Genomic DNA, 72,089 nt, shown 5'->3' with positions numbered 1-72,089 from the left:
AAGTGCTGTGTCCCTAGGTAAGCAGAATCGCTCATTCAGTGTGGCGAACTTTCCAATACAGCGCAAGGCACATATGTCTGGTAAGCGCGCTCTGTGCAACCAGAATCCACCATCTTCCTTTTAGTGACCGCTTCTGTTTTGGCGTGAAAGACGGAACGCGACGTTACGCAAAGTCATTACGTCATAGCGCAGCACCATTTCTAGTTGCGCATCACAACAGGAGCAGTCAGCACACTGAGCTCTCATGGCCAGCGTGCAAGGCGTTTACACACAGCCTTTATTAACCAAAACTGTGCAACTATACAATTGCTACCTCTACTATGGAAAGAGCAGACTCGCTTAGGAACTTAAGAGTCGACATGCAGCTGCAAACTCTGTAAAGAAATCAACTAGAAGCCAGCAAAAGTGGTTAAATGCAGAAAATTTAGGCATACTCTGAGAAAGTCAGAATCTTTATACTGCACTGACTGTAAGCCTCTTGAGCCACAACCTATTTCCACAGGATATTAATCTTGACACTAACTCAGCCATACTGGAGCTACAAGGAAATGAGGAGTCCATTTCTAATGATCCAATAACTATGCAACCAGTTTCTCATGTAATACCACAACTCCCTCCTCAGGTAGGAGACTTCTTAATGATAGATAAGACAGTGTTCCAACCTCCTACCATACCACAAAGAGCCACCAAACGTAAGGCTCAATACCTTCCACCTGACATGTCTGATAGTGAGGAAGGCCCCTCATCTAATGTTGATGCCATTTCCTTTCATGATTCAATGTTACCAGAATCAGAGGGGGTGACTTCTGACTCAATCAGTGATCAGAATCAGAGCAACCTACATTTGCCAAACCAGATATTTCCAGGAAGCTCCTTAGAGAGATGATGGAGACATTAGAGATAAAAGATGAAGCCACGGCTATCTCAAAAGTCGATAGGTCCTAGGTGTACACCAAAATAAATCCCGGTCATTCACCATATTCAAGTCAATCACCCAAACTATTGACACTGAATGGTCACAACCAGACCGGCGATTTACCTTGAATAAAGATTTTATGATACTTATCCAGTTCCAGAGGAACAGTGCAAAGTTTAGGATAAACCACCAAAGATTGATTAGCTATTTATAGTGTTTCTAAACAAACTACCTTGCCAACCGAAGAAGCGGCCTTTAGAGATCCTATGGACAGGAAATCAGAGTCTTCCCTAAAAAGAGCTTACACTCAAATGGCAGCTATTCTCAGACCAGCAGCAGCAGGCCTGGCCCGCACAGCTAAACAATGGGCACAAGAGAGAGCTGAAAATCCACCAGCTTCAGCTCAGGATTTAGACAGGCACATCAGTAGACTAGATACTACCCTGTCCTTCGTAGCAGATTCAGCCCTTGAAATCGTCCGCCTGGCGGCAAAGTCTTCAGCCAATTCGGTGATGGCTCGAAGGGCCCTATGGCTTCGCCAGTGGTCAGGGGACACAGCTTCTAAAAACAAGCTGCTTTGTTTGGACCAGATCTCAAACAAATTATCACTGAAGTTACGGGTGGAAAGAGCACCTTCCTTCCAACAGGAAAAAAAGGGTGTCAAGACCAATTAAGCCCTAATGCCAACAGATCTACTGGTAGACACACATGGTCTACTCCCAACCGCAATTTTGTTCCTTTTGTTCCCCTTACTTTCTTACCAGTAACACAAGACGGGCAGGCCCAATAAACAACAGTGGCAGCAACAGGGTAGACACAGAAAGCCTACCACCCCTAAAGCCACTTCAGCCTGACTGCCTCCAACAATTACCCATAGTAGGAGGGCACCTGTCCACCTTCCTATCCTGCTGGGAAACACATGTTCTGGACAGTTGGGTACTCCAGATTATCAAAGAGGGCTACAGAATACACTTCACAAGAGGGCTGACTAGAGAAAAAGGGATTTATACTCCTAATAAATTCTTTTCTAGTAGGCCCACCCAGGCTGATTTTAGTATGGGTGTCAGGACTCTCTACTCTGTCTCTCTATCTCTATAATTCCTACTTGTGTCTATTGACCTTCCTTCATATCTTGCTGTCTCTTCATCACCTCACCGAGTTTTACAACAGAACTGGGGAAAAGAGGTGGAGCCAGCCTATATATCCTGAGGAGGGGCCAAGAGACCAATTCTTCTGTTCTGCCTCCAAGGTGAACCTGGACATAACCCATACGTCTGCATTGACAGTTCGGGCCTACTTTTATTTTTTCTATGGGAAATACAAATAAATGTTTTGTGTTCACATATTGTAACATAAACATACCTGTTCAGTAGCAGAATTGCTGTGTCCTTGTTTTGTTAAATGATGTGACCCTAGAGGCTAAAAAAAATGTTAAATATATATAGCAAAAGGACCCACAGTTCATGTACAAGGCGTCCTAATGTGACCCAAATATTAATCAATTAAAAGTTTGATTCACTGTACATAGGGATATATATATATTTACATACAGAGCTGGCATGGGGGGACAGTTGTCCTGGGCCTTCTGGGTTTCTGGGTTTAAAGGGGTTGTTCAACTTTTGAGATAACTTTTAGAATGATGTGGAGAGTAATATTCTGAGTCATTTGCAATTGGTTTTCTTTTTTTATTATTTGTGGTTTTTGAGTTATTTAGCTTTTTATTTAGCAGCTCTTCAGTTTGCAATTTAAGCAGTCTGGTAACTACGGTCCAAATTAACCCCTAGCAACATGCAATGATTTGAACAAGGACTGGAATAATAAATAGGAGAGACCTGAGTAGAAAGATGAGTAATAAAAAAGTAGCTATAACAATACATGTAGCCTTACAGAGCATTTGTTTTTTAGTAGGAGTCATCAACGCCCATTTGAAAGCTGGAAAGAAGTCAGAAAACTATAAAAAATAAATAATGAAGACCAATTGAAAAGTTGCTTAGAGTTGGCCACTCTATAACATACTAAAAGTTACCTTAAGGTGAACCACCCCTTTAAGTAAAAACTAGGCAAGATATGGATTTAAAGGAGAATTCAACCTGTGGGGGAAAAAAAACTTTTTTCCCACAGGTTGAATTCTCCTTTAATGTTCCTGCCTCCCTCTCCCACTGCCATGTTGGGCAATGTAATTTTTGTTTAACAATTTGCCTGCTACCAAGGTTAATGTAAAACTATAATACCCAATATTTTGCTTAAATTGCAAACCAAAGAGTTGCTGAATAAAAAGCTAAATAACTAAAAATAACAAATAATAAACATTAAATCCAATTGCCAAATTGTCTCAGAATATCACGCTGAACAACCCATTTAAGACTTAAAAACCCCATCACAGCAAGAGAAAACAAAGCAAGCATAATAATATAAATGCAGTGCTATTATCTCTATAGACCTCTGTATAGCCCTTTGCACCCTTGAACCACTTCATCAGCTAACTGGATGTATGTGCATTGAATTTCAGCACCAAAATGCAAGAGTTTGTATTTTGACACGCTTAAAAAATAAATAAATAAATAAATGCCCTACTCCCTACCCTGACTTTATAGTGCGAAACCTGCAAGGGGTGGTGTATGTCCTCTCACCTCTGCGTTTAGCTATATTTTTGACTAATAAAAGCTTAGATGCTTCATGTTTTGCCATGAGAGTCCTGGTATCACTGGACTTGGATTGACTAGAGGTTAATGTTTGACCCATTCTGCAGCCAATCAAATGCCTGCATGGCAGTACCAGGGCTTGAACCAGCAGCATCAAGGGAGATCGATATTAGGGAGCGGGAAAGTGCAGGAATTCCTGTCTTCTGAAGTTTTTCTGGCAGCTGACAACTGGGGATAATTAGCATCACCTTCCACCCAAACAGTTCTATAAAGAACTGCAGTAAAGAATTGTCTTAATCAAACAAATACTTTAGACAGTCCTCAGTGCTGAAACTTTGCAGCATCTCTCACCTTAACAGCATTAACCCTTTGCCTTGCTGTAACCAGAAATGTTTAAGTAGATGTACACTCTGTGGATTAAACTTTGGTTCTTAAGTATTACAGGCGATAAAAAACAAGCATTTATTCTGTTATTTGTGTTCTGGGTATTGTACATTAAATTTGTAATGATTTTATTCTCTTATTAGTGTGTTACTTTATAGATAAGCATAGAATTAGCATTGAATTTATCCTACATTTTCTGGGGAGTCGGGGCATAATACATGAAACTGGCATGGAATTGATGTTACCCAATGTTCAGGGGGGCATTGTAAATGAAGTGACTGGTATCAGTACCCACTGTGCTGGGGTATCATTACTCTATCACTGTATTTAATAAGTGTCCACTGCCTTTCACTATATTCTTTGGATGAATTAGCAGGTTGGTTTCAAAGGTTGAACTTGATGGTAAATGTATTTATTCAACCTAAATTACTGTGTTACTATGTCAGTGAGCAATAAAGCACCTAAACATATTTTCTGTCAAGGATACAGTGTTTCAGTGTTGGAAATATTGAAAGGTATTCCTGAAAAATACAGTTCCGACTGAACTTTGTACTGAAGTTGGTGGGAATTGTAGAGATAGTTACAGGTTATCATACTGGTGCAAATCTTACGTTTAATATATTGCCTTGTATACAGCCAACTTTAGCCTCTCCAAAACAAAAAAAATCAAATTACATCTATGCATTTCGGCACCAAATCTCCCACCTGTGCCTGCACCCACATTAACCCAGTGGTTCAGGCTGTGGGCAAGGAAGGAATCTGGCACTAGTTTAGGTCTGATTCTGTTCAGCAGGTTTTCTGCAGGCCTGAGAACCAGCTCCCTGTGGCAATCTGTCTAACTTTGGTCTCACATAGGTACCTAACCTACTAATCTGCTGTCAGAGTCTTGGACACATGACTAAAGAATATGGTATATTCAAGGTGCTTCATATCAGTGAGATACTGCTGGCACAGCAATCTAGTACAACAAGGGACCAAATGACAGAGTTTAGTTCTAGGAGCATGCACATTGATGCTACTCTCCCTACTGAATGTAACAATTTCATTTTACCTTTCAATGCTAAGGGTCAGAAAGGGGACAACAATTATTCTACGTGTCACTTTATTAACCGTTACACAGAATACTGTGTAAAATAACTTTCAAGGTTAACTGTAGGTTAAACCAAAATGCATTTGCCTCTTCATCTGCACAGTGTGCCTGAATAGAGCATGATCATTTATTGAAGGATAAATGCTGTGGGTGATCTAAGATACTAAACTAAACTACTAATCTGCTATGAGTGAGGACACATGGCTGAGAAATAAGATATAGACAAGGTATATATACAGATATTGCTAGGCACATGCACATTACTACCTCTCCCCCACTTGAAAATGTTTCTATTTCACATTCACTCCATTTCTCAGGGTCAGAAAGGGGACAGCAGCCTTTCAGTAGATTAGTACTAAGTATTAAGGGGTTTTCACCATTGATATAACTTTTAGTATGATGTAGAGAGTGATATTCGGAGACAATTTGCAATTGTTTTCATCTTTTATTATTGTGGTTTTTAACTTATTTAGTTTTTATTCAGCAAGATCTCCAGTTTGCAGTTTCAGCAAACTGGTTGCTAGGGTCCAAATTACCCTAGCAACCATGTACTGATTTGAATAAGAGACTGGAATATGAATAGGAGAGGACCTGAATAGAAATATGAGTAATAAAACGTAGCAATAATAATTAATGTGTAGCCTTACAGAGTATTTGCTTTTAAAAGGGGTCAGCGACGCCCATTTGAAAGCTGCAAAGAGTCAGAATAAAAAGGCAAATAACTATAAAACTATAAAAAATATATAATCAAAACCAAATTAAAAGTTGCTTAGAATTGGCCATTTTATGACATACTAAAAGTTAACTTAAAGGTGAACCACCCCTTTAACATGTACGCTAACGGTTCATAATAATACCATTGGTTAAATCTAACATGCATCTGCTATAATTACGCCTTAAATAACTAGTTGTATTTAGAGTGTAATACATTATGATTAAAGGTTGCTTTGGAATCAGCCACACAAGAGAAAGAAACTTGAAATTGTACTGCAAAATGTGTGAATGCTCATTTGTGTGTGTGTGTGTGTGTGTGTGTGTATATATAAAATATATATATATATATTATATATATATATATATATATATATATATATATAACACATTTGTGGAAATGCTGTTGGACTCTATTATTAGAATCAACATTTTTACACACCATTGAGGGTCAAACGTCGATTCTAATAAAGTTTGTTTTACTGCAAAGTCCCTAGAGTGCAACAGCATTTTTCACAATTCTATATAATACTACTGTTAGCACCAGGGCACTATCTCTATTAAAGTGTGTGCCAGCAGCCTTACAGACTTTAATCAGGTCAGGTTGTGGGTCTCATATACAGCAAGTTTTACTCCTTTAAAACCTTTTTTCCTCTTTTGACTGATCAAGCATTGGGTATAAAGAAGTAAAATTTAGCTGATGAATATTTAGTAGATTGAAAATTAACTAAACATTTCAATAGACCACCACTTGATAATATTGTAATGATTGTTTGATAAATATGACTTTAAATTCCTCAAAAATGTGTATACTTATAAATGTCTGTGTTAAAAAGGAACTTTTGTGCAAATAAACTTTTTTATAAGCTTCATATCATGGAAGTTAAAAAAAAATCAAAACTTATGTACTGTTTCTGAAATATAAAGTAAACTTTTCAGTATCCCCATTTAGCAATCTCTCTTCATGCAGGCATTTGGGACAGATTTTAATTAACAGGTCTAATACATCTTTTAATTGTTTTATTTTGCCTAGAAACTGAATTATAGTTAAATAACATAAACCAACCACCAGTACAAACAAAAACTAGCACAATACCACACTCCAGTATAAATTCCTATAGAGAGATATAGTTATTTTGAAAGAGTGAAGATCCAATTCATCTTCTAGGCAAACGGCATAAAACCAAGCAACACACACACACACACACACACACACAGACATAATTTTAATTGATTATATGTATGGTTTCTAATTTCGAGAAGATAAAGCACATATACAGTTTTAATTTTTGCAATAGTTTTCCATTAAGCTAAATGCTGAGACAAGAAACAAGGTCAATTAAAACTTGGTAGCTAGTTAAAAAGATAAAAAGAAAAAAACAAGGACTGACAAAGAAACAGAGACAGAAATAGATGGGCAAAGTGATAGGCAAAAGCTAGCAGTGACTTTCAATCAAGTTTCTCTATTGTACGTATATGCCAATGCAAAAATCACAGACTGGAGTTCTAACAATAATTAAATAAAACTGAAACTGCAATGTTTGATAAGCTCAATTAAAATAGCTTGAAAATAAATTCTCCACTGGATAGATATATAGATGATAGATAGACAGATAGATGCAGAAAACGAATAAAAAAATCACACAGACTTAAGCATTAAAGGTGTGCTTCTTCACTTTGAGATAACTTTTTAATATGATGTAGAGTGTTATTCTGAGACAATTTGTAATTTGTTTTTATTTTTATTATTTGTGGTTTTGAGTTATTTAACTTTTTATTCAGCAGCTCTGCAATTTGCATTTTAAGCAATTCGGTTGCTAGGGTGCAAATTCCCCTAGCAACCATGCACTAGTTTGAATAATAGACTGGAATATGAAAAGGAACGAAGCTGAATTGAAAGATCAGGAATAGAATGTAATATATTTTGTAGAATGAATAGAAAGTAATATATATATATATATATATATATATATATATATATATATATATATATATATATATATATATATAATATATATATATAAAGATTTATAAATATATATATATATACTCCCTGTGAGTGCCTGCTTTATGGTCTACATATTCTACATATTCTTTATCATGGCACCCGGGCAAAAACCTAAACGGTGTGCCACCTTGGATTTGGGAATATATATATATATAGAGAGAGAGATGCAGAGAATAATCACATAAACTTAAGCTCAAGCATTAACAACCCCCTATAAAAGAATCTGCAGTGCTTTTAGAGCTAATATAAATTAAGAATTGGAATTGTACTGTTTGAGTTAAGATAAAATGCAGTTTAAATGGGGAGACAAGAATCAAAAAACAAATTTAAATTCTGCAACTGCTATTGAACAATAATTCAAATAAAAGCTGGAATATGCAAATGTAATGATGGCAGTAAAATTTCCCAATTATAAAAAACAAGCTAAACAAGTCTGAAAAAAGCAAGTTGTGCAAATTTAAGATGTACACCTTACAGCAAGATACCCATATGTTGGTATACACCACTAGAGAGATGAATAAAATCACTGTCAGACTTACCCCAGTGTTGGAGCTTGTAGAGGACCAATTCTCAACTATTTTTGAAAGGTTCAAAATGCTGTCAGCTAGTAGCTTCACATTAATACCCCTAGGATCCATTCTGGAGAGCATGTGCTAGAAAATGGCAACCTCAGGGGAGTGGAAACATGGCAAGAAGCTGCAGGATCAGAAAAAAAAGTGAAACCTAATATTATTGGCCAAATAACTGTTGCTATTTGAAAGGTGAATGAATAGATAAATGGACTTCAGTTAAAGAGTGCTTGTTATTGGTTAAGAAGTATGCTTGCATCTCATTGGTTCACTAATTTGACTGACAGAAATTCACAAAATAGTTATCTGGATCTAAAAAATATCTGTTTTGTCTGTTTTATCTGTTTTGTCTAACTTAACTATTTTGTAATGTTAAACTGGTAAATCAGAGACATTATTTTTAACATCATTCATTCTGTAAAGTGCCTTTACACTTCACTGGTTCTGTTTTATGGATTTTATAACTTTCAAAGACACAGACACATGGATTTGACTTTTTAGAACTAATTCTCTATTTCTCCTGCATGGCCAAAGCAAAAATCACATAGATTTCTATTCTCTGATAAAAATTAACTTCTATGACTGGAACTGCATTGTTTTCTTAGAGTTAGGATGCAGCTTAATGCAGCTAGAAACTAGCTCAATTAAAAGATTTCAAAAAGATTTCAAAAAGATTTCAAAAAGATTTCAAAAAGATTTAAAAAATAAACTCTCCAGATGAAAGACATATATAGAGAGAGAGAGCAAGTGAGAGAGAGAGATTATAAATGATAGAATAGCTGATGATCTTGGGGAAAAAAACTGCACCATTTGATAGAGAGAAAATATAGTTAATACATAGAGAAAGAGAGAAAATAGAGATACATAGACAGAGATAAACATATAGACAAGATATAGACAAGGAAAAAAACAAAGCAAAAAACACAGACATAAATGTTCTACGGGTTAAAGTAGACAAGTAGAAAGTAAAATCACAAATACTGAAGCTGTGACAAACATCAACAGAATAAGGAGCTCTAAACAAGCTTTCACAGTGGTGGCAAAAAAGGCTACCTCAGTAAAAAACATTCTGCTGTTTTTCTACAGGCCATTGCTCCTGAAGAAACTGCACCACACAAAGAAATATACAGATATATAATGAAGTAGGGGGGAATAGATAGATAATAAATAGATAGATGATGGCAAAGCAAAAACACTAAAGATGTGACAAACATTAACAGCTTAAAAAAACTAAACAAACTTTCACAACCTCGATGACTGCAACTGCAGTGTTTGAGCTAAAGGGGAAGTTCACCTTTAATTGAAATTTTAATATGTTTTAGAATGGCTTATTCTAAGGCAACAGTTGCTCTCCGTTGCTTTTTTTTATGGTTTTTAAATTATTTGCCTTCTGCTGACTCTTTACAGCTTCAAACAGGGGTCACCGACCCCACCTAAAACACAAATGTCCTGTAAGGCTACAAACTTGTCATTGCTACTTTTTATTACTCATCTATTTTGGCCCTCACTTATTCATATTCCTGTCTCTAATTCAAATTAATGCATGGTTGCTAGGGTAATTTGGACCCTAGCAACCATATTGCTGAAATTGCAAACTGGAGAGTTGTTGAATAAAGCAAAAAAACTACAAATAATAAAAAATGAAAACCAATTGCAAATTGTCTCAGAATATGACTCTCTACTTAATGTAAAACTTGATTTACAGGTGAACAACCCCTTTAAAGGACAAGTAAAGCATGTTTCACTATGAGGTTGCTATATTAGATGATAAATATGATAGATAATAGATGAGAGTGAGAGAGGATTGCTATATTAGATGATAGATAGATAGATAGATAGATAGATAGATGATAGATGAAAGATAGATAGATTGATAGATAGATAGATAGATAGATAGATAGATAGATAGATAGATAGATGAGAGAAAGAGAGAGAATTGCTATATTAAATGATAGATAGATAGAAGAGAGTGAGAGAGAAAGAGGGAGAGGATAGATATATTAGATGCTAGATATATAGTATTGGTATATACAGGTATGGGACCTGTTATCCAGAATGCTCGGGACCTGGGGTTTTCCGGATAACGGATCTTTCCGTAATTTGGGTCTTCATGCCTTAAGTCTACTAGAAATTAATTTAAACATTAAATAAACCCAATAGGTTGGTTTTGCTTCCAATAAGGATTAATTATATCTTAGTTGGGATCAAGTATAAGCTACTGTTTTATTATTACACAGAAAAAGGAAATCATTTTTAAAATTTGGATTATTTGGGTAAAATGGAGTCTATGGGAGACAGCCATTCCATAATTCGGAGCTTTCTGGATATCGGGTTTCCGGATAAGGGATCCTATACCTGTACTATACTATAGGGATAGGGACCCCTGAATTAAGAGATAAATAAATAGCATGTTTTTATCCTTTTTAAGTTAGCTGGCCAGTCAATTATGGATTGTATGCTTATTATTAATTGAAGTGGTTTTTAAATTATTTGCCTTCTGCTGACTCTTTACAGCTTCAAACAGGGGTCACCGACCCCACCTAAAACACAAGTGTCCTGTAAGGCTACAAACTTGTCATTGCTACTTTTTATTACTCATCTATTTTGGCCCTCACTTATTCATATTCCTGTCTCTAATTCAAATTAATGCATGGTTGCTAGGGTAATTTGGACCCTAGCAACCATATTGCTGAAATTGCAAACTGGAGAGTTGTTGAATAAAGCAAAAAAACTACAAATAATAAAAAATGAAAACCAATTGCAAATTGTCTCAGAATATGACCCTCTACTTAATGTAAAACTTGATTTATAGGTGAACAACCCCTTTAAAGGATAAGTAAAGCATGTTTCACTATGAGGTTGCTATATTAGATGATAAATATTATAGATAATAGATGAGAGTGAGAGAGGATTGCTATATTAGATGATAGATAGATAGATAGATGAGAGAAAGAGAGAGAATTGCTATATTAAATGATAGATAGAAGAGAGTGAGAGACAGAAAGAGGGAGAGGATAGATATATTAGATGCTAGATATATAGTATTGGTATATACAGGTATGGGACCTGTTATCCAGAATGCTCGGACCTGGGGTTTTCTGGATAACGGATCTTTCCGTAATTTGGGTCTTCATGCCTTAAGTCTACTAGAAATTAATTTAAACATTAAATAAACCCAATAGGTTGGTTTTGCTTCCAATAAGGATTAATTATATCTTAGTTGGGATCAAGTACATGCTACTGTTTTATTATTACAGAGAAAAAGGAAATGATTTTTAAAAATTTGGATTATTTGGGTAAAATGGAGTCTATGGGAGACAGCCATTCCATAATTCGGAGCTTTCTGGATATCGGGTTTCCGGATAAGGGATCCAATACCTGTACTATACTATAGGGATAGGGACCCCTGAATTAAGAGATAAATAAATAGCATGTTTTTATCCTTTTTAAGTTAGCTGGCCAATCAATTATGGATTGTATGCTTATTATTAATTGAAGTAGTAAAAAATAGAAGCTAAATAAGTCTGAAAAGCAAGTTGTGCAAATTTTAAGATGTACACCTTACAGCAAGATACCCATATGTTGGTATACACCACTAGAGAGATGAATAAAATCACTGTCAGACTTACCCCAGTGTTGGAGCTTGTAGAGGACCAATTCTCAACTATTTTTGAAAGGTTCAAAATGCTGTCAGCTAATAGCTTCACATTAATACCCCTAGGATCCATTCTGGAGAGCATGTGCTAGAAAATGGCAACCTCAGGGGAGTGGAAACATGGCAAGAAGCTGCAGGATCAGAAAAAAAAGTGAAACCTAATATTATTGGCCAAATAACTGTTGCTATTTGAAAGGTGAATTAATAGATAAATGGACTTCAGTTAAAGAGTGCTTGTTATTGGTTAAGAAGTATGCTTGCATCTCATTGGTTCACTAATTTGACTGACAGAAATGTTTCACAGAATAGATAATCTGAAAATATCTGTTTTGTCTGTTTTATCTGTTTTGTCTAACTTAACTATTGTGTTGATATTGGTTTTGTTGAACTTGTGTTAATTTGTTGATATTATAGATTCTGTGATAGGTTATATTCCTTTCTGTAATAAGCATCTATTTTGTCACTTCAAACTGGTAAATTATAGTGAGATATCAATTGTGTGGATTCACATATGATAGCCGCTTACAACATTATATATTTTGTTCTAGTTTTTTTTTACATAATTCATCTTGTAGGTTCCTTTACACATCACTAGTTTTGTTACATGGATTTTATACATTTGAGAAACAAAATACAGTGTGAAAGACAAAATGCTTGTTTACAATACTTTGATATCCTATTTGTACAGAAATCAGATTTTGTTCTCATTTTTGACTAAACATACTGCTTTTGTACATTTTCTACCAATATATCTGACCACAGTTATATATGTATCCTGGTAAAATGTATTTTGTGCCTCAACTATATTGAAGTTATTTTTGCAGACAGAATGTACTTTTTGTCAACATAATGTACATGGGACAAACGGCACCCCATAATTTTGCAGAACTTTCTAATCGAAATTCACTCAATTAAGGGTGGATGGTTGGAAAGAGGGTGGAGTAGACACACCAGAAGATATTTACAGACTGACATAATGAAAACCTGCATAACCTGTCTCCTGAACAATAAAATTGCATTTATAGAATGTAAACACTTTTCAAAGAGAATAAAGGTCAACAATAAGTTATTAATCTATAACAAAGAACAGTCAGACTGAAAGTGAAAGCAGCAAACTGGGCGTCAGAAAAGCAGAGATCTGTATGGTAATGGCCCAATATATATCCATAGACAGCACTCCAATTTGTTAAAACCGTCTTTAGGGCAAGGCCAGACATGGCGTTTTTGCTGCGTTTTTAGGTTGCGTTTTTAAAAATGAACAGCCAGGCGTAAATACGCATAAACTGCACTACCACTGAAACTAATGGAAAACTCACTATGGCAATTCACACAGGGCACTTGCAAGCTGAAATCCGCCACAGGACGCCAGTATTGGAGTTTTTTTAGCAAAAACGCCAATTCGTCAAGAAACTACCAAATCAATAGACTCTATGGGATCTGCACGTTTGAAACCACACTGTACATAAATACGCAGCGTATTTTTAAATATGGCGTCCAAATTCAATGAGAACAATGAGAAGTGCATGTTGGGAAAATAATCGTACGTTCTGAAAAACGAATGAGAAACGCATGTTGACGGTCACGTGTGGTTTCAGTAGCGTATTTACGCCTGGCTGTTCTTTTTTTAAAAACACAACGTAAAAACGCCATGTCTGGCCTTACCCTAAATGTTTGCAAATATGCATAGCAGGACAGCAACGCAATGCAACGTATCGACTCTTTGTCAAGCATAAAAACCACAAATAGCCTGAGGTACAATCCCCCTTGTGTTCCCACATATTATTACATAATATAACAAGTATAGACATTGTTTTAGAAACAAATATATCAATATAATCTCTGAACAACTTTCCTTTAGTTTCTTGAGTTAAGTTTTAAGCCTTTTGTTTACTTCTAGACAATACATTGTATACATTATCCAAAAGCAAGCAAAAATGGGTAAACACAGCAAGGCAAGAAAATAAGAGAATATTATAAAACTGAAGTGCTCTAAAGAAAAGGTAATAGTAGAAAATATAATGGGGGACATAATGATGGCAAATACCATGATAGTCTGACTGATAGGGACCATTTCCCTGGATCTGACATTGCCAAAAATGGTTGCTCGCATCCCCACAACTCTACAGATTTAGGCCCAAATTCACTAAAGGACGAAGCGCCTAACGCTAGCGTTTATTCGCTAGCGTAGCACGTTTTCGTTAATTCGCTGATTCACTAACGGACGCTGGCGTAAATTCGCTAGTGTTACTTCGCACCCTTACGCCTGGCAAATTTGCGCAACGGAAGTAACTACGCAAATTCACTAAAGTGCGCAGACTTCCTTTGCCACCTCAGACCAGGCGAAGTGCAATAGAGTTGATAGGGATTGCTTCCAAAAAAGTTTAAAAATTTTCTAAGTCCCAAAAAACGCTCATGTTTTTTCTTTTTTTATGGGTGATAGGCTGAAAAAGATCTAAAAATTTTTTGGTGCTCCCCTCCTTCCCCCCTACATTTCCTGACTCATGGCAACTTAACTATACAGTGGGCACATGTGTAGGGCAAAATACAAATTTTATTTGCTGTTTTGAAGGTTTCCCAGGCATTTGTAGTGCTGATACGTATTCCTCCATTGTAACTTCAATTTAGCGCCGTATGCAAATTAACGATTGCCAGTGCAACTTCGTAACCTTACGCTTCCCCTGAGCGCAACTTCGGATTTTAGTGAACTTGCGTAGCGCTGGCGAAAATACGCCTGGCGAAGTGCGGCGAAGCGGACACTGGCGCAACTACTAATCTTAGTGAATTTGCCCCTTAGTGTTGATTTGGGTGGGGACAAGTGTGTGATTCAGGTGCTGGCAGGGGCACCTTTGTGTGTGGGGGGCATACTACTACTATTATTCTGAGACAATTTGCAATTGGTTTTAATTTCTTATTATTTGTGGTTTTTGAGTTATTTTGCTTTTTATTCAGCAGCTCTCCAGTTTGCAATTTTAGCCATCTGGTTGCTAGGGTCCAAATGACTCTAGCAACTATGCATTGATTTGAATAAGAGACTGGGATGTAAATAGGAGAGGCCCGAATAGAACGAGGCGCAATAAAACGTAGCAATAACAATACCTTTGGAGCCTTACAGAGCATTTGTTTTTTTTAGATGTGGGAGTCAGTGACCCCCGTTTGAAAGTTGAAAAGAGTCAGAAGAAGCAAGCAAATAATAAAAAATAAAGCCCAATTAATTCATCATTCTGTAACATGCTCAAAATTAACTTTAAGATGAACTATCCCTTAAATATAGTTGCATTTGGTACAGTATATCAACTCGATTTGTATTAACACAAACCTAAGTGTTAGGGCACAGTAGCAAAGAACCCATTAATATTATAAAACGTGCAGATCCCTTTGTTAGGATCAGGTTTTTGCTCTTCCCTGACTTGATTTACTTCTCTCACTCTCTGCCTTTCTTCTAATTCTCTCTTTTTCATTTGCATCTCTCTGTCATACAGAAACTTCAGCACTTTTATCTTCCTCTTCTCCCTCCATTTCACTGGGTCCCCCATTGTCTCCATACGGAACTGGATATCAGTCAGAACTTGACAGAAGAACTTCAGCACATCCTCGTGCCTTCCTCTAGTCTTCACCTGATCTTCTGGGGTGAAATTTTCTAATGCAAAGATCTGCTCCGCTCCCATGTTCTTGAACTTTGTCATTGTATCAGTCAAGTCACCTTGTGTCTTATGTGTGAGCACCACGACTGGGAATATTTCTGTTGAGATATAAATATGTCTTTATGTACTCTACAATACCCAGAGTTAAGGTGGCCATATACGGAGAGATCCGCTCGTTTGGCGATCTCTCCCCGATATGCCATACCTGTGTGTGCCATACTCTGCCTGCCGTATGCTCCCTGTGTGTGTGTATACTGTCTGACCTATGCTCCCTGTGTGTCATACTCTGAATTCCTTTGATATTATGTCTGTCCAAGAAATCATCAGAGCCAATGCTTTTAATAGTGGCTTGGATGATTTCTTATAGCAATAGAACCATTTGCGAATAAATGTGCATTGCGCAAACTTTTTAAATGACTCCATATACATTGAACTAATGTCAGAGAAGCGATATACTGCTCCTTTACTATCCATAGGCCATGGAACTGAGTGCCCCCCCCCCCCCGAATTTTGCTCCTCTGGTTTGGAAGGGTTTTTTTTATAATTTTTTTTTTTGCCGTTTTTTCGTGTGTGCTGGACTGGTGTGTGTCGGCGCCTGCCACAGAGAAAGATCCGGGAAGAAGAGACAGTGGCGGTGTAACTAGAGGGAAAAGTTTCACCAGGAAGCAAATTGGAGAAGCTTTAGAAGGGGTTGTTCTCCTTCCTTTGTATCAGCTAGAAGTTAGAAAGGTTTTACTTAGGCCAAAAGGCTAGATGTGTCTTTTTTCAAACTAAATTACTATGTTTGTATATAATTATATGTATATATTTATTGCAGTGGGATTAGAGCATTTGTACAACTGTCCCATTATAATATGACATTGCTGTCTAACTAGCAGAAAAGGGATCCATGTAGTGAGAGATATTTGAATTTTTCACATACCTTGCATTTTGGAAGAGTGCATGGGGAGGTGCTAGAACTTGAGGAGTGCCTGTGCTCACTGATTCTTACTATATAATGTATTCTTGTACTTGTACCCACATTGTTTTATTGTATATTGTGCTTGGCCTGCCAGTATTCTCTATATCGTAGTGCTCGTGGTGCCATTGTCCATTGCTCTCTATGTATGTATTAGGTGTGCCAGTGCCCTCTGCTTCTTACTATATAATGTTCTTTATAGTGATTGTGGTGCCTTCTCTATATTATGTTCTTGGGAGATCTGTACCTACTGCTCCTTTGTATGTCTTTTGAGTATCTCACAGTCTCTGCATGTAGGTGCCAGAATCTTTGTCCCCATAATGTAGTGCAGCATTCACTGCTCTCAGTTAAAATTGTACATGTGGTGTTAATACCCCCTGCCTGCAGTGCATGGCATTAAGCAAATTTTGCCCCCAATGCTATGGTTTGATTTTCCTGAAAATGTCATGGCAGCTTGTTTATATAAACTATAGTTGTGTTTCTGAAGCAAAAACAAGTAGGCGCTCAGGATAAAAACAGGCACAGGACCATTGAGTTAAACTTATTCTGTCTATATAAACTGCTAGTTGATCTGAGGGCCTTATACAAGTGGTTTCCAAATTGTGAAACTGTAGCACTGACTCCCTTAGGGAACCTGGTTCAGTGTCTGAGGGCCCATTCACTGCTGTAGGCTAGGACAGTCCCATAATTAGGGTAAAATGCATCTCATGGATACCTCTTGAAGAACTGCCAGAAGCTTTAAAACCTGGAGAGGACACTTATTTTCTGTCTTAGAAACTCTTTGCACAAGGACTGAATAGCTGATATAGCAATGGTATCATATATCTGTCAACCTGTTATGAGTGAAGGAAGCCCAGACAAAAGATAAGATCTAAAAGGGGCTTAATATACTCTTTCTTTACAGAGTTACCACTTAGTGGTAGGTCAACCCTGAGATCATTAACTAACATAGCATGATCTCTAATCCAACCAACATCTTCCTCAGAACTTCCATCTCACTTCTAGTTTCTCTATTGATGGGCCCCAATGGGTAAAGATGCTAAGGGTATAAATAAGTCATTACAGTGATCAAACCAAAACAAAGGCTTTCCATGCTAGTAAGCTAATTATAGATAAGCTGATAAAGTTAAATTATTTCAAGTGTGAAAATGTTGTTGTACTGTGAATTAATTTATCAACAATGAATAGGTACCAGAAGAGTTGATCCATTATTTAGAAAATCAAGAAAAAGTACCTTGATAAGGGAACTAAAGGGTAATTTACAGTTGCAAGTGCCATATGCTATGGCTTGAAGATGACATTTTTTTAACCATAATGCAGAATTCTTGCATGGCGATTGTCGCCATAATGGGAGATACACTTTATGCAATTGCCTTGGCGCAAAAGTCCTTAAAAATTAGGTTTTTGTTGCAATTTGGCAGAACTTTCTCTTCAAAACTCAGACAAACTGGTATTCAGAAAAGCAGAGAGCTGAATGACAATGGCCCAATAGACGGGAATTATACTAGTTCTGGACACAGCACCACCAGAAGGCCAATTAAGTGTATTTGGTCTAATGCAGCAAATATCTATATTTTATTTTGACAAGAATAACTAACGCCCATTGGAAAAGTCCATGAATTATGTTACAACAGCGCCACCTGCTGGTCAGTTTCCCACCAGTCTGACCAGCAAGTAGTCAAGGAAGTTGTCAGGAGAAAGAAAGAGGCTGCTCTGATTTTCTTCTGCTTAGGAAAGATGTATGAAAGGTTACTAAATCCCCAGTGGTATAGACCCCTAAATGGGTCCTAACAAGGGACCTATTTCATTATTTCGCCTTAAACTATACCCTTGGTGTTCACAATTAGGGATGTAGCGAACGTCGGAAAAAAAGTTCGCGAACATATTCGCGAACTTGCGCAAAAACGCGAGCGGTTCGCGAACGGTTCGCGAACCCCATAGACTTCAATGGGAAGGCGAACTTTAACATCTAAAAAAAAAATTTCTGGCCAGAAAAATGATTTTAAAGTTGTTTAAAGGGTGCAACGACCTGGACAGTGGCATGCCAGAGGGGGATCAAGGGCAAAAATGTATCTGAAAAATCTGCCTGTGTGTGCTTGGAAGAGATAGTGTAGGGGGAGAGCTGTTAGTGATTTCAGGGACAGATGATAGTAAGTTTGCTGGCTAGTAATCTGCTTGATACTGCTCTGTATTGGAGGGACAGAAGTCTGCAGGGATTTGAGGGACATTTTAGCTTAGGTAGCTTTGCTGGCTAGTAATCTACTGTTCTCTTTAAACAACTGCCATACGTTGACCTTGTAGGCATTGTTTGCCCAGTTTTTTTGGACGCAGCCACTGAAGCACAGTTGCCAGAAAAAATATGCCATATAAATGCTGAAAATAGTCATTTTTCGCCATACGTTGACCTTGTAGACATTGTTTGCCCAGTTTTTTTGGTTGCAGCCACTGAAGCACAGTTGCCAGAAAAAATATGCCATATAAATGCTGAAAATAGTCATTTTTTGCCATACGTTGACCTTGTAGGCATTGTTTGCCCAGTTTTTTTGGTCGCAGCCACTGAAGCACAGTTGCCAGAAAAAATATGCCATATAAATGCTGAAAATAGTCATTTTTTGCCATATACGTTGAGTCAACGTATGGCAAAAAATGACTATTTTCAGCATTTATATGGCATATTTTTTCTGGCCTCTGTGCTTCAGTGGCTGCGGCCAAAAAAACTGGGCAAACAATGCCTACAAGGTCAACGTATACACTACTACAGCGGTGGATACGGATTACGTAAAATATATTATGGCTGCTTGAAAAAAGTCACTCCGGTGTTTTTTCTGGAGACGGTAATATTATGGATATTTAGACAGAATGTGAACAAGGTCACACAGCTAGATGGCGGGTTGAAGAAAACACTGTGCAAATAATGCCTACAAGGTCAACGTATACACTACTACAGCGGTGGATACGGATTACGTAAAATATATTATGGCTGCTTGAAAAAAGTCACTCCGGTGTTTTTTCTGGAGACGGTAATATTATGGATATTTAGACAGAATGTGAACAAGGTCACACAGCTAGATGGCGGGTTGAAGAAAACAGTGTGCAAATAATGCCTACAAGGTCAACGTATACACTACTACAGCGGTGGATACGGATTACGTAAAATATATTATGGCTGCTTGAAAAAAGTCACTCCGGTGTTTTTTCTGGAGACGGTAATATTATGGATATTTAGACAGAATGTGAACAAGGTCACACAGCTAGATGGCGGGTTGAAGAAAACAGTGTGCAAATAATGCCTACAAGGTCAACGTATACACTACTACAGCGGTGGATACGGATTACGTAAAATATATTATGGCTGCTTGAAAAAAGTCACTCCGGTGTTTTTTCTGGAGACGGTAATATTATGGATATTTAGACAGAATGTGAACAAGGTCACACAGCTAGATGGCGGGTTGAAGAAAACAGTGTGCAAATAATGCCTACAAGGTCAACGTATACACTACTACAGCGGTGGATACGGATTACGTAAAATATATTATGGCTGCTTGAAAAAAGTCACTCCGGTGTTTTTTCTGGAGACGGTAATATTATGGATATTTAGACAGAATGTGAACAAGGTCACACAGCTAGATGGCGGGTTGAAGAAAACACTGTGCAAATAATGCCTACAGGGCAAATAATGCCTAAAAGGTCAACTTATACACTACTACAGCGGTAGTAAAATAAAAAAAAGTAAAATAAAAAAAAAATGAATATTAAAAAAAAAAAATTAAAGTTGGTGCTGCTGAACTACTAGGAGCAGCAGATTAGCACACCAGTCCCACTCCCCAACACTGCTAGACTAATAGCACTGGGCTCTTATAGTAGTAGTAGTAGTAGTAGTAAAACAACAAAAAAATAAATAAAAGCAGTCCTTACAAGGACTACTGTTATTGCAGCAGTCAGCAGATGAGATCAGAAGCAGGACAGCTGCCCACTGCAGCTACATACAGAGCACTGCAGTAGAAGGTAGATTACTAGCCAGCAAAGCTACCTAAGCTAAAATGTCCCTCAAACCCCTGCAGACTTCTGTCCCTCCAATAACAGAGCAGTATCAAAACGATTACTAGCCAGCAAACTTTCAACTGTCCCTGAAATCACTAACAGGCAGCAGCTCTCTCCCTACACTATCTCTTCAGCACACACAGGCAGAGTGAAAAAACGCTGCAGGGCTTCGGTTTTTATAGGGAAGGGGAGTGGTCCAGGGGAGAGCTTCCTGATTGGCTGCCATGTACCTGCTGGTCTGGGGTGAGAGGGCAAAAAAAAGCGCCAACAATGGCGAACCCAAAATGGTGAACGTCGCGCGACGTTCACGAACTTCCGGCGAGCGCGAACACCCGATGTTCGCGCGAACAAGTTCGCCGGCGAACAGTTCGCGACATCTCTATTCACAATATTTACAATGTTCAGAGTGCTCAACCCTTCAGGTAAACCCTGTGCAGGGCATCAGGTGCTTGATCTGGTTGACCCTTTCCTGCCCAACAGGTACAGCATACAATTTAGAGAATAATCCAGTAGCACACCGATTATGGTGAAATAAGTGGTAAATTCTTTATTTAGCTAAATAAACAATTTACCACTTATTTCACCATAATCAGTGTGCTACTGGATTATTCTCTACTTGGTGTTCAGAATAGTGACCAGTAGATGGCACTTTGCTAAAGTATAAAACCCTTTGTAGCCATGCTCTCAGGGTCTATCTTGTGCTGGCTCTAGCCTGAGCAGGAGGCAGAGCTCGAGTGGAACCTAGACAGGTCAGGTCTAGTAAGGAAAGGCTACTCACCTTAAGAGGTCACTCTAGGGGGGAATTCACAAAAGTGGTGATATTGAGACAACATGAAAGTGGAGATAAAAGTTGGATTTCCCACCAAATTCACAAACCTCTATCTCCACTTTTGTGAATTTGTCTTTTAAACAGACAGTTTTCAGATTTTGTGTTTTGCCCCGACATTTTAACGACATTTTTTCTGAATTTGTCTTTTGTTCTTACTAAACCTGTCAGACATCAAATTGGAATTGGGGGGGGGGGTTATTGTACCATTTTTTTCAGGATAACCTGGGCTTTCTAAATCTGCCTACATGTTTGTGTAATACCAATTCTGTAACATGATATAAGGGTCTAAATACAAGAAATGTTGCATAGTATAGGGATTTGTATCAGAAATATGTTTTATTAGCTTAGGTGAAGTGTCTAATTGCTGCTATAACTAAAAATAATGTCTGGGAGGCTTTACTTTTCCTTTAGATAATATATTCACTCAAATTGCTAATATTGCCTTATCATTAAGGTAAAACTAATAAAATGTGAGTTAAAGTGTGAGTTAAAAACTTTTTATATATCAAATTGTATAAAATAAAATTTTTTGTTTAAGCAGCCACAGGGCAAGGCCAGACGTGGCGTTTTTGTTGCATTTTTACGTTGCATTTTTAAAAAAGAACAGCCAGGCGTAAATATGCCACTGAAACCACATGCGACCGTCAACATGCGTTTTTCAGCACGTAGGATTCTTTTCCCAACATGCACTTCTTATTGTTCTCATTGAGAATTCGGACACCATATTTAAAATACGCTGCGTATTTACGCAAAGTGTGGTTTCAAATGTGCAGATCCCATAGAGTCTATTGATCTGGTAGTTTCCTGATGTATTGGCGTTTCTGCTAAAAAACGGCAATACTGGCGTCCTGTGGTGGATTTCAGCTTGCAAGCGCCCTGTGTGAATTGCCATAGTGCGTTTCCATTCGTTTCAGTGGTAGTGCAGTTTATGCATATTTACACTTGGCTGTTCTTTTTTAAAAACGCAACGTAAAAACACAGCAAAAACGCCACGTCTGGCCTTGCCCTAAAGCTCAGACGAGGAGAGTAAGAGGGATTAAGATCCCAGGTACTAACTGCCCAAAAGTAGGGACTAAGGGGTCCGTTTACTAAAGTGCGGTAAAAATATTCGCACAAAATATAGACTAATTTGTCGCCAAATATGTTTTCGCCAGTTTACTAACCTGCGGTAAATATAAATTTGCAAATTTTCTTGCGCAAAAATATGTTTTCGCCAGTTATCGCATTTGCTGAAAATAACGCTACGTACACATTAACGCCTGGTTTACTAAACAGCGAAATGTGCAAAAGACAAAATTTACGCAAGAATATTCGCAACATTTTACCGCCACCTATGTAGTGGCGTAAAAGTATTTTTTCGCCAGAAAATTCTCAAGGGGCAGGAAATATCCCATAGTACTTTTTTTTTACCCATCATTCTTTGCTGACAGGAGACAGATCTGCAGCTATTGCTGACAGGATGTTTTGGCTTCTGCTTCTATCTGGTGCAACAGCAGCAGTTTCAGCTCAGAGTCGTATTATTGGCAGCGGCATCACAGTCCAAAGATTCGTTGGCCTCTACGCTTTTTTGGTTTCATTGTGACTGGCTACATTAAACTGTGCATTTCTATAAAGCAAAGAGATTGACTGATATGATTTCTTGTTCATATGCATCTATAAGTGTTTATATGATGAATACATGTTTGATTGGTGATACTCTGGTGATGTTGTTGGATGGTATAATCACCAGCCAATAAAGTTTATGAGTTTTGAAGATGCATTTCTGGCCATAAATGTCACAGTAAAAATTGCCATAATAACCGCCATAAAACAAGACTATTTTATAGCATAAATATTCGCAAAAACTTAATTTGTCGCCAGAAAATTCGCAACTCGCTAAAATTACCGCTAACGTAAGCTGGTTCATTAATGTAGTTACCGCAAGTGATCGCAATGACTTCTGAGCGCATCGCTGTTTAGTAAACTTAGTCGCTGCGAATATTCTGACGTAAAAATATTCTCAGCGATAACATGCGGAAACTTAAAGTCAGATTTACCGCACTTTAGTAAACGGACCCCTAAGTGTGTAGATTTAGGGATTTAGAATTCCCCTGGTTTCCCCTTAGGGAAAAGGCTGAACGCTGGGTGTACCTTCATTGCTGCTGTGTATGTTCTCTTCCCTGAGGGGATTAATACTGACCAAAGGTGCTGTGAGTATAAGCCTATCCACTGTTATGTATGATCCTGCTTTGCTATTATGTACACTCTATTCAGAATTGTATTGTTCAATAAATATGTTCATTGGTTAAGTTATAAGAACCACTGGAGCCCAGTTATTGCATCTGGAACTAAGTTACACTACACCCTGCCTCCACACTGCTTGCGAGGGCTTACTCCCTAAGATTTAAGGTCTCATCCGGAGCACAGTATTGGGAGTGGAGCTCATAGTAGAGAACAATGCACTCATTTTACTATATCGCTATTTTTTTTCTAAGCAGAAGAACATCAGAGCAGCCTCTTTCTTTCTCCTGACAACTTCCTTGACTACTTGGTGGTCAGACTGGTGGGAAACTTACCAGCAGGTGGTGCTGTTGTAACACAATTCATTCATATTAACAGCACATGTATCCCTTAATATCTTGGAATTTAAAAAACATAAATAATGAATGTACATTGCAGAAGTGCTTAGAATAGCACCCTCATTAATTTTATATTCACTTATTTTTTATAATTCACACTCCTTACATGTTTGATCAAAATGTCAGCGAATTCACCTTTGTATTGATTCAGTGTTGTATTGCCAATCATTTCATTCTGAGAACAATTAGTACACTTTATGGTCATCAACAATTACTTGTTCATCCTTAGTTCATTTAGTAACTTATAATGATAAGATGATCATGATTCATAAGATGACTATGTTTAGGGTGGCGCTGCAGACTTGAAATGGAGAAAATGAAGCCTGGGAGGGAAACATCCATTAGCAATACAGGTATGGGATCCTTTATCTGGAAACCTCAGAATTATGGAAAGGCCTTTTCCCATAGACTACATCAAAATAATCCAAATGATTTCCCTTTTCTCTGTAATAATAAAACAGTAAATTGTACTTAATCCCAACTAAGATATAATTAATCCTTATTGGAGGCAAAACCATCCTATTGGCTTTATTTAATGTTTACATGATTTTCTAGTAGACTTAAGGTATGGAGATCCAAATTATGGTAAGATCCATTATCTGGAAAACCCCAGGTCCTGAGCATTCTGTATAGCAGGTCCCATACCTGTACTGGCTTTATCAAAGCTCATCAGTGCAAGTCTGAATGTAGGTAGGACATACCTCTTAGGGTTGCCACTTTCTGCAATGTACAATTCCAACCAGGGCAGGGATGGGTATGTAAGGGGCTGGGCCAGTCATTTAAGGGGTGGAGTCATGATGCAAATGGGTGGAGCCATAATATTAACAGCTGAATAGCAATAGAATTTTGTGAGTACAGCAGATTGATTTTATTAGCACTTGCCTGTGTGTATTTTCCATACGGCCCATTACTACACAGTAAGACGTTACAATTTTTGTAATTTCATATAAGTAACTGTAGAGTCATGGGTGCCCTTATAATGAGTGTGTGCTTTGTTTAATTATAAATAGAAGCAGTGGCTTTGGATAATGTAGCTGAGATGTATTGGTGAACACATCCTTATTATTTATAAATAGCCAGCGACTAGAGAAGGAATCCTTAACCTGATGGTCAGGACTCAAAAATATATTTCTCTTATGATTAAGGTGAGTCACAATTATCCAGTTTTATTTGTTGCCATTTTTTTCTAGAATAACCAATAGTAACTGAGATGCTGTAACTAATGCGATGCTAATTTCTTCTGTCCCAAAACTAGTTCACAAAACGAATCCCCAGAATAAAATATTAACAAATACTGGATTAGAGTGAGAAAACTCTCTCGGTCAAAAAATACAACGTTTGCAACATAAAACCTGGCAAGCTTGATTTTTATTTAAACGAGATGTTGGGGGAAAAAAACATCCCCCAAACCCGATATCTGCATAATAATAATAATAATAATAATACATCCAATGAATTAATTTTCAACTAGATTGCTGTTATTCTGCTGTAAACAATGGAAAAACATAAACAACTAGGGCTCATGCTAAAGATCTGAGATAGTTCTGAGATACCTGACAGAGAACAAGATGATGGCAAACAACTATGGAAACTCTTGAGGAGACATTAAGTAGAGGGCATGGAGAGGATTATAGCTTGAAATGCGATATAGGTCGGCACAAGCATTTCTTTCTTTTACTGAGAACTGACCAAGTCCACGTAGATTTGCAGGCTTCCTATGTCTGAAACCCTCCTGAATCTGGTGAATGGTATGTACCTTCAACAAATTAAACCTTTGCAATTCTATTAAACTTCTGCAACAACCACTGTTTATACATTGAGTTTGTGGAGTGATTATAATTCTTCTCAGTTGAGCTGATGAGAATGAGATCACTGGCCCATTTCCCAATGCTTCTTTGACTCATCAGAATCCTTTCCTTCTCCTCAGGGCCACTGTCTTCCAGGTCATCCACCACCACCATGACTTTGTCTTTCCCTGGAATATGAGCAAAGGCAACACACAAAGGAGAACAAGTCAATTAATCACATCCATAAACTCAGGACAACTTACTGTACCACCAACTGCAGCAATGTGATGCCCTTTATGGCTCTGTGATGCATTGGCAGCATTTTGTCAACACTTTTCCACTTTTGTTATCGAACATAGTGTTGTCTAAGCAGGAATGAATGATTTCAGCGGGGTGAATTAGTAATCCACAAGGAATCAGGGATAAAAGATTCAGTTGGGTGTTAGAGCTCTACTGTTGTCCTGTACTGAACTCTGACACCTACTGAAAATGCTTTGGTTCAGCCGTTTACTCAAAGACATTCTGGCCAATGGGCTCATCTATCTGATTTCATAAATGCATCGATTTGTTAACGCAGTCAGGGAAAGTGTCGTGAAATTGTTCTGCTAGAAATTCTCATGGATTCCCTGGTTTGAGCTGTCAGGGCTTCTATGTATAATTTAGTCTTAATGGTAATTCACACAGTTCTATTAAACCCAGAGATATTTGCTATCATTGTGTTTGAATGAAATTCAGTATAAAGTTCCACCCATATTGGCCCATGTTTAGGAAATGAAGGGGCTATATCCAGTGGCAGAACTACCGGGCCCGCACCCCCTCAGGGCCCCCGGCTGTCCGTGCGCCACTAACAAATGCGGCCGTACGGAGGGGGGCGGGGCCCGGCTGCGCGTCACACACCAGGGTTCCGTCCCCCTCTAGGATCGCTACTGGCTATATCAAAGAGCTTGATGCCCAAATCATGTCCTGTTATTATTGTAATAAAAATATTCCCTGCTACACTCTTTTCTTTATACTGAATATTAATGACCTCTTGGTGCTTTGACAGAGTGCTAGCTCTTCTGTGTTGCCATTCTGTGTCATTGTGAAGGTACCTGGTGGTCTAATGGGGTAGTGGGGATGCCTGCTTCGCTCACTGTGTCCCCACCGCCCAACTAGACCACCAAGTACCCTCACATTTATGTATTTTAAACATATTAGGTTCAGATATAATGTGCCAAGTTTATTAATATAAGGGAATCCAAAACAATTCTGTGACATGTACAAGGCCATCATTTTTAGCATTCGACTCATAACAACCAATAAGGTGTCACTGTGTCAGTCTGTAGGGGGACAAAGTCACTTACCCAGTTGCTCAGCTAAATATTGCAGCTCCTCATCATACAGAGACCCCGGCACATCAGTGATGTTAATTCTCCCTCTTTTCTTGGTGTGATACAGGATAGCGACTGAGCACTGAGACATGTCCTCCCAGAACTGTCTGCGCCCAGTGTTAGAGATGTAACAGGGTCTCACCCTCTGAACATAATCACTGAACTCTGATATAATGAACCTGTGCAGCCACCGGTAATCATCTTCTGCTGATCTGGAGAATATCCCGACCTTGTGCTTCTCCTTTGTACTTGGTCCTTCTACTTGTTGCATGAATGAGTCAGTCTGAATATAAACATACAGTAAGTCATTCTGCTATTGTACAACAAGTCACCTTGGAGCTCAGTCATCAGTTTTTATCATTTATTCACTGTATCATATACAACATAGAAGGGAAACTACAGTAAGGTTTCACAGATTTAAATTGTTGGAGAAAGGCAGTGGTGTTTCAGCCAGGAGACAAGTTAAGATCCTGGTAAAGTTAAAGGGGGGAAATACCCCCTTTTTGACATGAGCACATTAATTTGGGATTATATAAAAGATGCACTGAAGCGCCAAAAATGAATATAAATTAATTTTTTACTCAGAGAGTAAATGTCAGTAGTCTACACCTGACTCAGAGGAACCACTTCCCCACCCCCTTAGGCTCACAGGGTAATGTAACCCCTCCCTCATCTTGTTTTATTGTGTTGTTATGGATTCTGGAACTTTGAAGTCCCAGAATCCATCTTTAAGTGCCAGAATCCATCATTTCACACTGGAACAAAGTAAGGGAGGAGTCCACCAGCATGAAGTTCTTTAACCTGTCACAAAGCCATCTGCAGTTACTAAACTTATTATGGACCCATTTAATTGTGTAGCCAGGACATGGGGATGGACATCAGGTCCCCCATTCTGGTGCACAAACAAGATTCTGAGATGATACAAGACTTGTCTTAATAACAGTGTCCACAAAATGGCTCCTGCCTGCTTGTTATAATTATGAATTCCCAGACTGATGGAAACGAGATTCAATTCGCCCGAATACGTACCTATTCAATCAAAAACTGATCTATTCGGGCAAAAAAAAAAAAAAAACTTCTACTTAATTTTGGTTGGTCTTTTTGAATTTTGACGATTTATTCGACCCTTAGGGGTGAGCGAAATATTTTGCAGCTGAGTTTTGCCAAGAAAAAAATGCCCATAGACTCTAATGGATAGTAAAAAAATAATCTTGCAAGGATGAAAACGTTATGCAAAAAATGGCAATATCAGCAATGGGTCAGATTCATCCATCAATATATCTCTACTGTGAGTCACTAAATTACTGAGAAATTCCTGCCCAATGCTCAAATCCCAGATCATTTACAGCAGATAAATTCATGTTTTTTAGGGAGTTTCTGTAAAATGAAACATGGTCACATTGTATATCTTACCCAACTACTGATTCTCCCTCCCCAGGAAGATTTTCTTTCAGACGTGCCTATTAAACAGAAAAAAACAATGGTTTATTTTTAGGTTTATCAAAGGTCGAGGTGAATTTTCAAATTAAAAAAATTTGAATTTCAAGATATTTTTGGAGTACTTCGACTAGGGATTAGTCCAAATTCGATTTGAATTTAAAAAAAAAATTTAAATTCGAATATTGAAATTTAACCAGTCGCCATCTAAAACCTGCTGAATTGCTGTTTTAGCCTATGGACCTCCTAGAACCTATTTGGAGTCAATTGGTGGACTTTGAAAAATCTAACTTTTTTTGGGAATGCGATATTACTTCGATTCGTACAATTCAAATTCGGCCGAATACGGACCTATTCGATCGAAAACAGACCTATTCGACCAAAAAAAAAACTTTGACTTAATTTCGGTTGGTCTTTTTGAAATTCAACCCTTGATAAATATGCCCCATACTGTAAGGGGCAGATTTATCAAAGGTTGAAGTGAGAATTCGAATTAAAAAAATTCGAATTTCGAGCTAATTCTTGTGTACTTCAACTAGGGAATAGTCCAAATTCGATTCTAATTTGACAAAAAAAGGAAAATTCGAATATCGAAATTTAAGAATTCGACTTTGACCATACGCCATCTAAAACCTGCTGAATTGCTGTTTTAGCCTATGGAGGACCTCCTAGAATAAATATGCCCCATACTGTAAGGGGCAGATTTATCAAAGGTTGAAGTGAAAATTCGAATTTGAAGCAAATTTTTGAGTACTTCGAATTTCAAGCTAATTTTTGAGTACTTCGAATTTCAAGCTAATTTTTGTGTACTTCAACTAGGGAATAGTCCAAATTTGATTTGAATTTGAAAATTCGACTTCGACCACTCGCCATCTAAAACCTGCTGAATTGCTGTTTTAGTGACCTCCTAGAACCTATTTGGAGTCAATTGGTAGACTTTGAAAAATCAAACGTTTTTTTTGGAAAAAATTCAAATTAAATTGATTGAATGTGCTGTTACTTTGGTTCGTACGATTCAAATTCGATCAAATACGGACCTATTCGGCCAAAAAAATAGATTTTTGTACTTACCGTTAAATCCTTTTCTCTTGTCCTACATTGGGGGACACAGGCACCATGGGGATGAAGATCCTGTTGCTTGGAGGATGGACACTAAACGGTTAATAAGCTCCTCCTCCTGCACTGGTTCTCATACCCTGCCTACTTCCTTTCCCCTCAGTTTTCGGGCCGAAGAAGGAAGGACAACCCTACTATCACCACGTGCAAACAGAAGAGGAACTCACACCCCCTTGAACTATATACATTCACACCTATACAGTGTGCTAGAAGAATTTAAATTTTTAACCTAATCAGGGAGGGAAGGCCTGTGTCCCCCAATGTAGGACAAGAGAAAAGGATTTAACGGTAAGTACAAAAATCTATTTTTCTCTTGCCTAGATTGGGGGACACAGGCACCATGGGGACGTCCCAAAGCTACCCATGAGGGCGGGACTTTGCACCCCAGTGCTCAGCTTACAACTGTCTGTAGCACCTTTCTCCCAAAGCTTGCCTCAGCTGAGGAGAAAGTGTGTATCTTGTAGAACCTGGAAAAAGTGTGTACTGAAGACCACACTGCAGCTCTACAAACCTGTTCAGCGGAAGCCTGGTGGCGTACTGCCCAGGAAGTACTCATCGACCTGGTCGAGTGAGCTCGAATTCCGAAGGGTGGAGGCCTATCCCTTGCTACATAAGCCTTTGAGATGGCCGACCTGATCCATCTGGAAATCGTTGCCTTCGATGCCCGGAGGCCCTTTCTTGGTCCCTCCGGAATGATGAAAAGACTGTCAGTTCTTCTTATACTTTTGGTAACGGATACATAAATACTTAGCGTACGGACCACGTCTAACTTGTGCAGCTTTTTCTCCATCTGTGTCTTGGGATGAGGACAGAAGGAAGGCACTACGATGTCCTGGTTTAGATGAAACTCGGACACCACCTTAGGCAAGAAATCCGGTGTCGGCCTTAGAATTACCTTGTCCTTATGGAAAATTGTAAACGGCACCTTACACGATAATGCTGCCAACTCTGACACTCTTCTAGCCGACGTGATGGCTAATAAAAATACTGTCTTAATAGTCAGAATAAGTAAGGGAATGTCCATAATAGGCTCAAAAGGCTGTTCTTGCATTGCTGAGAGTACTAAGTTAAGATCCCATGGAGGTATCGGGTGACGGTATGGTGGTGCCTGTCGAAGAGCCCCCTGCATGAAAGTCTTAATGTTAGGCCGCAACGCCAACTGGTGTTGGAAGAAAATAGATAGTGCAGATACTTGGACCTTCAAGGAACTGATGGCTAGACCCTTATCCAGTCCCTCCTGCAGAAAACACAGTACGTTTGCTTCGTTTAGGATCTGTGGGTCTTTGGAGTTAGTCTCGCACCATGAGATGAAGGTCTTCCATATCCTATGGTAAATCCGTGCAGATACAGGCTTTCTGGCCTTCAATAAGGTAGGTAAGGCCTCCTGTGGAACTCCTGACCTGGAGAGTATCAAGGCCTCAAGAGCCACGCCGTTAAATCCAGCCGTGGAGAATTCGGGTGAACGATAGGACCCTGTGTTAACAGATCGTCCCTGACTGGAAACCGAAATGGAGTGTCCGCTGCTAGCCGCATGATCTCTGCGAACCAAGGTCTGCGGGGCCAGAATGGAGCCACTAGTATCGCCTCTACTCTCTCTTCCTTTATTCGTCTGATGACTCTTGGAATTAGAGCGAGAGGTGGGAACACGTATACCCTGTGAAACGGCCAAGGTGCTACTAGCGCGTCCACTGCTACTGCTAGAGGATCCTTGCTTCTTGCCATAAAGTTTGGCAGCTTGTTGTTGTATCTTGACGCCATTAGGTCCACTTCTGGTATACCCCACCTTCTTACTATCTCTTGGAACACTTCCGGATGCAGACTCCACTCGCCCTGATCTACTGTCTCCCGACTGAGGAAGTCTGCTATCCAGTTGTCTACTCCTGGAATGTGTACTGCGGAGATGGCTGGCACATTCTCTTCTGCCCAAAGAAGTATCCTTTGTGCTTCGGCCAGCGCCGCCTGGCTTCTTGTGCCTCCCTGATGGTTTATGTAGGCCACTGCCGTCATGTTGTCCGACTGAATTCGCACTGGTCGACCCTTGAGATTGTGGGTCCAGTGTGACAAGGAGAGCCATATTGCCCTGAGCTCTAGGATGTTGATTGGGAGAGACCCTTCCGCTGGGCTCCATCTGCCCTGTACGGTGTGTTGTTCCAGTACTCCTCCCCACCCCTGTAAGCTGGCATCTGTTGTTACTACTGTCCATGTATGGTTGGGGAACAGCTTGCCTGATTGCAATGTTGATGATTGAAGCCACCACTTCATTGATGCTTGAACCGGAACTGTTATTAGTATCCTGCGGTCTAGCTCTGAACACATCTTTCTTTGATGTAATAGAATTAGTCTCTGCAATGGTCTGGTGTGTAACTGGGCATACGGTACAGCTGGAATAGCTGCTACCATTGTCCCCAGTGCTCTCATAGCTACCCTGAGTGGTACATATCTCTCCTTCTGAATGATCATTAATCTTGTGCGAAAGATGGATATCTTGGTAGGTGGGAGAAAAGCTTTTCCCAGCGACGTGTCCAACATCAGACCCAGGTATTCTGTCCTTTGCGTTGGATTGAACATCGACTTCTTGTAATTGATGATCCAACCTAATTGGGTCAATCTTTCTACCACGGTCTGTAAGTGGTTTGTCGTTAAAAAGTGGGACGGAGCCTTGACTAGGTCGTCCAAGTATGGTATGACTCCTATTCCCTGCAGCCTCAAATCTGCTAGAGCTGCTGCCATGACCTTTGTAAAGACTCGCGGGGCTGAGGATAGGCCGAATGGAAGCGCCACAAATTGCCAATGTTCTCCTGCAGCGAAGAAACGAAGGAATCTGTAGTGGTTGGGGTGTATTGGCACGTGAAGATATGCGTCCTTGATATCTATAACTGTCATAAATTCTCCCTTCTCCAGGGACAGCAGAACCGATTGAATGGATTCCATCTTGAAATGTTGACGCTTGACATATTTGTTTACTGCCTTTAGATCCAGCACAGGACGGTAGGATCCGTCCTTTTTGGGCACGATGAACAAGTTGGAATAAAAACCTCTGCCCCTGTCTAGAGGTGGAACCTGCTGTATGACCCCTGAGCTCGTGAGATCTTTGAGAACTTTTCGAAATGCTGAACGCTTTGGTTCCCTCGAGGGCAGACGTGACACAAAGAATCTTCTTGGAGGAATTTGTATAAAGTCTATGAGATAGCCGTGGGAGACTACCTTCAGGACCCAAGGGTCTTGGACCCTTTGTTCCCACACCTCCCGAAAGTTTCTTAGGCGTCCGCCTACGAAGACACTCTCGGGGGTGGGCACCTCCTCATGCGGAGGCGGGTTTCTCCTGCGAAGATTTGGCGGTTTGTCTGTTTGAAGACCAGTTGTGGCCTTGTTTGATTGGGTATCTGGAACGGCTGGAAGATTGGTGCTTTTCCGTTTGTGTTCTCTGCCTTTGGCCCTGACCTTGACGAAAGGGCCGCAGAAAAGGTCTTCTCTTAAATGTGGTGCGCTTGGGTCTGTTTTGTGGTAACAAGGTACTCTTTCCACCCGTCGCTTGTGATATAATCTTGTCGAGCTCTGCTCCAAAAAGTTGTTTCCCCACAAACGGAAGACTGACTAGTGATCTTTTTGATGTGAGATCTGCAGCCCAGTTCTTCAACCATAGAAAACGTCTGGCTGCAATAGACTGTGCTGAAGCTCCGGCAATGAGTTTTGCTGCATCCAATGCTTCTTCGCAGATATAGGAATTTGCATCAGCTATTTGTGACAATAAAAGATCCGTAGACGGGTCCTCAGACCCAATAAGTTGTGCTACCTGCCCAACCCATATCTCTATTGCTCTTGACACCCACGCTGTGGCAAAGATTGGTTGAAGCGCCGCTCCTGCTGCTGAGAAAATGGCCTTACAGAATCCCTCTAGACGCTTGTCTATTGGGTCTTTAAAAGAAGCTGCGTCAGCGACAGGTATGGTTGTGTTCCTAGAAAGACGTGACACTGGAGGATCCACCACTGGTGGGGAGGACCAGAGGTCTGTATTTTCCGGAGGAAATGGATAGGACTGTAAAAAGCGTTTAGACAGTTGGAGCTTGCGGTCTGGAACTTTCCACTGAGCCTTAACAATGTCATCTAAGTGCTCATAAGCCGGGAAAACATATGAAGTTTTCTTCTGCCTTTTGAAAATATTTTTGCTAGGCTCAGCTGTAGCTGCTGTGTCTTCAATGTTTAATGTTTGTAACACCTACTGTATCAGTGATTCTACCTCCCTTTGTGACCTGGGAGTATCCTGCTCCTGGTCCGACTCCTCCCCGGACAACACTTGCCCCTCTTCCCCTGACTCTTCCTCTTCAGGAGACTCAGGTGTCGGGGAACGAAACCGCTTAGAAGTAGTAGCCTGCACGCTCATCCTTTGTGGCTGACTAGAGAGGTGTTCCAAAACTTTGTCTAAAGTCTCAGGAATCCTGGCTAGATTCTGTAGACCAGCCAGTGAGAGGGAAAGTGCACGCACCAATTCAGATTCCGAGCTCGCCTGAGAAGCCGAAGCTATCGCTGAGCCGGATTGTAGGGCTGCATTGGGTAAGCTAGGAGCAGGTATATTACCAGTACTACAAGCTACACACTTTGGGTCAGAAGAGGCAATATCAAATTTTGTTTTACATGACGAGCATGCAAGGAATGCAATTTGAGATGGGGTGCGGGACTTAGGCTGTCGCTTAGCAGAAGGCATTTCCTCTACTCTATCAGTCATGTTATAGAAAGTTTGCCCTTCCTTAAGAAAAGGAAGCAGGCAGGGAACTGAGAAGTCCTGTGTCACCTGGGCTGTCCCTGTAGGGCTACCTGCATGGGTGAAAATGACATAGCTTAGTATTAACTAAGTAGACTGCCTAGGGAAGTACAGAAAACGTACTTACTCAGGTTGCTGAGGTAAAGAGAGCGAGTTGCGCTGATCCAGCTCGTGTCCCAAGATGGCGGCCGGAAGTGACGTACGCGTCGGTAAGGGCAGGGAAATCTATTGCGCCGTATGCCCCCAAAGAAAATGGCCGCCGCAGAGAGCACCTCCGCCGACGCCCTCTTCCAAGATGGCCGCCGGAAGAGACGCATGCGTCCAAGAGAGGGAACACGATCGCGCAGCATGCCCCCAAGTAAAATGGCCGCCGACGCTACCAAGATGGCGGCCGGAACAACCTGCGCCCAACGCGAGAACAGACACTAAAGCCAGAGCGGGTAAGAAAACTATCCTATCCGACTCTGCTCCTGCTGGGGAACGCGCACATGAAGGAAAGTATAAGGGGGTGAAAGGGGACAATCTTACCCCTTTCGTTGCCAGCCTTCCTGCCCTATTTTGGTGCGTACCCCGTTCTGGGCTGCTGGTGCAGCCTCCGTGGAGCGGGAACCAGCAGCCCCAGGGTGTTGAGGGAGCCTCTGCCTGCAGACCTCCGTAGAGCGGGAAGGCAATCAGGGCACAACATTATTCGGCTGGTGGGGGCTCGGGAAAGTAAACTCAGGCCCCACTGCTGGCATGGCACATGAATAAATCGGCACCATTGCTCCCAGCCAGTAGCATCTGTCCTCCTTCTGAGGACACTAAAGTAAAACTGAGGGGAAAGGAAGTAGGCAGGGTATGAGAACCAGTGCAGGAGGAGGAGCTTATTAACCGTTTAGTGTCCATCCTCCAAGCAACAGGATCTTCATCCCCATGGTGCCTGTGTCCCCCAATCTAGGCAAGAGAAAAAATTTTTTTTAATTTTTTTAGTAAATTACGGTTGGTCTTTTTTAATTTGAATTTCGAAGTTTTTTAAATTGGAAATTCGACCCTTGATAAATCTGCCCCTAAGTATACATTACATTTGTTTTGTAAAATGTAGAAGGAAAACCATGAAGAGGAAGCACAACAAAAGCTGTAGATACCGGAATATACAAATGATCCCACAGTCACAAGAAACTGTCAGTTATACATCAGTGAGACAAGAGGAACCACATTGATACCATTTGGTTTATTTAATAGAATACACAGGCATATATCACATGATCCTACAGGAAGGGGCAGATTTATCAAGGGTCGAATTTCGATTTTAAAAAACTTCAAAATTAAAATTAAAAATAACAATTGAAATCTATTAAAAAAAATCAAAGGCCGTATAGGTCAGTTTTAGATCGAATTAGAATCCTATGGATTGAAGTTTTCCCTAAAAAAAAACTTAGATTTCTCATAGTCCACCAATTGACTCCATATAGGTTCTAGGAGGTCCCCCATAGGCTAAAACAGCAATTCAGCAGGTTTTTATGGCGAATGGTTGGAGTCGAATTTTTAAAGAGACAGTACATGATTCATTTAGAATTTTCTAATTTTTTTGTAAATTCAAATCAAATTTGGACTATTCGAAGTACACAAAAATTAGCTTGAAATCCGAATTTTTTTAATTTGAATTTTCACTCCCTAAGGAGCATATTTATCAAGGGTCGAATTTTGAATTGGAAAAATGTCGAAATTCGAATTCAAACAGACCAAACAAAATTAAGTAGAATTTTTTTTTTTTGACCGAATGGGTCGTTTTCGATCGAATAGGTCCGTATTCGGCTGAATTCGAATTGCACAAATGAAATTAATGGTGCATTCGATCAAATTCAATTCAAAGTTTTTACCAAAAAAAACGATTTTTTTAAAGTCCACCAATTAACTCCAAGTAGGTTCTAGAAGGTCCCCCCATAGGCTAAAACAGCAATTCGGCAGGTTTTAGATGGTGAATGGTCGAAGTTGAATTTTTAAAGCGACAGTACATGATAAATTTCGATATTCACATTTTTTTCCAATTCAAATCGAATTTGGACTATTCCCTAGTCGAGGTACACAAAAATAGCTCAAAATTCTAATTTTTTAATTTGAAAATTCACCTCGACCTTTGATAAATCTTCCCCTAAGTGTATCTGGCTTAAAAATCAATACAATCATAACATATCACATTATCATGACATATTCTGTACGGGTTAGGCAACTGAATAAACAAAAAAGGCAACATATTGAGAATATGATTTATAATATGAAATACACCATTAATCTTAAAATTAGGATGCGGCTGAGCAGCATGTCGTCCCTAAAATTTTTCCGCCCTAGGCCTGGGTCTTTGTGGCCTCTGCTCCATTTTAAAGTTAAGTATTTACAAAAACAAATAGAATTATGGGCAAGGAGAGATAATTTATGCCCTTAGAAAACAGAATGCTTCTCCGTGACAGTATCCTTGTAATGATATGAAAGAATTGGCAGCCCGTTATGGGTAATAGAAGGTCTCTTCATCACGTGGGATGTGAATTTCAGTCTATGATATACACTCATAGGGGTATATTTATCAAAGAGTGAAGTTAGAGATCACCGCCGTCCACTAGAGTGAAATTCCGCCACTCTCTGTTCATTTCTATGGGGTTTTTAAAGGTGTATTTATCAAAGGATGAACTTTCACTTTCACCCATTGATAAGTACGCCTTTAAAAATCCCATAGAAATGAACTCTGACTCTAACTTCACTCTTTGATAAATATACCCCATAATTTCTTGTGAGTACCCACCTAAATCAGAGGAGGTGCCTTTGGTTTAATTATTTATACCTGAGGTATTTAACATGTTGTCAGTCTTCTAGGGGCCTCTTGTTGCAATGTATTTGCCTCTTGTTGCAATTCGCCCCCTACATTCCTTTCATTAACGTAGAAATGGATCAACAAGGATAGTCTTTAGGCTTGGGCAGATTTGAACTGTTTCGCCAAAAATTTGCCACCGGCGAAATGTCGCCGACTCCCATAAAAGTCTATGGATGTCAAAAATTTTTGCCACGCAACTAATTGTTTTTTGACGTACAAAGTGAAAACAAAATCAGATTTTCATGATATTTTCACGAATATCACGATTTTTTGGAATTTTCACCCGAAAACTACAAAAACCCAACACACATCAAAAAATCATTGGGACTTCTCCCTTTGACTTATATGCAACCTCAACAGGTCTGAGATGCCGGATTTTCAGATTCTGACTTTTCCATCCTCAGGGTTTAATAAATTCCGAAAAATTCGTGATTTTTTAAAAGTCTGATTTTATTTAAAAAATCATGAATTTTTCGTGATTTTTTCATTCAGAGTTTAGTAAATAAACCCCTTAAGGGGTTATTTATCAAAGTCCGAATTTATCTCAATATTTTCTGCTACAAACTTCGATCTAATCCGCTCTGTTTTTTTATGCTTATTTAATATTACATTTTCCCGAAAATTTGCGGGGAAAAAATCAGATTTTCACAATTTTTCAGATTTTTTTCATCCGATTTTCACGTACATCACGATTTTTTCGGAATTTTCACCCGAAAACTCTGAAAACTTTGGGGTATTGCATGAAACCCAGCGCTCATTAAAAAATCATTGAGACTTCTCCCTTTGACTTCTATGCAACCTTGACAGGTCTGAGATGCCGGATTTTCAGATTCTGACTTTTCCATCCTCAGGGTTTAATAAATTCTGAAAAAAATTGTGATTTTTAATAGTCTGATTTCATTAAAAAATCATGAATTTTTCGTGATTTTTTCATTCGGATTTTAGAAAATAACACCCTTAGGGGGTTATTTATCAAAGTCCGAATTTATCTCAAAATTTTCTGCTACAAACTCCGATCAAACCCGCTCGGGTTTTTGATGCTTATTTATTATTACATTTTCCCGAAAATTTGCGGGGAAAAAATCAGATTTTTTTCATCCGATTTTCGCGAATATCACGATTTCAAAAACTTTGGGGTAATGCACGAAACCCAACACACATCAAAATATCATTGGGACTTCTCCCATTGACTTATATGCAGCCTCGACAGGTCTGAGATGCTGAGATTTCCTGATTCAGACTTTTCCATCCTCAGGGTTTAATTAATTGCCGAAAAACTTATGATTTTTTTAAAAGTCTGATTTATGGAGGTATCAATATGAAGGCACCATACACTACATCCATTAGTTCCAATGTAGGATCTCATTAGGCAGAGCATTAAAATGGTTAAACATAGGTTGTGCTATTAAAGGGTTGGCTCACCTTTAAAGGAGAACTAACTCCTAAAAATGAATTCGGGCTAAAAATTTCATATTTTCTATACTGAACTGATTGCACAAGGCTAAAGTTTCAGCTTGTCAATAGCAGCAATGATCCAGGACTTCAAACTTGTCACAGGGGGTCACCATCTTGGAAAGTGTCTGTGACACTCACATGCTCAGTGGGCTCTGATTGGCTGTTGAGAAGCTAAGCTTAGGGCTCGTCACTAATTATCCAGCAGAAAATGAGCTTCCCTGGCTGTAATATAAGCTGATGCTACAGGTTTGCTGATTATTAAATTCTGATGCTAATTGCACTGGTTTCTGTGCTGCCATGTAGTAATTATGTGTATTAATTACTAATCAGCCTTATATTGTGACATTTCTATTCTATGTGTACTGTATATTGTGAGTGGGTCCCTAAGCTCAGTAAGTGACAGCAGCACAGAGCATGTGCAGTGAATCAGCAGAAAAGAAGATGGGGAGCTACTGGGGCATCTTTGGAGACACAGATCTTTACTGCTAAAGGGCTGTGGTTGCCTTGGGCTGGTACAGAAGCACAAAGAGTCGAATATCGAGGGTTAATTAACCCTCGATATTCGACTGGGAATTAAAATCCTTCGACTTCCGAATATCGAAGTCGAAGGATTTTAGCGCAAATAGTTTGATCGAACCATCGAAGGATTATTCCTTCGATCAAATGATTAAATCCTTCGAATCGTTCGATTCGAAGGATTTAAATCCAACGATCGAAGGAATAATCCTTCGATCAAAAAAACTTAGGAAAGCCTATGGGGACCTTCCCCATAGGCTAACATTGAGTTCCGTAGCTTTTAGATGGCGAACTAGGGGGTCGAAGTTTTTTCTTAAAGAGACAGTACTTCAATTATCAAATAGTCGAATAGTCGAAGTAGCCCAAAAAACACTTCGAAATTCTAAGTTTTTTTACTTTGAATCCTTCACTCGAAGTTAGTGAATCGGCCCCTTAATGTACAACATTTCTACCTACTTCTTTAGTTAGACTTTAGTTCTTCTTTAAGTTAATTTCTAGTATGTTATAGAATGGCCAATTCTAAGCAGCTTTTCAACTGATCTTCATTTTTTTCTTTTTTATAGAATTATTTGTCTTTTTCTTTCCTACTCTTTCCAGCTTTCTCATGGGGGTCACTGACCCCATCTAAAAAACAAATGCTCTGTAAGGCTCCAAATGTATAATTGTTGTTACTTTTTATTGCTCATCTTTCTATTCAGGCCTCTCCTATTCATATTCCAGTCTCTTATTCAAATCATTGTATGGTTGCTAGGGGAATTTGGACTCCAGCAACCAGATGGCTGAAATTGCAAACTGGAGAGCTGCTGAATAAAAAGCTAAATAAGTCAAAAACCACAAATAATAAAAAATGAAAACCAATTGCAAATTGTCTCAGAATATCCCTCTCTACATTATACAGGTATGGGACCTGTTATCCAGAATGCTCGGGACCTGGGGTTTTCCGGATAATGGATCTTTCCGTAATTTGGGTCTTCATGCCTTATGTCTACTAGAAATTCATTTAAACATTAAATAAACCCAATAGTCTGGTTTTGCTTCCAATAAGGTTTAATTATCTCTTAGTTTAGATCAAGTACAAGGTACTGTTTTATTATTACAGAGAAAAAGGAAATCATTTTTAAAAATTTGGATTATTTGGATAAAATGGAGTCTATGGGAGACAGCTTTCTGGATATCGGGTTTCCGGATAAGGGATCCTATACCTGTACTAACAGTTGATTTATAGGTGACCAAACCCTTTAAGTTCTTTAAGCTTTTTTTTAATTGTGTTAAGCAGAATGTATATTTATTATTATTGTTGTTTTTATCAGTGTAGCACTGAACATTATAATGCGGGACTATAATTAGTATTAATGGACAATGGATTACTAAATTGCTCCCTGATGTGATAAAACAGAGACTGCAAACATTTGATATTTCTGGAGGCAGAACTATTGCTTGGGGTTAAGAACTACATTTCCAACAAGCCCTTGCTACAGGAAGTGCATGGAGACAGCCAATAGGAGCCCAACCCAGGAACCGGAAGGGGAGGGGGAATTAACCAGCAAGGAGGACTGTGCTGTGCTGGAAGACTTAGTGACTGGGGCAGTTGTGTTGCAGCCAGGATTAGTGATTAGTCAGAAAGAGAAACTGTCACTAATCTGCAGAGGAAGACACTGCAGTTTTACTGAAAGTTGGTTCCTGTTATTCCCTGGAGGGAAAGTGCACAAGGTCCCAGTAGTCAGTGTGATCCTGGGTTGTGGCCTTCCAGCCATTTTTGATCAGGAGGAAAATCCAGTGAGAGGAGAAGCAGAGTTTCTGATAAACTGTGAGTCATCATTAACCCCTGCCCTGCCAGTTTGGAAGATTAATATTCAGCCTTATTCTATCTGTGAGACTGTGTGGTTTCTATGGACAGAGAAGCCCCTAAATTGCTGGATGTTTTCACATGTGTTCAGATGTGCCTTTTTGTTATTACAATCATTCATCTGAGAGTGTTGCAGTGAACCAGTAAAGTTACTGAAGGTGATTTCAGGGATTGCATAGTCACCTCATCAACCTGCAAGGATTATAAGTAAGGCTGACAGCATTGCATTCATCACAAGGGGCCCCCACCGGTACACACACTATATCCAGCTGGCAACTTGTTGGGAGAGACTTAGGTGTGCACACCAGGGTTACACTGGGCTATTCTTACAGCTGTTTTATATTGTTGTTATATTATTTTATTTACTACTATTCAAAGTAACTAACCTCTTTTCTTACAGCTTCTGCTGTTAAATAAAATAAGGCTGTGCCTGTTGCATTGCCATTCTTGTTTGTCTGTTCACTGGATCTGGGGTGTCACCAGTATACTATGCAAGATCATACCCAATAGCACAATTTCATAACACACTCACGGGTGTGCTACATCAGTTTGTGCTGTTCAGCTATTAATGTGTATGATAATAGGGCAGGAAAAAGGGCTACAAGAAGTAAATCCAAATTGATCTCTTTTTCACTTAAACCAACATGGCAAACTTTGTTTTCTTCTATAGAATTGACAGTACCTGGTCTTTGAGAATTTGGTTGTTGTTCATTAGCTCGTCTCTGATGTTGTGTCCCAGAACCACTTCCAGATCTTCTGGGTTGTTCTTGTGTGCCAGTTGGGAGATGTGTTGTATCATCAGCCGTATAGGGAACCATTGCTCTATAATTCTGATGTGTCTCTGCAAGGAATGGAACTCATTAAGGTTACAGATACATAAATATTGTATATCAGTCATCATTCCAGGAATATCTAGGGTATCAAATAAATGGTCACCCTATGTACTAGGACAAGTAGGCAGTTGCATTCTATGAAGTCCCTGAATCAAGGAGATCTGTTATCCAACATATACAGTAGATTGCAAGGCAAAAAATTCTGTGCACATTCTGCCGAATCCAAAATGGATAAACGTCTTCCTCCTCCAAACTACCAAACTGCAATCATTTTTTTTTATCAAATTCGGACTCAAACTGTACATTTTGTCATCCACCTGTAATTAGGGACCAAGATAAAACACTGTCATTTCTAATGTCAGGGTCTTCTGAGCAATCTGATACCCAATATGCACATGATTACAAAACTGTGTGCAGGGCCCAAAATGAAAATATTGCACAGAAATTTTTCATGGGCAAAACTATATGTCCAATACGCACAGGATTATCCAAGTAACTGACATACAGAGACTCCAGAATGGAAGTAGTACATATACACAATCAACGCATTTAATGTGGGGTAAATGTACAAGAACAAGTGGGCAGTGTCATTCTGTGGCTACTAAAGCAAATTAAGTTCTGTCTTGTATAAAAAGGGCATTAACTCAAGGGATGAAAACATAATTATGTCTCTTTATAGGTCCCTGGTGAGGCCTCATCTGGAGTATGGGGGCAGTTTTGGACTCCAGTCCTTAAGAGGGATATAAATGAGCTGGAGAGAGTGCAGAGACTAAGTGCAACTAAACTGGTTAGAGGGAGGGAAGAGTTAAATTATGAGGGGAGACTGTCAAGGTTGGGGTTGTTTTCTCTGGAAAAAAGGCACTTGCGAGGGGACATGATTAGACTTTACAAGTACATTAGAGGACATTATAGACAAATAGCAGGGGACCTTTTTACCCATAAAGTGGATCACGGTACCAGAGGCCTCCCCTTCAGACTAGAAGAAAAGAACTTTCATTTGAAGCAACGTAGGGGGTTCTTCACAGTCAGGACAGTGAGGTTGGGGAATGCACTGCCGGGTGATGTTGTGATGCTGATTCAGTTAATGACTATAAGAGGGACTTGGATGATTTTTTTGGACAGACATAATATCAAAGGCTATTGTGATACTAAACTCTATAGTCAGTATAGATATGGGTATATAGAATTTAATTAAAAGTAGGGAGGGGTGTGTGTATGGGGCTGGGTTTTCATTTGGAGGGGTTGAACTTGATGGACTTTGGGTTTTTTTCAACCCAATGTAAGTCTTGGCGAAGACAGAGCTACATCAGGGAATAAAATGATAGCTACATTGATAAGAAACTTGTTTAGTAGATTATTTAATATCTTTACTAGGGATGTAGCGAACGTCGGAAAAAAAGTTCGCGAACATATTCGCGAACTTGCGCAAAAATGCGAGCGGTTCGCGAACGGTTCGCGAACCCCATAGACTTCAATGGGAAGGCGAACTTTAACATCTAGAAAAGACATTTCTGGCCAGAAAAATGATTTTAAAGTTGTTTAAAGGGTGCAACGACCTGGACAGTGGCATGCCAGAGGGGGATCAAGGGCAAAAATGTATCTGAAAAATCTGCCTGTGTGTGCTTGGAAGAGATAGTGTAGGGGGAGAGCTGTTAGTGATTTCAGGGACAGATGATAGTAAGTTTGCTGGCTAGTAATCTGCTTGATACTGCTCTGTATTGGAGGGACAGAAGTCTGCAGGGATTTGAGGGACATTTTAGCTTAGGTAGCTTTGCTGGCTAGTAATCTACTGTTCTCTTTAAACAACTGCCATACGTTGACCTTGTAGGCATTGTTTGCCCAGTTTTTTTGGACGCAGCCACTGAAGCACAGTTGCCAGAAAAAATATGCCATATAAATGCTGAAAATAGTCATTTTTTGCCATACGTTGACCTTGTAGACATTGTTTGCCCAGTTTTTTTGGACGCAGCCACTGAAGCACAGTTGCCAGAAAAAATATGCCATATAAATGCTGAAAATAGTAATTTTTCGCCATACGTTGACCTTGTAGACATTGTTTGCCCAGTTTTTTTTGGTTGCAGCCACTGAAGCACAGTTGCCAGAAAAAATATGCCACATAAATGCTGAAAATAGTCATTTTTTGCCATATACGTTGAGTCAACGTATGGCAAAAAATGACTATTTTCAGCATTTATATGGCATATTTTTTCTGGCCTCTGTGCTTCAGTGGCTGTGGCCAAAAAAACTGGGCAAACAATGCCTACAAGGTCAACGTCGTTGACCTTGTAGGCATTGTTTGCCCAGTTTTTTTGGCCACAGCCACTGAAGCACAGAGGCCAGAAAAAATATGCCATATAAATGCTGAAAATAGTCATTTTTTTGGTCGCAGCCACTGAAGCACAGTTGCCAGAAAAATTATGCCATATAAATGCTGAAAATATAAATTTTTTTGGTTGCAGCCACTGAAGCACAGAGGCCAGAAAAATTATGCCATATAAATGCAGAAAATATGCATTTTTTTGGTCGCAGCCACTGAAGCACAGTTGACAGAAAAATTATGCCATATAAATGCTGAAAATATAAATTTTTTTGGTTGCAGCCACTGAAGCACAGAGGCCAGAAAAATTATGCCATATAAATGCAGAAAATATGCATTTTTTTGGTCGCAGCCACTGAAGCACAGTTGACAGAAAAATTATGCCATATAAATGCTGAAAATATAAATTTTTTTGGTTGCAGCCACTGAAGCACAGAGGCCAGAAAAATTATGTCATATAAATGCAGAAAATAGGCATTTTTTTGGTCGCAGCCACTGAAGCACAGAGGCCAGAAAAAATTAAACCAGTAGGGTTTGCACCCTAGTTTGTAACGGTGGCGGAGGGAGGAGGAGGACGCTAAAGGACAGCTGTGTGTGGAGTCATGAGGCTTGAAGAGAAGGACAGCTGCATAGAAGTCAGAACAAGTCTTCCGGCGTGCAGTAACCCTCCGAGATCCACCCCTCATTCATTTTAATAAAGGTCAGGTAATCCACACTTTTGTGACCTAGGCGAGTTCTCTTCTCAGTTACAATCCCTCCTGCTGCACTGAAGGTCCTTTCTGAGAGCACACTTGAGGCTGGGCAAGACAAGAGGTTCATGGCAAATTGTGACAGCTCTGGCCACAGATCAAGTCTGCGCACCCAGTAGTCCAGGGGTTCATCGCTCCTCAGAGTGTCGATATCTGCAGTTAATGCCAGGTAGTCCGCTACCTGCCGGTCGAGGCGTTCTTTGAGGGTGGATCCAGAAGGGTTGTGGCGCTGCCTTGGACAGAAAAACATTTGCATGTCTGACGTTACAGACTGGCCAAAGGGCTTTGTCCTTGCAGGTATGCTCGTGGCAGGATTACTGGCACCTCTGCCCCTGGAATGTTGATGAGTTCCTGAAGTGACATCACCCTTAAAAGCATTGTACAACATGTTTTGCAGGCTGGTTTGTAAATGCCGCATCTTTTCGGACTTGTGGTATGTTGGTAACATTTCTGACACTTTATGCTTGTACCGAGGGTCTAGTAGCGTTGCGACCCAGTACAGGTCCTTCTCCTTAAGCCTCTTGATACGGGGGTCCTTCAACAGGCATGACAGCATGAAAGACCCCATTCTCACAAGGTTGGATGCAGAGCTATCCATCTCCGCTTCCTCATTATCAAGGACTGCATCATCCACGGTCTCCTCCCCCCAGCCACGTACAAGACCAGGGGTCCCCAAAAGGTCACCACTAGCCCCCTGGGAAGCCTGCTCCTGTTGGTCCTCCTCCTCCTCCTCCACAAAGCCACCTTCCTCCTCTGACTCCACTTCTGGCACCTCTCCCTGCGTTGCAGCAGGTGCCTGGGTTCGTTCTGGTGATTCCGACCAGAAATCGTGCGCTTCCAGCTCCTCGTCACGCTGGTCTACAGCCTCATCTGTCACTCGTCGCACGGCACGCTCCAGGAAGAAAGCGAAGGGTATTAGGTCGCTGATGGTGCCTTCGGTGCGACTGACCATATTTGTCACCTCTTCAAAAGGTCGCATGAGCCTGCAGGCATCGCGCATAAGCACCCAGTAACGGGGGAAAAAAATCCCCAGCTGTGCAGATCCAGTCCTACCACCCAGTTCAAAAAGGTACTCGTTGACGGCCCTTTGTTGTTGCAGCAGACGTTCCAACATAAGGAGCGTTGAATTCCAGCGAGTCTGGCTGTCAGAAATCAAACGCCTGACTGGCATGTTGTAGCGCTGCTGAATGTCAGCAAGGCGTGCCATGGCTGTGTAGGAACGTCTGAAATGGGCCGACACCTTTCTGGACTGGGTGAGAACGTCCTGGAATCCTGGGTACTTGGAGACAAAACGTTGGACTATTAAATTTAACACATGTGCCATGCAGGGCACATGTGTTAAATTGCCTAGTCTCAACGCTGCCAACAGATTGCTTCCATTGTCACACACCACTTTTCCGATCTGCAGTTGGTGTGGGGTCAGCCACCGATCGGCCTGTGACTGCAGAGATGACAGGAGTACAGATCCGGTATGGTTTTTGCTTTCCAGGCACGTCATCCCCAAGACAGCGTGACAACGGCGTACCTGGCACGTCGAATAGCCTAGGGGGAGCTGGGGGTGCACAGGTGTGGAGGAGGAGAAGGAGGACCCAGCAGCAGAGTAAGAAGAAGAAGAAGACGAGGTAGAGAGCGATGGAGGAGTAGAGGTGGTGGCAGAACCGCGTGCAATCCGTGGCGGTGACACCAACTCCACTGTTGTTGTTGAGCTACCCATTCCCTGCTTCCCAGCCATTACCAAGTTCACCCAGTGGGCAGTGTAGGTGACATACCTGCCCTGACCATGCTTGGAGGACCATGCGTCAGAAGTCATATGGACCTTTGGCCCAACACTAAGTGACAGAGATGCGGTAACTTGGCTCTGCACATGTTGGTACAGGTGTGGTATTCCCTTTTTAGAAAAAAAATTGCGGCTGGGTACCTTCCACTGCGGTGTCCCAATTGCTACAAATTTGCGGAAGGCCTCAGAGTCCACCAGCTGGTATGGTAAAAGCTGGCGGGCTAAGAGTGCAGACAAGCCAGCTGTCAGACGCCGGGCAAGGGGGTGACAGTCAGACATTGGCTTCTTACGCTCAAACATGGCCTTCACAGAAACTTGGCTGGTGGCAGATGACTGGGAATGGGAACAGGTGGTCAAGGTGGAAGGCGGAGTGGAGGGTGGTTCAGACGGGTCAAGGAGAGCAGAGGTAGAGCAGTAAGATGCTGGACCAGAAGGAGTGTGGCTTTTAGTTTGCCTGTTGCCTTTGAGGTGTTGCTCCCAAAGTGCTTTGTGCTTGCCGCTCATGTGCCTTCGCATAGAAGTTGTACCTATGTGGCTGTTGGGCTTACCAAGGCTCAGTTTCTGACTGCACTCATTGCAAATTACAATGCTTTTGTCAGAGGCACACACATTAAAAAATCCCACACTGCTGACTTTTTGGAAGTGTGCGATCTGGCGGTAACAGTAGAAGTTGGCGGAGTTGGCGGTATTGGCGGCAATGGCGGGTGCGTTGGCCGGCTGAACACAGGTGCCGATACATGTTGTTGCCCTACTGATCCCTGCGGGCTGTCCTCCCTGCTTCTTCTAAGTCTTATTCTCCTACTGCCTCTCTGACTCTCCGTCTCTCCATCTGAACTACCCTCCTCTTGCTCTCTTCTACTAGGCACCCACAAAACATCAATCTCCTCATCATCATTCTCCTCAGATGCATCAATTTCTTCTGACACATCACAGAAGGAAGCAGCAGCGGGGACCTCCTCCTCATCACTCATTATGTCCATCTCTATCGTGTTCTCTGCCAGAATTAAATCTGGTGTAAGGTCCTCATCTCCTTCATCTTCTTCTGGCAATAATGGTTGCGCATTACTCAGTTCAAGAAACTCATTGGAAAATAACTCCTCTGACCCCAGTGAAGAAGGGGCACCGGTGGTGGAGGAAGTGTTACGTGGGGTGGCCATAGCAGTGGAGGATGAGGAGGATGTTGTGGTAAAGTTAGAAACGGTAGAGGATGGGGTGTGCTGTGTAAGCCAGTCAACTACCTCTTCAGCATTTTGGGAGTTCAGGGTCATTGGCTTTTTAAAACTGGGCAATTTGCTAGGGCCACAGGATTGCATAGCAGCACGGCCCCTAGCACGGCCTCTGCGTGGCGGCCTGCCTTTGCCTGGCATTATTTTTAAAAAAACAACAACAACAACAAAAACTCAGTTGGTTTTTCTGGAAACGATAATACACACAGCTAGATGGCGGGTTGAAGAAAACACTGTGCAAATAATGCCTTCAAAGTCAACGTATACACTACTACAGCGGTGGATACGGATTACGTAAAATATATGAATGCTGCTTGAAAAAAAGTAACTCAAGTGGTTTTTCTAGAGACGATAATATTATCAATATTTAGACAAAATGTGAACAAGCTCACACAGCTCGATGGCGGGTTGAAGAAAACACTGTGCAAATAATGCCTACAAGGTCAACGTATACACTACTACAGCGGTGGATACGGATTACGTAAAATATATGAATGCTGCTTGAAAAAAGTGACTCCGGTGTTTTTTCTGGAGACGGTAATATTATGGATATTTAGACAGAATGTGAACAAGGTCACACAGCTCGATGGCGGGTTGAAGAAAACAGTGTGCAAATAATGCCTACAAGGCCAACGTATACACTACTACAGCGGTGGATACGGATTACGTAAAATATATGAATGCTGCTTGAAAAAAGTGACTCCGGTGTTTTTTCTGGAGACGGTAATATTATGGATATTTAGACAGAATGTGAACAAGGTCACACAGCTCGATGGCGGGTTGAAGAAAACAGTGTGCAAATAATGCCTACAAGGCCAACGTATACACTACTACAGCGGTGGATACGGATTACGTAAAATATATGAATGCTGCTTGAAAAAAGTGACTCCGGTGTTTTTTCTGGAGACGGTAATATTATGGATATTTAGACAGAATGTGAACAAGGTCACACAGCTCGATGGCGGGTTGAAGAAAACAGTGTGCAAATAATGCCTACAAGGCCAACGTATACACTACTACAGCGGTGGATACGGATTACGTAAAATATATGAATGCTGCTTGAAAAAAGTGACTCCGGTGTTTTTTCTGGAGACGGTAATATTATGGATATTTAGACAGAATGTGAACAAGGTCACACAGCTCGATGGCGGGTTGAAGAAAACAGTGTGCAAATAATGCCTACAAGGCCAACGTATACACTACTACAGCGGTGGATACGGATTACGTAAAATATATGAATGCTGCTTGAAAAAAGTGACTCCGGTGTTTTTTCTGGAGACGGTAATATTATGGATATTTAGACAGAATGGGAACAAGGTCACACAGCTCGATGGCGGGTTGAAGAAAACAGTGTGCAAATAATGCCTACAAGGCCAACGTATACACTACTACAGCGGTGGATACGGATTACGTAAAATATATTATGGCTGCTTGAAAAAAGTGACTCCGGTGTTTTTTCTGGAGACGGTAATATTATGGATATTTAGACAGAATGTGAACAAGGTCACACAGCTCGATGGCGGGTTGAAGAAAACAGTGTGCAAATAATGCCTACAAGGCCAACGTATACACTACTACAGCGGTGGATACGGATTACGTAAAATATATGAATGCTGCTTGAAAAAAGTGACTCCGGTGTTTTTTCTGGAGACGGTAATATTATGGATATTTAGACAGAATGGGAACAAGGTCACACAGCTCGATGGCGGGTTGAAGAAAACAGTGTGCAAATAATGCCTACAAGGCCAACGTATACACTACTACAGCGGTGGATACGGATTACGTAAAATATATTATGGCTGCTTGAAAAAAGTGACTCCGGTGTTTTTTCTGGAGACGGTAATATTATGGATATTTAGACAGAATGTGAACAAGGTCACACAGCTCGATGGCGGGTTGAAGAAAACAGTGTGCAAATAATGCCTACAGGGCAAATAATGCCTAAAAGGTCAACTTATACACTACTACAGCGGTAGTAAAATAAAAAAAAGTAAAATAAAAAAAAATGAATATTAAAAAAAAAAATTTAAGTTGGTGCTGCTGAACTACTAGGAGCAGCAGATTAGCACACCAGTCCCACTCCCCAACACTGCTAGACTAATAGCACTGGGCTCTTATAGTAGTAGTAGTAGTAGTAGTAGTAAAACAACAAAAAAATAAATAAAAGCAGTCCTTACAAGGACTACTGTTATTGCAGCAGTCAGCAGATGAGATCAGAAGCAGGACAGCTGCCCACTGCAGCTACATACAGAGCACTGCAGTAGAAGGTAGATTACTAGCCAGCAAAGCTACCTAAGCTTAAATGTCCCTCAAACCCCTGCAGACTTCTGTCCCTCCAATAACAGAGCAGTATCAAAACGATTACTAGCCAGCAAACTTTCAACTGTCCCTGAAATCACTAACAGGCAGCAGCTCTCTCCCTACACTATCTCTTCAGCACACACAGGCAGAGTGAAAAAACGCTGCAGGGCTTCGGTTTTTATAGGGAAGGGGAGTGGTCCAGGGGAGAGCTTCCTGATTGGCTGCCATGTACCTGCTGGTCTGGGGTGAGAGGGCAAAAAAAAGCGCCAACAATGGCGAACCCAAAATGGCGAACGTCGCGCGACGTTCGCGAACTTCCGGCGAGCGCGAACACCCGATGTTCGCGCGAACAAGTTCGCCGGCGAACAGTTCGCGACATCTCTAATCTTTACAAGGTTAAGCACAAAACACTGGCATCAGGGAACTGACCACATATGGCTCTGGCAGCAATGAAACAGGCACAGTGTGTGGCCCCTCAGTATTTTATGACAGTGTTGGCTCTTCGGCCCCATCTCCAAACCAGAAACAATGGCACTTTAGACGGTGGTGCTGTAATTTAGCCTAAAGTGAAGTTCACCAGTACATAAGATGTAACTTTTAATTACACTAATAGATTAACAACAACAACTCCTTCACCATTCCAATTCACTTGGGATTTAGTCACAGCACATTTAAAGCACTAAGTCAAATCTTAATACTCACAGTGAGCCACGATAATTGGGTTCCAGTTAGTGATGTGTGGGTCGGGGTTTTCCCCAACCCCACCCGACCCTAACCTGCCCTCCTTCAGCCCGCGCTCGCCCGCACTTCTGGGTTCCTTTTATAGACCCACGTTGCCCCATCGATGATGTCACAAAAGGGGCAGGACAAGCAGGCATGCGAATCGGAAGCAGGCATTTGAAGGTGGCGGGCAGGGAAGAGCTCAACCTGCACCCGCCCAGAGCATTGCGAGGTCGACCCGAACCCGCCCAACCCGCGGGTATCGGGTCGGCCCGCACATCAGTAGTTCCACTGCTGTTGTCAATCTCTATATATAGATTTGCACATGTATATTGTTCATCACATCATCACTCCAACATCTATTGCTCATGCACAAAATTCCCCTCATTCACATTTTGGTAATTCAGTGCTGCCCCCCATGCACAGCTTCTGCAGCAATTCTCAGTATTATATATATATATATAGTTATATCAAAGATCATTAATTGCTGGAGGAGGCAAAACAGACTGGTGGAGGAGGAGCAGTGGGGGGTAACACTGTGCCTGTTCTGCGCTCAGTCTCTAGTCACAAACTTTCAATTAGACCCTAGGACTAGCGCCGACATTTCTGCTCTCAGCAAGATGTCGAGTATCAGATTAAAGCTTCAATCCCAGGATGTCTATCAGAATGTGGAAAACACTGTATAAAAGATATGTCTGTTCTTTATCAAGAAGATGCCATCACAGTAAATCTATATGTAGCTTCTGCCCATGCAAGACTAGTGTTACATTCTTACATCATGTCAGTTGGAAAGAGACTGAGATGGATTAAAATGTGTAGATGTATTTAAGCACTTTATGTTGTGAATAATAAAGGATGTGATTATACTTACCAATTTTTCCACTGCCAGTGTCTTTTGCCTGCTTGAAAGATGTTTTTTGAGTTTTAGGAGCATTAAATGAAACTTTAGGAAAATGTTCAATAACATTTTGAATAGATGCTTTGGTTTTCAGACGAGTTATGTGTAACAAATTATCTTCATTCTCTTTCAAATGTAAAGCAGATCTAATGGTCTCCAGCTTCTCCATCTTCTGGGCTTTGTTTTCCTTATCTGCTGGAGTGAGTAGCACCAGGTCACAGGAGTATTCTCCAATACTGGGCTGCTGTGCCAGGATTCTGTGCTTCTCTATAGAACTACTGTCCTGCAGGTCATCAGCCACCACAAACACATTCTCCTTCCCTGGGAACATGTTGAAATAATTATGTGCATTACTAAAAACAATCCAGTCTGTGGATGCCAATTATTAATTGCTTACATATATAACAGCCCCCTCAACTGCCCTTGATCTGCCCCCTGTGCATGTGCCTGGAGGCTCCATGACGGTGTACAGATTGGAAGACAATACGAATGGACAGAAGAAAATGTAGGTTGCCCCCATGTTTTCTTGGGGTGCTTAAATGTGTTTCATTGGCATTAAAATGCTTTGCTAAAATGGGAGGCATGAATGTTGTACAATGTAACAGGCACTACTGCAAATACTCTTTAGATCCTTAGTGCAAGACATTGGAATATGGATTATGGATTATGGCTTCTGGAGTTAAGCAGAGAAACAAGGATAAGAAAGGATTGAAGGAGCTTCATAATGCAAGACATACAGTGAGAGCCTTATAAAACATTTATTTGTACTGATAGCTAAGTCGCATGTCACATACCTAGAACTTCAGCCATATATCTCAGCTCCTCCTCATACAGAGAGTCCATGACATTGGTGATATTCAGACTCCCTCTCTTTAGAGTGTGATACAGGATCCCGACTGAGCACTGAGACACATCTTCCCAGAACTGCCGCCATCCATTATTAGAGATGTAATAGGCTCTGACATCCACCAACAAATCCCTGAACTCTGTTCTGAGGGACGTTTGTAACCAATTATAATCACTTTCTGCTGATCTGGAGAAAATCCCAATTTTATGGTGTTTCCTGATGAACTAAACATGGAAAACAGAATGAATGAGCAGGATCATGTATTATATTAAGTTAAAGGGGGCACATAAGAGCTTATTCATAAGCTGCAAGTCCAGTTGTGGAAAAGCAAGCACATTTCTTGCCCCAAAAAATATATTTTTCACGCCAATTGCCGCTCCTTGTACTTATGTATAGTTGCACTTGCTGCCACTCTGTCAATTCCACCCTCATATTACAAATGAAGTCAGGATGCCTATTCCACTATTGAGGAGAACCCTGGAGCTACCACCACCTCCAAAGGTGCCTTTTCCATTGCATTATACAACCAGGCAAGAATTATTAAAGCACATATTTAAACCAGGTGCCAGATATTATTTATAATTCCTCAACAAGATATGGGTCATGTTTGAAAAATTTTTATATCGCCCATTAAAGGAGAAGGAAGGATAAAACTAAGTAAGCTTTAACAGAAAGGTCTATATGAAAACCCCCAAAGTAGTGCTGCTCTGAGTCCTCTGTCAAAAGAAACAGCACATTTCTTTCCTTCTATTGTGTACTCATGGGCTTCTGTATCAGACTTCCTGTTTTCAGCTTAAACCTCCAGGGCTTGGGCTTGAGCATGCTCAGTTTGCTTTTCTCTCCCTCTCCCTTTTCCTCCTCCCCTCCCTGCTGTAATATGAGTAATATGTAATATGAGTCCAAAGCTAAGGATTAAAAAATCCTCTATACAGTCCTTAAAATGTTAAAGTTCATAACTGGAGGCTGTTATAATAATGACCCACTGTAGGTATAATCTGTAGCTGTTTTTCTGCAGGACAAAATAACTTTACAATTCTTAGATCCGTGTTGCTCCACAATTGCAATGAGCTCAGTCCAAGAAAGTCACCTTACATAGATTGTGTGGGCTATAGCCATGTCTGCCTTTTTTATATATGTATCCACACAACCAATTGTAATTAGTGTCTACCAACACCAGTGACCTACATAGGGCCTCCTCCCATTGTTATATATGTGCTGAAAGATTATTATGCAAAAACCAAATCCATCTGAGCCACACTAGGGCAGTGTTTGAGTTGTTTTTCCCATGAAAATTCAAATTTTGAAGTTGTATTTTTTGGTCAAGACTGCCATTTTTGGGTTAAAAAAAAATTTGAATCGATCTAGTTTTTTTTTTAATATTCAAGATTTATTATACCCCGACCCTGGAAATAGCTGGAATCCAAAAAAAGCATCATTTAAAACCTGTTGAGGTCATGTAGGAGTCAATGGCAGAGGTCCCTTGAACCATTTGAAGATGTTAGCCTGCTTGATTTTTTTTCAGTGCGTTTTGGCTTAAAAACTTGAATGATTCAAGTTTTTTTCCCGAAAACTCGATCAGTTTGAGTTTTCAGGTTGCGAGACTTAAACTCACAGAACCAGGTTTTTCACATTCAAGTTTTTCTAGAATAAGATACCATTCGAGTTTCGAGTCCATTCGAGGTACAAAAAACTCGGAAGGGTGAATGTTACAGTTTTTTTCGAAACATGAATAGTATCTTATTTAACAAAAATGCTTGAACGTCTAAAAATCGAACGAATATTGCGGATATGAAAACTCAAATTGAATTTGACGAAACTCGAATCGTGTTTGTCTCCGAAAAAAAAATCAAATGTCCGGAAGGCTATTAACATCTTCAAATGGCTCACTGGACCTCTGCCATTGACTTCTACATGAACTTGGCAGCTTTTAGGTGGCGAATAGTCAAATTGGAGTTGTTCCCAGGGTCCAGGTATGATAAATCTGGAATTCAAATTTGGATTATTCCCAACTTGAATTTGTGAGTTTTGACTTGAGAATTCAAATTTACAATTCGATCCTTATATAAATCTGCCCCTAACACTCGACCTTTGATAAATAACTCCCTAAAATTCAAGGTTCCATTCCTTCTATTCGGCGGTTCTTATCCAAAGCAACTGTTCCCAGATGGGCTTCACTGCTCCACACTTAAAGCTTCTACCTGTTCTTCCTCCTTCACACTATGGTGTCTCTTTCGTTTTCAGAGCTCGTCCCACCATGGAGTCCATAAACGTTCACCAATCACAGCTATACAATAATTTAAAACTTTACTTATTTTTACTGATTTGTGCTACGTGTTTCACTCAATTTTGAGCTTCCTCGGGTGCTTTCAACTTGATGATATCACGGACATTTGGACTGAGCTCATTGCAATTGTGGAGCAACACGGGATCTAAGAAGTGTAAAGGTATTTTGTCCTGCACAAAAACAGCTACAAATTATACCTGCACTGGGCCAGTTATGAACTTATAAGGACCGTATAGAGGACCTTTAATCCTAATGAACTTAGAATTGATTGAGTTTATACATTCTTCCTTATTTAATGGTATTTTAATATAAGAATTGCAGCTCTTTATTGTTTTAATTAATAAGATATATAATAGTAAACCTAGCAGACAAAGTTTTAATGGAAAATTTAACAACACAAATTCTTAATACTAATAAATTTCTTTTAGTTCAATTGCCACATTAAAGGTGGTTGAGGTGGACCTGTTACCCAGAATGCTCGGGACCTGAGGGTTTCCAGATAACGTATCTTTCCATAATTTGGATCTTCATACCTTAAGTCTATTAGAAAATCATGTAAACATGAAATAAACCCAATAGGCTGGTTTTGCTTCCAATAAGGATTAATTATATCTTAGTTGGGATCAAGTACAAGCTACTGTTTTATTATTGCACAGAAAAAGGAAATCCTTTTTTGGATTATTTGGATAAAATGGAATCTATGGGTGACGTCCTTTCCGTAATTCAGAGCTTTCTGGATAACGGGTTTCCAGAAAACGGATCCCATACCTGTATTAGTAAATGTATAGTGCCCTAATCAGACCTATATAATTATTCTTATTCGTTTTAAATTCATACGCAGGTCAATAAGCTGCCAACTTTTTTAGCTGGGTATTTTTGAATACAATTTGAATATATTACCAATAAGGGCCCACATTTTACACAATAATAATCTATTCCCTGGGCGACTGTTGAACTGTATCTGGCACAAAGGCAGTTGTCACCTAATGTATCTATAGGCGACAGTCACACACTAAATTTGCTTATTGATCATGAGGCTAATCAAACTTTCAATAGGTTAAACATAAATTTTACTTAAAAAAACAAAAAAAAATTATGTCTTTATACCATTTTTTGTCCATATTTTTCATTTCCAAGTTCCATTTCCCCAGGATCTAAAAAAAAGCAAAAAAAAACAAAAAACATGTTTTAAAATCATATACGGATGTAGGCTGGCTGTATCCTTCATTTAAATAAAAACTGTATACAGAAGTGGTTCTATATGCATACATGCTGGAAGTGGTAGATGATGATAATAGTTCTGACTTGTGTTGCTTTAGTATAGTTGTGTATAATATAGTTGTGTATAACTAAATCTTCACTAAGGTTGTTAATAAGGAAATGGAAGAAGTGTATAAAGCCCCAACCCACAGTCACTTGCACAGAAATCCACGTGGAGAATATCGGTGTTATTTATGCAACTGATTCTGGATAACAGATCTTTCTGTAATTTCGATCTTCATACCTTAATTCAGTGATCCCCAACCAGTAGCTTGTGCACAACATGTTGCTCTCCAACCCCTTGGATGTTGCTCTCAGGGGCCTCAAAGCAGGAGCTTATTTTTGAATTCCAGGCTTGGAGGCAAGTTTTAATTGCATAAAAACTAACTATAGTGCCAAGTAGAGCCTCCTATAGGCTCCCAGTCCACATAAGGGCTACCAAATAGCCAATCACAGCCCAAGGAACTTTTTCATGCTTGTGTTGCTCCCCAACTCTTTTGACATTTGAATGTGGCTCACGGGTAAAAAAGGTTGGGGACCCCCTGCCATAGGTCTACTAGAAAATCATGTTAACATGAAATAAACCCAATAGACCAGTTTTGCCTCCAATAAGGATTAATTATATCTTAGTTGGGATCAAGTACAAGCGGCTGTTTTATTATTACACAGAAAAAGGAAATAATATATAAAATGTAGAATTTTGTGATAAACTTGGAGTCTATACGAGATGGCCTTGCTGTTATTTGGAGCTTTCTGGATAACAGGTTATTGGTACCCAGATAACGGGTCCTGTATGTGTAAAGCTGGTCCATGTACAGTACATGTTCCATTGGTTAAAAGACAGACATTTCTCTATCTGCTGTTTGTGTGGAGAGACATTAGAATTTACCATCAGCTATTATAATATCTTGCTGTAGTTCAGCATCTGGACACTTTTCCTTTCTCTCCTCTTTTTGCTCTTCCCTCCTTATTTTGCGTTTTGGAGGCTTCTTTAAACTTTGTCTGATGCTCTCCAGCCTCCCCATCAGCCGGGCTTTGTCCTTCTTCTCTGCCTCTGTGATGATCACCAGGTCACAGGCATAATCTCCAATACTTTGTTCTACAGGGAATCTGCCCTTCATGCCTTCAACAACCACAATCACATTCTCCTTGCCTAGGAATGGAATAAAGTATGGTGGGAATAAAATAGACATATGGGAGTATTCTCAATCCAATCAAATGTGGGGCCCTGTGTCAATAGCCTTGACTTAACATCCTAAAGAGATCAATATCCTTACAGGTCATTTCCCTATGGCATTTATATTAGTATAAATGGTAAGTTCCTATGTCAGAACAAGATGTTTATAACTTATAGGAACCAGACCTGCTATTCCACCATCTATGGCTGTTCAGATCAGGCCTGGACTGGCAATATGTGGGTTCTGGCAAATGGGGTTGCTGTAAGATGACATAGAAAGTCACTATTAACAGCAGACCTCCCAACTGTCCCTTTTTCAGAGGGACAGTCCGTCTTTTGACAGCTCAACCCGCAGTCCCTCATTTGTACTGGAAAGTCCCTCTTTTCTCTGCACTGAACAGCCAGAAAAAGAAACAAAGTTTCTCACTTAATTGGCTTTTAGCAGAGAGCCCAGAACAACCAACAGGTGCAAATAAGATACTTTGTAACAATTTTGAGACACAAAAATACAGTTTAGATAAGGAGAAATATTTTCAAACTTTCATAACCTGCCAAATTTTGTTAAACAAACATGGTAATTAGGGGGTGTGGCCACAGAAAGGGGTGTGGTCAAAAAATTGCTGCGCTACGTGCGGAAAAATTTTTTTGTCTCTCTTTTTACTTCCAAAATGTTGGGAGGTATGTTAACAGGTTTCTTTTAGGCCTGTGGGTACTTGCATCCCACTCTGGGACTGCTTCACATAACTCACAATAAAAAAACAGGAACATGATCAAATCCTCTATAACTCAGCCTGCAGCCTTGTGCCTTTATATGGTCATATAACAACCCCTCAGTGACTTCTAATATCCTTATCATTTACAGTAGGGGGTACATTATCCCTTATAATACATGAGTGATACTCAGAGTTCCCTGTATAACTCAGCCTGCAGCCTTGTGTCTTTATATGGTCACAGAACAACCCCTCAGTGACTTCTAATATCCTTATCATTTACAGTAGGGGGTACATTATCCCTTATAATACATGAGTGATACTCAGAGTTCCCTGTATAACTCAGCCTGCAGCCTTGTGTCTTTATATGGTCACAGAACAACCCCTCAGTGACTTCTAATATCCTTATCATTTACAGTAGGGGGTACATTATCCCTTATAATACATGAGTGATACTCAGAGTTCCCTGTATAACTCAGCCTGCAGCCTTGTGTCTTTATATGGTCACAGAACAACCCCTCAGTGACTTCTAATATCCTTATCATTTACAGTAGGGGGTACATTATCCCTTATAATACATGAGTGATACTCAGAGTTCCCTGTATAACTCAGCCTGCAGCCTTGTGTCTTTATATGGTCACAGAACAACCCCTCAGTGACTTCTAATATCCTTATCATTTACAGTAGGGGGTACATTATCCCTTATAATACATGAGTGATACTCAGAGTTCCCTGTATAACTCAGCCTGCAGCCTTGTGCCTTTATATGGCCACAGAACAACCCCTCAGTGACTTCTAATATCCTTATCATTTACAGTAGGGGGTACATTATCCCTTATAATACATGAGTGATACTCAGAGTTCCCTGTATAACTCAGCCTGCAGCCTTGTGTCTTTATATGGTCACAGAACAACCCCTCAGTGACATATAATATCCTTATCATTTACAGTAGGGGGTACATTATCCCTTATAATACATGAGTGATACTCAGAGTTCCCTGTATAACTCAGCCTGCAGCCTTGTGCCTTTATATGGTCACAGAACAACCCCTCAGTGACTTCTATTGTCCCTATATATGAGTTTAATGTACTGATACAGGACTGTACAGTTATACTGCCTTTTGCAAACAGTTTTGTAGTGTCAAAAGTATTCCTTACCCAGTATATCAGACATATATTTTAGCTCTTCATTGTTAACCTCCCCTCTATTCATGGAGTGATACAGGATAGCGACTGTGCACTGAGACACTTCGGCTCCAATGTTAGAGATGTTACAGGGTCGAACTTCATGAACCACATCCCTGAATTCTGATTGTAGAAGTGACAGAAGCCACTGGTAATCACTCTCTGCTGATCTGGAGAAGATTCCAATTCTGTGGGGTCTCGTAAGCTGGACACAAAGCACAAAATCCCAAAATAAAATATAATATTATGCAAAAGTGGAATGAACATGATAAGCTAGATATATATATATATATATATATATATATATATATATATATATATATCAATGCACATGAAATCCGGTATAGTAGGGATAGATGGTGTCTATAGTAACAGTGGATAATAGTCTCTGGGAAGGGAGTGTGACTGTGGGATAGCAGGTATAGTAGGGAGAGATGGTGTCTATAGTAACAGTGGATAATAGTCTCTGGGAAGGGAGTGTGACTGTGGGATAGCAGGTATAGTAGGGAGAGATGGTGTCTATAGTAACAGTGGGATAATAGTCTCTGAGAAGGGAGTGTGACTGTGGGATAGCAGGTATAGTAGGGAGAGATGGTGTCTATAGTAACAGTGGATAATAGTCTCTGGGAAGGGAGTGTGACTGTGGGATAGCAGGTATAGTAGGGAGAGATGGTGCCTATAGTAACAGTGGATAATAGTCTCTGGGAAGGGAGTGTGACTGTGGGATAGCAGGTATAGTAGGGAGAGATGGTGCCTATAGTAACAGTGGATAATAGTCTCTGGGAAGGGAGTGTGACTGTGGGATAGCAGGTATAGTAGGGAGAGATGGTGCCTATAGTAACAGTGGATAATAGTCTCTGGGAAGGGAGTGTGACTGTGGGATAGCAGGTATAGTAGGGAGAGATGGTGCCTATAGTAACAGTGGATAATAGTCTCTGGGAAGGGAGTGTGACTGTGGGATAGCAGGTATAGTAGGGAGAGATGGTACCTATAGTAACAGTGGGATAATAGTCTCTGGGAAGGGAGTGTGACTGTGGGATAGCAGGTATAGTAGGGAGAGATGGTGCCTATAGTAACAGTGGATAATAGTCTCTGGGAAGGGAGTGTGACTGTGGGATAACAGGTATAGTAGGGAGAGATTGTGCCTATAGTAACAGTGGGATAATAGTCTCTGGGAAGGGAGTGTGACTGTGGGATAGCAGGTATAGTAGGGAGAGATGGTACCTATAGTAACAGTGGGATAATAGTCTCTGGGAAGGGAGTGTGACTGTGGGATAGCAGGTATAGTAGGGAGAGATGGTACCTATAGTAACAGTGGGATAATAGTCTCTGGGAAGGGAGTGTGACTGTGGGATAGCAGGTATAGTAGGGAGAGATTGTGCCTATAGTAACAGTGGATAATAGTCTCTGGGAAGGGAGTGTGACTGTGGGATAGCAGGTATAGTAGGGAGAGATGGTGCCTATAGTAACAGTGGATAATAGTCTCTGGGAAGGGAGTGTGACTGTGGGATAACAGGTATAGTAGGGAGAGATTGTGCCTATAGTAACAGTGGATAATAGTCTCTGGGAAGGGAGTGTGACTGTGGGATAGCAGGTATAGTAGGGAGAGATGGTACCTATAGTAACAGTGGGATAATAGTCTCTGGGAAGGGAGTGTGACTGTGGGATAGCAGGTATAGTAGGGAGAGATGGTGCCTATAGTAACAGTGGATAATAGTCTCTGCCATCATTGGTTGTTAAAGTACACCTCTATGCTGTAGAATATCTGCAAACTGTCAAATATGCATACATATACTGATTACATGTCTTACCAATTCTGCTTCTAGCATTTTTTCTCTTTCACCAGTTCTCAGTCCTGAATAAAGAAAGCAAAACCACACATTCATTAACTAGAATATTTACTCTATGTAAAACAATGTTATGTATTCATACAATAAGCAGAAATGATTGTTTTGCTTTAGATTCCTAGTAGAGTCCTTTATGCAGAAAGATTATCTGTGGACTGGGAATCTAATTCTCTGCCTCGCAAGGACCAAACATGGAGGAGCTTCAGTTTAGCTGTTTACTCTATTTAGCTCAATATATAACAAAAACCATAGATTCTTCCACATTAGGCAAAAAGTATATTCAACCCAAGCCCTGTTGGTTGCAGTAATCTTATATATGTGGTATTGTGATAAAACATCTTTTAATCTGCAGGGAAAAATGTCAACTATCATAATATTGCTTAGATGTCTCCCAATACTGTTGCACCAAATTGTATTTCAACTGATAACCTTTAATGTTAAGTGTAGCCAGTCCACATTCCAAAGTAATTGACCTCCACTATGAGGGCAAACAAAGTCAGGACCCTCTGAAGTACAATACACATAGTTGTTCCCAAGTCTCTATGCATGAGTTGAGTCTGGATTCTACACGCAGTCTTAACTGGGCATGCTCACCAAGTGGCACCTTATTGGTCCAGCTGTAATTGGCGCTAACATGATTCGGGGCTGGATTGGTCCCTATTATGTCCCACCTGGGATGTCATGTGATTGGCCCCTTCTGAAAGCTGCCTTTGTGGTTGGCGGAAAGAATTAAACCATGTTCTGCATTTACAACAGGGGCTGTTCCCTTCCTGGCTTACAAAGTTGGCTGTAAAGAATTCCAAATGGTTAGTCTTTTTATACACATGGAACATCATGGAGACTGCCAACTGTAAGCCATCACAGCTGTACCCACATGTTCCAGTGACCAGTAATAGCAGTGTCCAACCCTGGCATCATTCTCAGGCAGAACCGCTAAGTGCCGGCTGGCTACCATCTAGACTCTGAGGAACACCTGTAATGGAAGAGCCTCATTCCCTAAAGGAGTTGTGTGTCTGTAAGTCCTGGCCTATGCCCACGTTCTCTCATTGTGCCGTTACAGGTCTACTGCCCCTTTAACCATGATGGTTCCTCTATGAGCTGTCTCTCCAAGTCCTACCGCTTATTGCTGATAATGTATTTCTCTGTTTATATGAGTTATATGGTTTAATCAGATAATAATTCATATCATTACCCTTGTTTGTGCTGTAGAACTTGGTCATTTCATCCTTTGTCACTAACAGCAGATGACATAAATTATACGGGCTCAGATCCAATTTATTTCTCACAGCTACTGAATCACTGTCTTCCAGGCCAGTTATCATCACAATAATTTTGAAGGGACCTAAAGACAAATACAGAAGGTTAGATCTGGTTAATTCTACTACCGATGAATTCTGTAATTTTCTTTAAAAAAAAATCATGTTTTTTCACTTAAGGTCACATTTTTCTTATTTGTAGCAAATATTGTACAAATGGACATATTCATAAACGTGTGAAAAAATAAAACAGGATTGAGTTCCTCATGTGGGCGGCCATGTTTATCACACACATCCACGAGCCTCCTTGTTTGCTCAGTATGCACGTGTGTGACTTTACATGCATGGGCATAGTCATCAAGCTCCGGCACTAAGCTTCATTTACATTTACACACCGTGAGCTACATACCTGCAGGTCATAAATAACCCCTTTATTCTCATGTGCAGGTTGTAGCCCAGATGAGAAATCAACAGTTATCTAGGGGCTTTTGTGAATTATTTCCTTAGGCTGTGATAACTATGCACCTGAGTGTCTGCTTCTGTTGCTTTCTGTTATTATTAATGCAAAAGCATGACAGTTGTTTCCATAGACATAATTATAATGTGTTGTACTGTAAGTATAGGTATGAGACCGGTTCTCCAGAATGCTTTCCGTAATTTGGATCTTCATACCTTAAGTCTACTAGAAAAAACATGTAAACATGAAATAAACTCAATAGGCTGGTTTTGCTTCCAATAAGGATTAATTATATTTTAGTTGGGATCAAGTTCAAGCTACTGTTTTATTATTATAGAAAAAAAAGGAAATCATTTTTATAAATTTGGATTATTTGGATAAAATGGAGTCTATGGGAAATGGGCTTTCCGTTATTCAGAACTTTCTGGATAACAGGCTTCTGGATAATTGATCCCATACTTGTACTGTGTTATACTCCCCCTGTCTCAGGCTATTTATATGTGTAGCCTTATTATGTGCATAACATACACTGACTCTTACCATGAGTTCCCATACAGAAATCCAGATACGGTGTTGCCTCATCTAGGGATTTTCCTGATTGTATAGAGTGATAGAATACAATATAAGAGGCTTTCTTTGCTGCACATTTCCATTCATCCTCAGAGGCAACACAAAGGGGAATACACCACATGCTTTCCATAGGAAGGAGCTTCCTCAGCCAGTCTTCCAAAAACTGGAAATTATATGCAGTGAGTGCATCCCAGTAGAATACTGCCACATTTTCTATTGTGTTCTGGCCATTTGATGCCTCGCTGAACAGAAAGGGACACAAAACAAGGTTTTATACAAGAGCTTGTGTGCAGCGCTGTCTTCTATGGTAATGATTAGGAAAGCTATGCTAAGTGGTTATATGTGGTGCACATCAAACCATTTTATCCTTCTCACTCTCCCCTTCAAGAAATAGAAGGAATGGGGTTAAAATATGTGTTTCAGGCTGTTTCAGGTTGATTTATTGAATATGTTCCAAAAACTCTACTCGTCCCGCCCATCTGTTCCACTTCCTGCTGACTTCTTTCCCATTTCCTGCTGCCTCCTTTCCCACTTCCTGCTGCCTCCTTTCCCACTTCCTGCTGCCTTCTTTCCCAATTCCTGCTGCCTTCTTTCCCACTTCCTGCTGCCTCCTTTCCCACTTCCTGCTGCCTTCTTTCCCAATTCCTGCTGCCTCCTTTTCCACTTCCTGCTGCCTTCTTTCCCATTTCCTGCTGCCTCCTTTCCCACTTCCTGCTGCCTTCTTTCCCAATTTCTGCTGCCTCCTTTCCCATTTCCTGCTGCCTTCTTTCCACTTCCTGCTGCCTCCTTTCCCACTTCCTGCTGCCTTCTTTCCCAATTCCTGCTGCCTCCTTTCCCACTTCCTGCTGCCTTCTTTCCCAATTCCTGCTGCCTCCTTTCCCATTTCCTGCTGCCTACTTTCCCACTTCCTGCTGCCCCCTTTCCCATTTCCTGCTGCCTACTTTCCCAATTCCTGCTGCCTTCTTTCCCATTTCCCACTAAGTAAATAAACTTTACTTACATTAAAAAAAAATATTTAAATCTTGTTTTTGTCTTGGAATTCACAATCATAGCAAGCAGGCAGCAGCCATTTTTGTGGGCACTGTTAGTAAGGCAAACTTTGTATCTTGCCAAAATCTTGTTTATATGCCAGAATTGGGGGGCCTGATGCTCATGCTCATGCACTGGCTACACAATTAGACGGTGAGGAGAGAGAGGTAATGTGGGAATGCATAGACATCTAGTAAGTGCAGAATGGAAAGTGAAAGTAATTGCCTGCCCTGCCTCTTTGCCCAAGGCATAGAGGAGGGGCGGTCAAAATATGATTGGCAGCTGAGACTTTTAAACAAGCTTATAACAGGTATGGATGTTTTCATAAAAAAAAGAATTTGGATTTCATGTTTAATTTGCAAGAGACTTTTATTATACATCTTTTTATGTCTGAGTGACACAAAACTGAGTATTTTCCTTACATAAAAATGCTCTTCAGTTCATATCTCAGCTAGTTTTCTTTCCATTTATAAACTCAGATGCTGCTGGGGCCCCATTAGTATCTTCCAGCAGATTATGGAAATGAGATTGGGCATGCACAAATGTAGGTGTAGAACCCGGTGATATCCATTTACACCACTGGTTAGATATCGGAGTCTCCTGCTGCAAAGGACTGATGTATAGGGAGGAGCTACAGGAAAAGGGGAGGGGTTAACCCTGACAATTGGGTTGACAAGGGCTGTGGGATTAGCAACAGGAATTACCCAGGGAGGTTAATCTGAGCCAAAACATGTTATACCTACAAGCCCAAGAACCATGTGGACTGGTTCTAACTCAATTCCCACATTGGCATGTATACTTTTATACTCTAAAATGTATAATGGGATCAGCCAGACATTGGCATATGATTATAATTTAATATAAAGTGCAAACCTTGCTACCAGTCTACTAACCCATATCAGTCAATCAGCAGGTAGCATTTACTGGTCACATTAAAAAATATATATATTTAGGGATGCACCGAATCCACTATTTTGGATTTGGCCGAACCCCCGAATTCTTTCGTGAAAGATTCTGCCGAATACCGAACCGAATCCTAATTTTCATATGCAAATTAGGGGCAGGAAGGAGAAAACATTTTTTACTTCCTTGTTTTCTAACAAAGTCATGTGATTTCCCCCGCCCCTAATTTGCATATGCAAATTAGGGTTTGGTTCGGCCTGGCAGAAGGATTTGGCCGAATCCGAATCCTGCTGAAAAGGGCCAAATCCTGGCCGAATCCCGAACCGAATCCTGGATTCGGTGCATCCCTATATATATTATTGGTTGCTATGGGTTACTAGACCTGGAAACCATTATGCAGTAAGAAAGTAAGCAATGTGACTCTTAAAGGTATGGGGGGCATGAAAACATTATGTACAGTTATAAGAACCATGAACCATGAAAGAGACCTTAATAGGAAGAGGAAGAACGGATCTTACCCCATTGAGTATTTGTCAGTAGTAATATGGTTTCCAGTGGTTCCCTGGTGTGGGGTGTCTGATCTACTGATAGTTACAGCTCTGTCCTGAGGGGCTTGAGGGGTGAGACTTGAACAAACATCTTCTACATTCTCAGCATCCTCCGGTTGGAGATTTTGACTTGATAATCCATCAGTTTTGTCTCCATTTAAACGTAATCTCGCTGCCTGTTTATTTAATTCCTCTTGAGACTCATCTGTATCCATGTGTCCAGAATCCCCAGGTCTCTGCTCTTGGTTAATTATACTCTTGGACCTGAGTAATGAGAGTGTCCAGGTCATTATCAGCATGTGGCTTCATCTCAGTTTTCAAAGGTTTTTCACAGTTTGTCATCCTCTTAAAATATGAGCAGCCCAACATGTCACCCCAGCAACTAAAATCAGTAATAATGATCTGTTTAAATGAAGTTATAGGGTGGGACATGCGCCTTGATATCATTGGCTCAATGTCAATAAAACGGTCAAGAATTAAACCAACTCTTTCCATTGTTTATTTATGAATTCAGTTATTGCTGAGGGATAGGTATATCAGTATAGGGGCCTGATGGGGATCCTTATTTTCCCTTTATTAGTTATCATTAAATGAATACAGAGATTCTGTACCAAGGTAGCTGCAAAGTCCTGAATCTATGGGTGTTTGGCTGTGGTTGGGGGCCACAGAAGTTCAGTGTAGGGGCTTGATGGGGACACTAAGTGATACACAGTTACAATATATGTGGGCAGTGCAGTTCATCTCAAGTTCTGGGGGGTAGCTGATACACAATTCCACTACAGAACCCAATCTATACTAGTTATGCTACTGAGCAGGTGCCAAAATCTTCTTCTAAAAAATATGAGCAAATGCAGAGAAGGGACAGAGTTAACCCCAATCATGGAGCTGACAGGGGCAGTTGTTGGGGAACATTAACTATCCTGCAATGACTGAATGACAATGAATGCTCAGGACCTGAAAAGAATTGAGTGAGCCCAGACTAGAGATTTGACTACAACCCTAATAAATCTAGTGCAGCAAAAAGGCTTGTTCAGGTTCAGATTTGGGGGTCACAACCCTCGTTTACCCCGCATGTTGTGTTTTTGCCATGACTGGCCTGGAGAAGGGAGGTCGGCAGCAGGAAGAGGATTCGCGCAGGGAGCAGGTCTGGGCTGGCAGGGCCCACCGGCCAAGTCCAACCCTAGACTTGCCCCACCTATCAGCAAGTCTTATTTCCCAACAACCTTTAAACCCTCAACTTGAAGCTGCCATTGCCCTATTAAGACATTACTTTTTTCAAAAGCTTTTCCCTTTAAAGAACTAAAGCCTAAAGAAGTAGGTAGAAATGTTGTACATTATGTTTTGTGCTTCTGTACCGGCCCAAGGCAACCCCAGCCCTTTAGCAGTAAAGATCTGTGTCTCCAAAGATGCCCCAGTAGCTCCCCATCTTCTTTTCTGCTGATTCACTGCACATGCTCTGTGCTGCTGTCACTTACTGAGCTTAGGGAGCCACTCATAATATACAGTACACATAGAATAGAAATGTCACAATATAAGGCTGATTAGTAATTAATACAGATAATTACTACATGGCAGCACAGAAACCAGTGCAATTAGCATGAGAATTTAATAATCAGCAAACCTGTAACATCAGCTTATATTACAGCCAGGGAAGCTCATTTTCTGCTGGATAATTAGTGACGAGCCCTAAGCTTAGCTTCTCAACAGCCAATCAGAGCCAACTGAGCATGTGAGTGTCACAGACACTTTCCAAGATGGTGACCCCCTGTGACAAGTTTGAAGTCCTGGATCATTGCTGCTATTGACAAGCTGAAACTTTAGCCTCGTGCAATAAGTTCACTATATAAAATATGGCATTTTTAGCCGCATTAATTTTTAGGGTTTAGTTCTCCTTTAAATGCATTACCGAGCAGACTGTGTAAGTTTCAAATGATTATAAGAATTAGTCTTACCCCTGAGCAGTGTGGTTATCTGGGGGGTTTCCAGTAGTGGTGGTTCCTGCAATGTTCTGACCTGGTGTGTTGTCTATATCACCAGATACTTGTGCGGAATCTTCCTGCTTCACTGATCTCTCATGTCCTTCCATTGTGCTGTTCCTACAAAACACGCTCTGTACAACAAGTAAGGATCTTGGTTTTAGAACAATCAATATCCCATTAATCGGAATCCCAGGAGGCTGCAGCTTCTGTCTTCTCTCACTCCGTGCCTCACCCTGTAAGTCTTCTCAATGTTTCACGTATGCACCATTAGTTTCACTTTCATTTCTACAGTTGCGCGCACACACACACACACACACACACACACACACCACACACACACACACACACACACACACACACACACACACACACACACACACACACACACACACACACACACACACACACACACACACACACACACACACACACACACACACACACACACACACCACACACACACCACCAACCTTACTTACAAATCAGGAAGATAAGAAAACTGTGTAAATGTCTTTCCTAATTCCCCTCTCACTTGTGTCAGTTCCAGGCAAGGAATGTAAATGTCCCATAATGAGAATAAACAGACGGAGTGGCTCTGTGGGGCCCCAGTCTTCTACACAAACCTGTGTATCTGTAAAACACATGACACTTTGTCCTGTATAAGGCACAATGATAAGAATATCAGGCACACAACACACTTCCTTGTGCAGTATAGGTATGTGCCGCTGCCATTGAATAGCCAGTACACAGTCAACTGACAGTTGCTAATCAGGGAGACACGCTGGGACTACGCAGGTGATGGGGGGCAAATTCAAGCAGCTGTCAAAAACCCGGAACAGCCCCCCTGAAGTTTTTGATCTCACCCCCATTGATTGATCTCAACAACCCATTTCCAGGGACCCCCATGGCCTTTCTTTGCCAGACAGACTACACCCAGGGCCAAGGGTTGTGGCCCTTACCCAAAGTCCTTCCCTAGAGGCAGTCTGGCCTTGCCCTGGCCTGGGCATATTCTACTAAGCAGTGGTACTCTGACACTTTGTACGTTTCCAATATAACATCAGCCCTAATTTCTCATCTATGTGAAACAAAACAGCAGCTATTTCCTAAATATGAGCTCCCCTCCCCTTAAACTGTCAGCTCCCCCCGCCTGCTGCTGCCTTTTAGCAGAATAGATCATCAGCTCCTCCTGTGTCTTTTTAATCTATGAAATAGAGTTTCCCTATTCTCTGCTGCCCTCTGTGAAATACAACTGCCACCTCTTCTCCTACTGCCACCAAGTGTAAGCTCTTCTCCAATTTCAGGCAAACAGGATGCAAAAAAAAATAGCCTAAAGCCTGTTTAGAAATACTAACCCGGCTATGAGCACCGCTTTGGAAACTGCAATTTCCCCTGTTCCAGAAGAAGAAATCTCCTGCATGTGCATTGGTGCTGAGAGGGTTAAAGAAGCTGCTGCTCAGTCAGAACGAAACAGAAAGAAGCACATTCCTGAAAGCAGCTCAGCCCCACACACATCTCATGTCCCTTATATGAGCAATAACAATGAGCAACAAGGGAGGAGGGAGAGATTAAACAAGGGCTCAGTTTATGCAGCAATTTTAAAGGGGAAGTAAAAGTCAAAAGTTTAGGATGTTAAGCGTGTGCAGACTATACAGATCCAGGGAGAGGATTGTCCTGTCAAAATAAGTGCAGTAATCACACAAGTAATTTTAGGGTCATTCTGACGGCAAATGTAGTGTTGAAAGTGCAATTTCAGGTGCAATTTGTTTTTTTACCCACAACAATGCACATTTTTACTTCAATGCAGTGTGGCTAGGGGAGCGGCTTTTTTTTGCAGCAGTGTCCAATGCATGAAGTCGGCATTAAATGATTTCCAATGAATCTGCACATGATTATTTAGTGTTGAGTCTATTGAGGCTGTGGGTACCCTGGAGCTGGTGCAAACTTCAAGGTGCCCTCCAGCTGTTGTTTGACTTATAAATCTCAGTAGCCTTGACTGTTAAGGGTTAATGGGAGTTAAAGATGCCGCCTGGGCTTTGCCACCAATAAAGATCACTCTTTTTTATTCTGCTTAGACTTTGTGCTGTGGCGGGGCCTGGACTGGCAATATGTGGGTGCTGGGTGCAAATGGCACAGGGGCTGCTGTAAGTGGCCATAGACAGACACTATTTATTGAGCTGGAGGGGGGGCTGTTTGGGCTTCTGTGTACTTAAAATGCCAGGGCCTATTTAGACTACCATAGTCTGGATCCCATTATCTGTATATAGAAGGGGCCCCAATGTGTCAGATGTTGTGATTGTCTTACCCAAAGTGATCACTAGGGGGCATATTCATGAGAGGGACATGGTATAAGAAATGATTGCCCATATGTCAGAAATGAGTCCAAAGCCTGTACTGTACCCGCCCCTAACCCACCCCCTCCCGAAACAACACCCGACTCGGGCCCGCTGCTGTCCTCTTTTTATAGACCCGTGCCTGCCCCTCTCCGCAGTGCCAGAAGCCGGCAGTACTAGGTCGTGAGTGGGGAGAGCAGGAGATTTTGTGCAGGAGTCGGGGTAAACCCGAGGTTGCCGCACATCACTACTGTACTGTACCACTGGGTTATGGGACGTAAATTAAATGAAATAAACCGGAGCTGAAAATAATTTGGGGGGACATGAGGACAATTTGAGTGAATCCTGGTGTACACCTTCCTTGCCACTCAGAAGCTCAGAACAAGCAACAAGCATTCGTGCCTGGCGAATTTATTCACCCATCGAGACATGTACTGTTAATATGAATGAATTTTGTTACAACAGCACCACCTGCTGGTCAGTTTCCCACCAGTCTGACCAGCAAGTAGTCAAGGAAGTTGTCAGGAGAAAGAAAGACGCTGCTCTGATGTTCTACTGCTTAGGAAAAGAATTAGAGACTTTTTTGTGGACCCCAAATGAAGCTGACAGTTGTGTTATCAGTTTGTAGAATCCATCCTGTTGTGTTTTTTTCACTGTTTGAAAAAGGAGAATTGTGTTCCGGTGCATTAAGCATAAATTTGACAATGGATATCGACTGCTAAGTGTTTTAGGAGAATTAAAGATGAAGTTGGAAATTAGAAGCTTTTCTAAAATCTTTCCTAAGCAGAAGAACATCAGAGCAGCCTCTTTCTTTCTCCTGACAACTTCCTTGACTACTTGCTGGTCAGACTGGTGGGAAACTGACCAGCAGGTGGCGCTGTTGTAACAAAATTAATTTACATTAACAACACATGTATCCTTTAATATCTTGGAATCTAAAATAAATAAATAATGAATGTACATTGCAAAAGTGCTTAGAATAGCACCCTCATTCGTTTTACATTCACTTATTTTAAAGGTTTTCTTATCCTTTAACAAGTATTTTTAGAGCACCAACATATTGCTCAGGGCTGTAAAATAGTATGTTGTAGAGAGGGATATTCTGAGACAATTTGCAGTTGCTTTTTAATTTTTTGCAGTTTTTGAGTTATTTCACTGCTTATTCGTCAGCTAATCAGTTTCAGCAATCGGGTTGCTAGGGTTCAAATTACCCTAGCAACCACGCAGTAGTTACAATAAGAGACTGGAATAGAAATAGCAGAGGCCCTGAATGGAAACACAAGCAATAAAAAGTAGCAATTACAATAAATCTGTAAAGCCTTACAGAGCATTTGTTTTTAGATGGGAGTCAGTGACCCCCATTTGAAAGCTTGGAAGGAGTTAGAAGAAAAATTATAAAAAATAAATAATGAAGACCAACTGAAAAAAATGCTTAGAATGGGCCATTCTGTAATATACCAAAAGTTAATGTAAAGGTGAACCACCCTGTTAAATATAAATACAGGTATGGGACCTGTTATCCAGAATGCTCGGGACCTGGGCTTTTCCGGATAACGGATCTTTCCGTAATTTGGGTCTTCATGCGTTAAGTCTATTATAAATTCATTTAAAAATTAAATAAACCCAATAGGCTGGTTTTGCTCCCAATAAGGATTAATTATATCTTAGTTGGGATCAAGTACAAGCGACTGTT

The 72,089-nt window shown here is 40.5% G+C and overlaps 1 protein-coding gene and 1 long non-coding RNA gene across 5 annotated transcripts in view; both read right to left on the bottom strand.

The window, feature by feature from the left end:
• Positions 1–12,846, bottom strand: part of LOC121398198 — a 14,429-nt gene extending 1,583 nt beyond the window's left edge. The window contains exons 1-3 of the long non-coding RNA XR_005964176.1: positions 11,950–12,846; positions 8,291–8,447; positions 2,279–2,335 (exon numbers count right to left, since the gene is read on the bottom strand). This is a non-coding gene — a long non-coding RNA (uncharacterized LOC121398198). The remainder of the gene's footprint in view (positions 1–2,278; positions 2,336–8,290; positions 8,448–11,949) is intronic.
• A 12,672-nt stretch (positions 12,847–25,518) lies between these two features.
• Positions 25,519–69,853, bottom strand: LOC108703977. Of its 4 annotated transcripts, none has more exons than XM_041577535.1 (15): positions 69,419–69,853; positions 68,040–68,197; positions 66,058–66,351; positions 63,578–63,849; positions 62,517–62,666; positions 61,289–61,332; positions 59,451–59,682; positions 57,295–57,558; positions 56,253–56,299; positions 52,809–53,085; positions 51,988–52,335; positions 41,876–42,034; positions 28,633–28,679; positions 27,193–27,502; positions 25,519–26,037 (listed from the first exon to the last, which is right to left on the bottom strand). In XM_041577535.1, the coding sequence occupies exons 2-15, from the start codon at positions 68,171–68,173 to the stop codon at positions 25,829–25,831; spliced, it is 2,787 nt and encodes a 928-aa protein (XP_041433469.1). In that variant the 5' UTR covers positions 68,174–68,197; positions 69,419–69,853; the 3' UTR covers positions 25,519–25,828. The 4 variants fall into 4 exon arrangements, with proteins under 4 accessions (XP_041433469.1, XP_041433468.1, XP_041433470.1 ...); XM_041577534.1 differs by lacking the exon at positions 69,419–69,853 and adding an exon at positions 68,930–69,412; XM_041577536.1 differs by lacking the exon at positions 69,419–69,853 and adding an exon at positions 68,930–69,412 and having other exon boundaries at positions 41,876–42,037; positions 52,144–52,335.
• Positions 69,854–72,089: the final 2,236 nt, after the last annotated feature.

This window comes from Xenopus laevis, chromosome 9_10L (genome assembly GCF_017654675.1).
Source record: "Xenopus laevis strain J_2021 chromosome 9_10L, Xenopus_laevis_v10.1, whole genome shotgun sequence".
NCBI lineage: Eukaryota > Metazoa > Chordata > Amphibia > Anura > Pipidae > Xenopus > Xenopus laevis.
The sequence above is the reverse complement of the archived record's forward strand: the minus strand, read 5'-3'. Positions and strand labels throughout refer to the sequence as shown.

What these genes read in the sequence shown, in the direction of transcription:
- LOC108703977 (XM_041577534.1), bottom strand. An exon ending in AAAAATATGGACAAAAAATG is followed by an intron (nt 53,086 to 56,252) that starts GTATAAAGACAT and finishes TTCCATGTTTAG; the next exon opens with TTCATCAGGAAACACCATAA. An exon ending in ATATATGGCTGAAGTTCTAG is followed by an intron (nt 52,336 to 52,808) that starts GTATGTGACATG and finishes ACATGTTCCCAG; the next exon opens with GGAAGGAGAATGTGTTTGTG.